We start from the raw sequence: 71284 nt of genomic DNA, 5'->3' as shown, positions 1-71284 counted from the left end.
AAAAGGAATGTGCTTAGTTACAGACCCCAGGACTTAGAACTACTTTTCTTTTCATCCTAGAACAAAGTAGAAATAATTAAAGACATTGAAGTGCATAGACAATGGAACAATATTCAACATGGCTGTATGAAAGGTAGAGTATTTTCTATTATTTTTATGCTTGGGGAAAGTATAGATAATTTTTAAAACATTGGTTACGTGGTATAGGAAATGTATCTAGGTTTCACAGAAGGTGGCTGGGAAGTTGTGAAAGCAGGGGAGTGCAGGGATTCACATTTGAACTGAAAAGCGGGTAACAAATTGCTTAATAAAGAGGCTCTGAAACACAAAGCAGTGGGCGATTGATAATGTTCCTTAGTGACTGTTTTTGGCACCAGTTAATTTCGTATCTTCACTGATGACCTTGGAGAAAAAATGTAAATGTTAGCTGAAAAGGCAAAACAAGGAGTACTAAGGAGGAGAGAAGTACCTTCCAGAAGACTTGGAAAAAGAGAGAGAAAACTGTAAAAAGTGCCAAGAATGGCACTAGAGTGATCTGGGGGTAAAGAGAGAGATGAGATTATAGTAGGAGTCTAGATGGTCTTTGCTTTTTTTAGCCTAGCAAAAGGAATGTTAAGAGGGCATATGATTGCTGCCTATTAATACATCAGATGGGTAAATCCCAGTGAAAGAGAACTGCTATTTCAGCTAAAAGACTGAAGACTACTGGCATGAGAACATATATGCATCACCTACTTAAAATAGAGGCTAGATACTAAAAGGTCATTTTAACCACAATAACACAGAGGCTTTCTTCTAGCCACATGTAAACTGTTTTCAGATGTATACCACAAAAAAACAGCTCTGGAGACAAACTCTCTCTCCCTTGTCCAATCTCAAATAAGCTTACGCCCTTCGCCCTGCTCTGTTGTGGGAAACGTTTGCTAAGCCATGCTGCAGGTAACTCGTAATTCCTGCTGCAGAAGGTCAGTTCCCCCAAATATCATAGATTCAAGGGCATGTGTTTTTTCTCAGCTTCACATGAGCCATGAAGCACAGTCCCTTGTCTCATTGCTACTGGGATCTGGATGCATGGGTGGCTGCTATTAACATAAAGAAGAAACTTCTTTGCTCATCTCCCCAAAATGCACATATCTGGCACAGCCTATACCATTGAGCACTCTCTGATACAAGTGGACATGTTACCACAGCTCCTCATGGGGCTCTGGACAGTAGCCCACGAGGTAACAGAAATAAAGACATATGGGATAAGTAAATTTGCACCACAAAGCATCTTTTATCTTTCTTTTTCACTTTTCTCCTGAACTTAGCCTACATATACATGAAGTACATGAAGTCATCTGGCCCATCCTTACTCTAAAAAACCACCGATCGATGACCCAAACCCCAGAGGATAGTCTGAACTGTGTTCCTGGGCTGCCGGTGGAGGCCTCAGGACAGAGGCAGGTCTGTTCTCCTTTGTGTGCACCAGTGCCTGCTAGGCTTCATGTGAGTTGTGTTGCCCAGCATCAGACACAGCCCAAGGGGGAAAAGTTAGCTCCTAAGGAAGCGTAAGGAGAGAGAAAGAACAGTAGTCATGAGCCCCGTGTTTTGATTGATGTGATCAGCTCCACCTCTTTAACTTCCATTCAGAAATGTTCATCTTTCGCCCAAGGAAGGCCACTCCCTATAGTTGTGCTACCCTGTACAAATGCGACCTGGAGACACAACTTCCAAAGACAGATTTAGGATCGCTTGACAGCAGGCATCTCCCAGTTGCGTGACCTCTGCACAGACATGGCGGCCAGCATGTGTTGGTCCTGCTGAGGTCTTTTCATGCATCAAAACTATAGTGGAGGCCGTGGCACCTATGTTGGCTCCCCCATACACTGCTCTTTGCTGCTCTCAGAGGTTAAAAAAAATTGTTTCCCTGTTTTCTGAAAGGGAGACCCTGAAACAGACACTGAAACATCAACTTCAGACCTAATGTATTATGCTGCTGTTGTCAAACTCCTCCCTCGGGGGACAATGATGCTTAGCATTTCTTATAGAGCCCTAGAAGATATCAGTCTATATGTCACTATCTCCATGGACTGTTATCTTGTCCATGCAAGATCCTTATTTTCTTTCTCTGTGTCTATGCCTCTGAACGTGTGTTCTTGTATGTTAGGACCTGTGTGCATCAGGGCATGGGCCTTATTTTGTGTCTCTGCGTGTCTCTGTGCAGGTTCATCCCCCTGTACCAAGAATATGAGAAATGTAATGAAGGTGAAATCCTTATGTTGCCAGTTTAAAGTGCACTAGAAATGTGGGTGGAATAATCCTGCCACTCTGATAGCTCAGACTAGAGCTGTGCAGAGTGCACAGACTGGGAATACTGGGATGACATCAAATGACCTTGCAGGTGCACTCTCAGGTCCTCGGATATTGCCCCACTCTGCATGCTCTCCATTTACAACATGCAAATGCCGGGAGGGGAGACCTTCACAGTCTGGCAGTGGGGTGGCAGAGGGGCTGCCACTCAGAGGACGTCTGAACGTGGGAAACGTGTCCTCCAGCTGAGTTCCTTTTCTGGAAGAGCTCTGCCACCCACCATGATGCACTGCAGACCCTCTCCCTCTGCCAGATTCTGGGCACAGCTGCTTGACAAAGATCATTGGCTGAGACGCTACCTCTTCTTGGAAAAGCATGCACCACAGGTTGGGATTACACCAGCAGCGGTAACTTGCCCCTTCTCAGGTGCTGGCAAAAGCTTCTGAAGTCTTTTCTTCTATGTGGGGGGAGAAAGAGGTCACCCTGATGACCACCAGCTAAGACTCACCAACACCACCTCCCTTTCCCTGCACTCATCTGCCAGGAGAGGTAGGAGAACGTAGTGCCCAAGTGACAGGTTTAGGAGGCGCTGAGAGTAACCAGAGAGATGAACTGGAAAGCACCATGCACACTCCTGGTATCCTGCAGACCTATCAGCACAGGGCTTGTGATCTGCCTGTGGTTATGCTTAGTACCAAAGCACTCCCAGGAGCATGCAGCTCCACCAAGTGATAAGGAGATAAGCCTTTGCCTATGCCTGCCGCAGAGGGCACCGGTGCATGAGGGGAGCACCTCCCAAGGGGCAGAGGTGGCCGAGGTCCTCATGGGAGCTGGCGAAGGCATGCCACGTAGCTGATAGTGTCTTAAAACATGCACTGTTCCAACATGCCTATGAACAACTCGAGGGAGGTAAAGGAAAGAAAGGAGGCTTTTGTTACTGCTTCAGGAACAAAGGCCGGTCTGTGAGTCCGAGGGTAATACTGACCCAACCAGCATCAGCTGCTGTTGTTTCTTCCGTCACGCTGACAATGCACAGTTGCAGGGTTCTTTCCCTGAGAGGAGAATGGGATTTAGTGATACCCTAAGTTAGTCAAACAGCAGCCAAGATACCAATTCAAGTCCCGTTCAATGGATGCAGCATTTGCTTTGTGTTGTTTTTCTCCCATTTCCTCTATTTTGCACCAGCTCATTTCCTCTCTCTCTTTCTCTGTAGCATGAGCACCACAAACACGCACACACACTTTCACTCCTCTTGCTTCCACTTACCTCCTGTTTTGGAGGAAGCAGCTGTGGGTTTACATTGCTAGGGAGATCAAAATGTTTTTACCAACACAGGCCTCAGAAAAGCAAAAATTAACCACTGAAATCAGCATCGATGTGCACCAGTCCACCCAAATGAATGGGACAGTGCACCTTGCTCTTTCAGGCTGTCTTTGCTGGGGCCTTGGGTAGACACTGGAGCAGGGTCTTCCAGTAAGTCTTCTCTGGGGTTGGGAGAAAGGCCGCTGCTGATCCGTGCTGGGGGCTGGTCTCTGGACGGGGAACACAGGCAAGGAAGCAAGGCTGTGACGTTAGATGTTGGACGTACGGACATTGAATGAGTGTCGAGTGACGTAACTTGGCCGCTGGCTGACAACCTTGTGTTGTCATTAGATAACCCCTGCAATGAGAGCCAGCCAGGAGCTATGGGTGCAGCAGCTGGCCCAGGTGAGCTGTCCGTGCCCTTGCCACCCATCTGTCCTCAGCAAAGGGGTGCCTTCCCCCGTCTGCTGAAAAACGCAGTCCTGACCATGCGGCTCCCACCAGGCACTTGCAGGGCTCCACGCAGCTGGTGGGGTGAGGGTGAGAGGGGACAGGCTGCAGGCTCATCTGACTGCCCAGGTCCTTGCACCTTGTGGCATCTGCAGCACTGCAGACTTGGTTCCCAGAAGCAGCTGCTGAACTACAGCTTCGTTTTTCTCTTGAGCTGAGGAGCTGAGATCCAGGTACAAAGAGCACTCTCTAAAGTTTCCTTCTCCATCACAGGTGTGCTCACTGTCTGCATGCTGAGGAGGAAAGCATGCAGTCTGGCTGGATTTTGCCTCTGTTTGCAAGCCACTTGCTTAACTGCTCCCCGTTGCCCCATATTCCTGTAAAATCAAGACAGTTCTGAATGACTATCTGAAATGCTAGAGACTGGCCACAGATAGCGAGACCAGCTAGTATATGTTCAGGTTGAGCTGAGAAACCTCTTGAGGATCTCCCTGGTGTATCTATTCATGTATTCAAGGGTAAGCCAGTGTCCAGATCTAAGCCAGGAAAAACTCTTTGTCCTGATCAAGTAGGGAAGAATTGTGGGGGTGTGATTTGGTCTCTAAGGATTTCATCTGGCCAATCTAGTCCTGCTATTGCAGGAGCTGGGAACTGGCAGTCCTATGGCTTCCAGGCTTTTGTCTTGAAGGGTTTCCATCAGTTACAGGTGCTGGGAAGCATTTCTTGGGACAAAGAAGGGGCAGAGTTTGCATATAATAAAGAGAAAGGCACCTCCTTACTGACCACAGGCAGGCTTCTGCCCTGCAAATTAATACCTGAATTATTGACTAATCTCTGATGATTACACAGTGCCAGACATAGAGAGAAAACATCAGAGCAGAAGGATGGGGCATTTAAAGCCTCACTGGAGCTCTGGAGACACAGGAAGCAGCAGAGCAAGGTCAAAGACCATTTCACTCTGTGCCTGTACAAGGTGCAAGGAAATAAAAAGGCCTCAAGAAATGGCCCTAGTTCTTACACTATCTGGCTCTGATGTGCTTGCTTGATTTGGTAGTTTTAGAGGAGGAGAAATGAAAAGAGGAGCATAGCCAATTCCCTTCGAGGAGACCAGCCCATGGCTGGAACGGAAAATAAGGACTGCTGGAGAGCCAGAACTAACTTCAGCTATGCCAAGCAACACAGTGCATCCCCTCAAAAGCACGGCTATGGCTGGGTGCATAGTCCTGAGACTGTTTGTAAAGCTGGGAATTCACAGCACTGCAAGAAAGGGAGTTAGGACCTACAGAGCAAGGTGTGTGGGTCAAGGATGGCTGCACACAGACTTGCGGGCCCTAGGCAAGCCATGCAAGCCACAAAAATATGAACATGGCTGAGTATAGCTGATATCTGATGTTGTAATATGATAATGCATGAGATGACTGGCTACAGTTCAGTGCGTCTGTGGTGGAGCAGCCTGCACAGAAGAGATTCAGGCTGGTGACTGCTGATGCCTATCATTACCAATACAACGAAGGAATGGACAAAATGGAAAATAATGCTGCTCATTTTAAAAAAGGCCCAAAGAAGGGCCTAAACTGGCTCAGAAACTTGCCACTGAGCTCACCTCCTGGATACCCTGCTATCACAGTTTCAAGGACACTTCCACTGCAAAGTGCTGCAGAACAACCGGTAATATGTGAGGATAGTGTCGTGTACGTAAATATAGAAACAGATTACAGAGATATATGTATGTCTGTGTGCAGATGTGGATGCCTGTGTATGTATGGACATATACATACACTCACAGGCAACGTACATACAGTATACATATTATATATGTTATAATATATGTATGTTACAGTAGTGCACTTAATGAAGAACGTGTTTCTGCCTGCTGTCATCACCTTCAACAGAAATCTGAAGAGAAAGACACGGCTGCCCGAGACATGAGGGTTTTGAAGCAGTACAAAGAGACAAGGAATATGAAACAACGAACACCCCCTGAGCATTTGAAGTTAGGGAGCAGGAAAGTGCTACAGCAGAACGGGATCCCTGAACCCTGCAGGGGCTATGAAACACCCAGCCGAGGAAAACATCTTGCTCCTGGCAGCAATTCCTAATGTCTGTGAGGAACCCTGCAAGTCTGAACTATGGCAGTGGGTGCTACAGCAGTTCTCGGCCATTGCTTGCCAGGTGGGTTGTTCTGCCTGTTTATAGTGATGGCCTACACTAATGAACTCTGCTATTGTTCTCTCATTTTGGTCTGAAAAGGAAGATTTTGGACTGGGCATGGTACCTGCCAGATATAGCCCTGGTAGTTCAGGCAAGCTGCAGTGTGAGTTGTACCACACAGAAAAAGGCAGATCTCATGCAAAGAGCCTGAGGCCCCAAGCAGCCCCAGGACTACCGACAGCCCTGGAGGGACATGCTTAGTGCCCCGGGGTGAGGGTGCTGCAAAAGGGGAGAACCTGGGGTGCACAGATGAGGGCAGAGCAGCCCAGGGTAGATTGAAGCCAGCGCTGCCTGGCCAAAATTAACATGCTCCTTTTGCCTAATCTGTGAGGACCCATCCCAGGGTGTCCTGAAAAAGCCTCAAGCTGTTGTACCCACGGGTGGAGGGCTGGGCAGCACCTTGCTTGCGTTTACAGTACCATCACGTGTTACCCTAGGCAAGGGTGTGCTTTTGTCACCATTATCGCCAGGGTGTGATCACTTACTGTAAAGCTTTTTTATCCTGGAGCACAGAATCTAAAGGGAAGCCGTTGGATTGCAACCCCAGCTCCCATGGCTTCGGCACACATAACTGAGCTCCCCAAATATTTCTTTAGCAGAGAGCTGGACACAGAGCAGAACAAGGAGGGTGTCTCTCTCGCACGGCATGGTGACACCAAGTCCAGTTTCATGTAGTTCAGCATAAAGGAAGTACAGCAGCAAAAGCATCTTTGAGATTCAGCCAAAATCCACTCAGGAGAGAGCTTCAGGTGCCACTTCTGCTGGGAGGTCAGGACAGTGCGTGCAAGGTCAGATTCCTGTCAGAGGCAGCTCCCTTGGCTGCCAGGTGATCCCCTCATTAAGCCTGAAACGGTGGTGGGCAGCTGGAGCACCTCCACCTTGGCTAGCATCACCAAGACTGAGACAGAGTGTCCTTGTGGAAACTATAAAGCTGGGAGCATCCTCTAGCATGGGGATGGCTTTCCTCAGTGGGGAGGGTGGACAGGGGCATCCTCCTGCTGTGGAGAGTCAGGGGGTCTGAAGTGAGGCACAGCCTCTCCCCGCTGCTGTGCCAGATCCTGATGGCAGCCCTGCTCTGTCTTGTGCCCTCCTGCCTAGCTCCGAGCCTGTGTGCTGGCTATACTGGCCCTGCAATTTAAAGTTGGCTTATCCAGCAGGGACCGATCAAAGAGTGTGTTTGATCTTAAAGAAATGCAGGAATGAGTCTGGGTTGTTTGTGGAGGAGGAGGCCAAACTGGACCAGGAGAGTAGAGGAAGGATCTGGTCTGAGGTTCTGCACCTTCATGTAACTCAAGGTGGGTCAGAGCCATAAATGTGGAGGGCAGGAAAGAGGTTACATGAAGAAGAGTGGAAAAGTTAAAGCCACAAATGCCCCCATATGAAAACTGGGAAGGGAACATTCTGCTTAGCTGCCTAGGACAGAGGTTTATGATTTTTTTCCTATGCAGTTCAGCGGTGTTATCCACTGTGAAAAATCATTGGCCGTGGAGATATCTGATAAGAACTGAACTGGCATCAGTTGGGAGAACAAAATGTCAAGAATGCATTGGGCTGCACCCCCACTTTTACCAGCAGGCAGGACATTGGGCTGGGAACAGCATGTTGCTCGCCCTTATCTCTAATTGTCCTGCTGCCTAGCTTCTTTACTGCTTCCTAATGAGTGCAAATACGATGTTTGGAGATTTGATCTTCTCCTCCTACAGCTCACCCCCCCCATCCTGTGTTCTCTAATGCAGAGCTTGGCTGGTAGTGGGAAGTTTAGGGAGCTGGGAATGATATGAGTACAGAGGAATACCTCCAATTTGGCTAGCTCTGCACTCCTAGGTCAAGGGTGACATAGTTTTCCCCATTGAGCAGCAAAAAGTTGCCATTTTTAGCAAAATCTGTCTGCTCCCAAGTGCTTTACAATGAAGGAAAGCAAAAATCCCCTTTCTCACTTTTTTTTTGGCAAGAAAGGGGATACAAGCTGTGGGGTGTTGAACAGCCTCGGCCTGCACCACAACTGTCCAGGGCGCACCGGAGATGTCCCACCAGCTGTTAAGGACAGGCACCAGGAAGAGCAACAACTTCAAGGGCAACCGGTGGGCTGAGATGGGACACTGTGCACTCCCTTATGTGGCTGCTGCAAGGATCAAGGACTTTTCTTCTCCTGCCCATGACACATCCCCTTCCATCAAACATACCACTCTGAAAGTGCTCTCCCGGGAGCGTGCAACTCCCACCTCACCTCTGCAGGACTGGAGGGTTGTGTCCCCACCGTACTCAGTGAGGGCAGAAACTCACCCCATGGACATGTGAAGAGCTATTTGTTTAACAACACATAGCATCTGAGGATGCTTTCATCCCTCAGAAAGGTGGGACAGGCCTTGTTAGGCTTGGGTCACGGATGTTAGCCTGAAATTCAAACTGAGTGACCTCCCTTTTCCTGTTCAAGGTTTGATACAAGTGAAGCTGTGAAAGAAAGACTTTTCTGTACTCCTTCCTGCCTCAAGCTTGACCCTAGCTGGATGCTGTTCTCCAGCCTGGCTTGGAAGGCTTTGCTTCCCCCCATCCCTTGTGAGCCATCACATACTTATGGCCCCACAAGGCACATCCTAAGCTGCTCCCCAGGGCTGCTGGCAATTCAGTCAATTTCCATGAAACCTGGGTGAAATTCCTGTCTGTGGCTTTAAGCAGAGGGTGCAAGCCCTGGGGGCTGCTGCACCCTTCCCAGGCTGCTGCTGGAGGTATCCAGAGCCAGCTTTCTGCTCTACTTTAGGGCACGGCTGGGATGCTGAGCTGCTAGAGATCAAGCCCCACTGATATTCTGGGAGCAATAGCATTGCTCAGGTGCTCAGGTGCTAATATTCCACTGATGTGAGTGAAGACAGGGCAATCCTTAAGGATAATATGAACAGAAAAGTCCTTATAGAATGGTTGTTACACACCACACGTGTGTGTTTTGGGGAGGTGGGTTCACGTGCACTGGCTGAGGATCCAGCAACAACGCGCATGCAGCAGTGTCAGTGGAGAGCTTCACGTGAGGGGCTAACTCAAGGATGAGGCACAAAGAGAAGGAAGAGATGCTTACTGCTTCTTCCAAATACGGTAGTAATTTGGGGATTTCACAAAACCTCATCAATAAAATGAAACCAGCTACATCATGACGGCATGAAAAGGGACCCTGCTGATGCCAGCGCAAGTTCCTTGATGCCAGTAATGACACAGGGGGGTTTAAAGATGTTAATGAGTTCAGACAATGGATTACACTGAAATCCAGAACAGAAAAGAGGAAGGGTCAAACAAACTGCAGATGACTGTTTCCAGAGGAGGTAGCGAGACTCCTGACATGACTATGTCTGTGACCAAAATATATCTTCCCCAGCAGATCCTGAGGGAGCTCATCCCAGCATTAAGTTTTCTTTCCTATCTTACCTTTATATTTCCAGGCAATCACACTGTTTCCACCAGGTTGCACTGGATACCAGCAGTGCCGCTGAGCCGTTCCTGACCCCCTGGGCTACAGTAATGAGAAGACTCTGCTTGGTGCCTGCAAGTTGTATCTATTGCTTTGGGAGCAATTCATCCAAGATGGTGATTTTTCACCAAGGAGGAGAAAGGAGCTCACTCAGAAATGTTCTTTTCTCTAAGGAAAAACTCTCTTCATTTCTATTTTTAATCTCTCTGGGGATGAACTGCCCTTAAAAAAATCTGGGAGAGCAAAGACCATGTAGGTGAGCAGGTGTGAGAAAGAGGAGGCTGGGGGCAACCACGTTTCAGACTGGCTGTTGCACTGATTTGTTTTTAGAAAGTGTTTTTTAAAGGAACAGGAAAAAAGCACCTGAATCATTAGCTGTAGTTACAAGTGAAAACAACAGGGGAAAATTAGCCTAACTGGGGAAAAGAAAATTCAACTGCCTGCTAAGCTTCTTCCTGCTTGCCTCTGCCTGTGGACTCAGCTTCGAGCACTGGGGCAGCACTGAGTTGTGGGGAGACTCTTCCCAGCCATCTCAGGTTGTAGATTGGTGGCGTGCCAAACCTGACTGTAGAGCTCCTGACACCAGACCAAACACACGCTGGACATGCCATACCCAGAGCAGGTGAGTACGAACTTGTTGGCTCAAAATCTTTCATGAGTTTTTGAAACAATAATTCTTGCGTAGCCAGGCTTCATGCCTGTGCTGCTCTGTTTTATTTTTCTGGATCAGGTGCTGCCTGTCCTCCTACACATGGGATGAAGCCATCATGGGCACCATGCAATGCTCTGGCTCATTGAGCAGAAACACAGCCTGCTACTGTGCCTTGGCCAGACCAGATTTATAGCGATGGGTAATGCAGGCAGGCATTGATTGGATGTAAACGATGAGATCCTCACCACCTAATACATATCAACAAATATATGCATTGATAGACAGGTAGGTGTATGAATGAAGGGTTTCTGGAGGTTATTTGAAAGCCAGGTTCACTAAGCGGTGTCACACCTTAGCTGGGTCAGTTAGTCTGGGCAAGGGTCCACAACCAGAAGCTCCTTCAGTGGATGCTCTTGCTGAGAAGTTATGTGGAGCTGCATCCTTCATAACGGTGCTTCTGTCGACTTCTTGGCTGCTTCCCTGTTGGGCCCAGGTCTGTTTAGTTGTGAAACCTGAGAGTAGTATCCTATGTCTGGCAGGTATGAAGACCAAGGTAAATAACCCTCAATAGAAACCACCGTTGTTATGGAGAGAACGCGTGTTAGATTTCATAATTCACCTTGGGACTCGTTCACTGAAGGCTGCTCCGAGCCCGTTAGCGCTGATGTCTATTTTTAACCCTGATTCCCGTCAGCTGTGTGTCCCAGTCCATGCACGTGACATGCTGTCAAGAATCCCTTTTTTTTTTTTCCTTTAACATTTAAGATACTACTGTGGCTTTTTTTTTTCCTGCTGGCCGGTCAACTTCCTTTCTGCAGCAGTACCCGGAGGAGCTGAGCTGCTCTGCCTGTGGAGAGGTTTCCTGTTCTTCACAGCTGATGGTTTTCAAACTATCTTTCTGGCTTGTTTTTGAGCATCAGGGATCCAGTTTGGCAAGTGCAATGGACATGGAGGTGCCAGCTGGGCAAACCTCTGGGTGGGGAGGGTGACACCAGCTTTCTCAGGTGTGGGGACTGGAGTCCCGTGCTCCTTAGGATGCACAGCTTTTTTCCAGCTATAGTAGGAAAGCTCTACTTTCACTGGAATTTCACTGGAGAGGTTTTTCAGTATCTCCCTCCCAATCAGATCTCCCCTCTGGGCTGTTTGAACTGGCTGTTTGCCTGACAGCAGCACAAGCCTCCCGGAGGCAGAGGGAATTTTTTGTGTACCATGCAGGAAATTTGGGGCCTTTTAAAGTGAAAGGAAGCACAGAGATGCAGGATCCATTGCTGCTGTTACCAGAGCTGGGTAAACTGGCTGTATTTGCTTTCAAGGGTTCAGAAGAGCCAGAGGGCTCAAAGGTTCACACAAGTGAAGATGTTACTGTGTTTGGGAAGCCAGATGAAAGAAGCAGGGAGATGGATGATCCCATGGGAGGCAAGATGAGTGTGATGAGAGTGATTTCTATCCCTCCCCATGAGAAGTAAAGCTTTCCATAAATACTGCCAGTCTTCATCAGCAAAGCCCAGGAGTCCAGAGGCTCTTGGGGTGGCACACGGAGTAAGGGAGAGACAAAAGGAGGGCTGGGGAGGGGAGGGAGAGGAGAGGGAGAGGAAAGGGAGAGGAGAGGACACAGCAACACCTGAAGCAGGTACAGTAGAAGAGGGAGAGGAGAAGGAGAGGGAGAGAAGAGGGAGAGGAGAGGAGAGGACACAGCAACACCTGAAGCAGGTACAGTAGAGTCTGAGCAAGCCTGCAGCAGGGAGCTATGGGAGAGCACAGAAAGGGCCCCAAGCATCATACAGTTTGGGAGCTGATGGAGTATGAAGCTGTGAGTGGGAGCTATGAGAGGTCCCTGAGAGGCGTGTTCAAAGCCAGGCTCCTGGGGAGCCTATCCAAAAGGCTTTACTAAATATGTTTGTTTATACATTTCCACCTAATTGGGGTTAATCTGCTTTGTGTTGTGGCTAATCGGCTGGTTCAGAGGCCTAATAGGTTGGAGGGGGGTGTTCTGCCCTCCTCCTGTTTTGAGGCTAAGGAGTCAGGGCAGAGCGACCATGGTGGAGGGGCTCAGAGCTGCCTGCTGTCAGGTCTGGTGGAAAAGTTCTTTATCCCTTGAGGAATGGTGCTGGGGAGCAGGTCCATGGCAGGGACCGGTGCCTTTCTTCTCGCTAATTGGTGGGTCTCATGAAAACAAAGGATTGCTGGGGAAAAAAAGACACCTCAGCAACAGCCTGGCACTAAGGGAGGCAACTGCGCTGTAGGGGTCTACTGAGGCTCCCAATCTTGGTGGGCACCATCCCTGGCTGGCCCCATGCCCTGCCCTCACCCTTCTGCCTTGGAGCCTCACCTTGAGCAAAGGGGCTTGGGCACATGCCTCTGCTGTCCCTCTGTCCCCTGTGAACTTTGCCTTCTGGAAGCCCTTTTGTACCCATCTGCTCAGGGACTGTTGCTATTTCAGGTCCCTTTGCTGGCCGGAGGGGGTGAGTCACAGGCAGCTCATGCAGTCTACCTCATGTTTTAGGTTAAAGGAGACACTGCTGCCACCAGAAGCACATCCCATCCTCTGAGGGTGGAAAAGAGTCAGGAGGATGAGCTCAGCCACATGGCAAAAGCCCATTCTGTTAAGGGGAAGTTGCTGTAAATGATGTCTCTATTACGTATTGCTCAGCTTCTAAATATTGACTGACATCTAGGGCCAATATAAAACATCTTATGTTGCCTTCACCACCACCCTGGCTCTGGTTACCTGCTCCCTTCCCCAAGCATTGGAGCCCTGTTTGCCCCAGTCAGAGCTCCCTCAGTCCCTTATCCAGGCAAGGATACTAAAGCAGACACAGCAGGGTGAAGCTTTCCTTTAACATCAGCCAGTGCTTGCTCCAGGCTTAGCTTCAGAGTAGTTTTCTTTTGGGAGATCACAACTAGACTGGCAAGTGACAGCAAGAAACGCAAGAGATGCTCCTTGACTGGTGTGAGATGTCACTCCTGAGCAGTGAGTACAACCAAGAAGCATTCCTGCAACATATGGTTTGCAAAGGAGCCTCAGCTACGCTACAGCACAAGGACAGCCTAGCAAGGAACCATGTGAGCTCACGGGGCACAGCTGCTCAGAGGTCGGGGACCTCTGTCCTCCCTGCCACCACTCACATCAGCAACCTAACCATGCTTTGAAAGTGGCTGCACTTTGGGGAGGCAGCTGCATCTTCAGTGGTCCCTCCTCACCAACATCTTTTAGTCTAGCAAGAAGCCCACTGCTAAGGCTGTTTAAAGCAGAAACGTCAAGGGGAGGAAGAGCAGGTTCCTTTTTTTTTTTTTGCCTGCGTCAGACAAGAAACACTGATTTCGCAACTTCATTACAGTGGGACTGAGGAAGTCTCAGGCATTAATCAAAAAGTTCAAGCAAGTGTCATGCCTGGGTGGGACAAGCATCATTTCTGCATCACTACTCTGTCATCATCAGATCCAGTAAATTTCATTCCATTTTCTTTCTTCCTCCCTTAGTGGAACTCCTCATCTCCCCTTCCCAGCTAGGATTACCTCAAGCCCAGTTCAGCTGTTAACATGGGCAGACTCCAACAACTGGAAGACTTTATTATTTTTTAATGATCTCCAACTGGGGATTCCACAGCAGAGCATCCAAGACAAGTTAAAAGTCACCACCCTCACTCAGCCTCTCATTTTTTCCCCTCCCTAGTGCTCCTTGCCATCCAAGTTTATATTGTTCAGTACATGAGAGAAGAGACCTGGCTTTAAAATAACACCTTAAAAAAAATAACAAGGAAGGAAAGATGACAATATGGAGGTTTAACTGCAGATCCTTTCAGTGCTGTGGTTTAGTGATCCTTTGCAGAGGGTAGACACATATCTAAGAAGGGAACAGACCAACCAACAGTTCAAGAATAGGACCAAGGGCCTGAAGCATCTCCAGGTGACTTCAGCACAACAGCACTAGGAGCATGAAGTTAGGACTTCATGGTGACTGTCCACACGCAAAAGGCCAGCTCCCCCACCGAGTTCTTAGAAGTGAACCATACAAGCATCAAACAGTAAATCAAAACATACAGAAAACAGCTAGATATTAAGAGGGAAGCAGCATGACCCACTTCAGCCCACAGAGCCAGCTTGGAGCCCAGGCAACTGATGCCTTAAAAGTGGAAGATGTAGGATCCTGCACCCATGATCAGGCTCTGCCCTCACTCCACTGCAGGCACGAGCCTGTATCAGGATGGGGCAAATGATACACTGGAACAAGTGCATGCATGGACAGAGGACACCAGGAAACACTATCCCTTGCTTGGCAAAGCAAGCAGGAAAATCAGCATCAGAATTTTGAGAACAAGGCTGCTTGGATCCAAGTGTCATTCAGCAAAACCCTGTTCTCATTCTGGACTCAGCACACAAGTCACAGCCTCTTAAAAGCAGGCCAGAGCAGACATCCAGCCCACTAGCTCTTCTCTCCACTCAATGCCTACATTTGCAGAAAGTAGCCAAGATGCATAGAGGCCAGCAAGCTTCCTGAGCTTTAGGCTTTGAAATGCAAGTCCTTGCAAGCAGTTTGTCACATTGGGCACTGACCTACAGAGTGGGATGCACCGGGGCTTTTAAAAACTGTGCATGTTGTTGTCTCTTGGGTCAAGCAGCTCTGCTTCCCTGCTACTAAAAAGTGAAGCCAGAGGATAACCCATGCTGTCACCACCACACCCTTAAGCAGGGAGGGGAGGCTGTCCTGAACCAGTTCTCACCTTGAGAAAAACATCCACTTAAGACTATGTGGGGGCATTCTCTTATAATCCATCTTTATTTGTAAAAATCCACATATAAAATCTTCAGTTTCCTTTTACAAAAACAAAAAGGCACATAAAACTACTCAAACTCTCATCCCCATGGACTGATGGTCAGACACTCCCCCCACCCCAACCTCCCCCTTGCTTTCTCCTCCAGTCCATGTTTCTTCATGTTTCCTTTAGTTTCAGCTCACTCCTGCCCAGGCACAGTTCTGCGCTTGCAAAGATGAAGTACGCACACAGGGGAGATGGTGGAGAGGTGGCATGGGCTGTGCGTGGAATGTTTTACAGGTGCTTTTTAGTAGTAGGTCTCTCTTTCCACCCAACCTAAAGGAAAAAAGGAGGAAGAAAGAGTTAGTCTTCAGGCAGGCCAAGTATGAGGCTCATAAGAGCTCCTTTTAGGCTCTGTAAACTTGCACTGTAGCACCTGAGCACTTAGTAAGCAACCCATCACAATGGAAAAAAAATCTTGCCAAATTGTTGATGCGCTGCAGCTTTCAGGCCTTGGTCCAGCTTTCTAGAACTACCCAAGCATTAATCACAGCCTTTTCCATGTACTACAGGGCATTGGTACTTTCATATACTGCAGGAGAATGCAGGGAGCAGGACAGAGAAAGTCCTTATTTTGAACTAACTGCACTATTAATGTCAAGAAATAGAAAACAGCAAAATACAACCTTGCATAGTGCTTGACACTGGGGGTCCCTGAGCATTGTCAGAGCTTCTACAGGAGCTCAGCAGCATGCAGGGAGGGGGGGGCCCAAAACACAACAGATTAGCAGCATATTCTTACCACCAGGGTTGCGTCTGATAATGAGCTTTCTGACTTCATCATACAGGAATATGAGGAGGGAGTATGGGAAAGCACAGAACCACCAGGTCGGCCTGTTTGGGAGAGGAGACAGTGATAACACAACAGCAGAGATTTTCTTTGCCTAGCAGAGCTCTGCCTTGACAGCACAGAAGAGTGCAGGAAGGCTGGCATGTCCTAGCTTGCCAGTGCACCAGCTCCCACGAGGCTGTGGTTCAGCCAAGAAGCCTCCAAGCCAAGAATTACCACCAAGTTTTCTGCTGCAGTAGGTTAATCCACTTTTGGATATTAATTCCAACACGAGATGTGTCATAGCACCTTTGTTGATCTCTGTACCAGCACCTCCCCACCTATTAATCCAGGAATACTTCCTCTAAGTACACATAACCTTTGTGCCCACAGCCTTGCTCATTCGAACTGCATTGATTTCCCTTATGATTTACACATGCTAACATCTAGCTGCTGCAGGCACTGGGCAGAGGCCAGCTTTCTTCTTAGGAAATGCTCACACTTCAGCACCAAACTCCAAACAACACTTCTGAATGGAATGCAAGACATACTGGGATTTTGTGGCGATGAAAATTTCATAGTGCTTAAGCCAGAGGACTGTTTGAAGTTTGAGACTAAACCCTGCCACAAAATGTTGCAATGCTGTTGAGCAATGCTTAAGATGTTGGCACACTCCCAACTGTTGGGAAAGTTACTATGCACCAGCTGGTCATCTGCACCTATGTAGCATCTTTCAAAAAGACTTTACTACTTGTGCTATTTCTGTGAAAGGCAGAAGAAAGCACATGACACCATCACCAGTTCTTTACTAAAGAAGAGTCACCTGGCCTATGTTTTAGAGCAATTCAATTGGCTTTCTTTGGAGGTGCAGTGCCCAAACCATAAAAATGCCCCATGCAGGTAAGTACAAGAGCAGCTGCACTACAGCACTACAACTGAAGTTGTGCTGCTAATTTTTAGTAGGGCACTGAACTGCAGGCTCCCCATCAACATTCCATAAGCAGTGAAGAACAGCAAACCCCTGGTGTGCCACACCACAGCAAAGGATCACTCACACCCTCCAGCCTGAGCTCTTCTATGGCTTAAGACTAGGTTTCGTGCTCCGCAAGCTCACAACTACTTTTATCCATCTCCCCACCCAAGCACTATTGTTCTGTGGTACAGCCTGCTGCATAAAAAGCATGATGCAACTTACTTGAGAGGGTACATCCTCAGAGCAACATCCATCCCAGGGCAGTAAGACAGGAAGGCAGCCAGAGCAGTCTCCTCAAAGAGACCAAATATTAAGATCTTGTTCCTAGCAGAAACAGGAGAGCAGTCAGAGACAAAGTACCTTCAGAGACGACATCCTAAAAAACATCTATTTGCCACATGGTAGCGAATGGAAACAGACATTCTGGTCTAGTCCAGAAGTCCATCAGGAAGGGACTATGAAGCCATCCAAGCTGATGGCACAGTTGTCACAAGGGTCTTTTTTGTCTCTAGACAGATATTCCAGTTGACAACTAAGTCAACCAGCAATTGCTTTCATCATAAATTCAGAGGGAGGCTGGGGTTCATGCCACCAGATCTCTTGATACATCAGCTGCTCTGCTGCTGCAGAAGGCTATGTGCTGGAGTGTATCACTGTCCTTTGAGCTCGGCTAGCTCCCACAGGCAATGCCAGCAGAAGTCAGCATTTCACTTTGTCCCAGCCTGACAACCATAGTAGGTACTACAAGAAAGAGTAGTAGCCCAGCCCCTCTTTTATCCACTACCAAGCCAGGAGGCCCAGACACAACTGGGACAAAGGCGGCCATGTGCTGGAGAATACATGGGAGTCCAATTCTAAATCCTCCACAGACAGCCTGACTTACTTCATCCCCTGCTGGAAGACAGAGTTTCTTCGTGTCTTACAAATGATCAAGTCTGCCCACTGCACAACCACAATGCTGACAAAGAAGGCTGTATGGCAAGTGAACTCCACTATTTTCCTCTGTTCGTAGGTCTAGGAAGCAGACAGAGCAGAGAGCGTTTGTTCACATCAGAGAGCTCTCCGGTGCTCACATCAAGTTCAGCAGGCATTAGTACCCTGGTTGGCAGCCTCTAAGCTGTGCCTCAAAAAACTTACCCATTGCTGCCCATAGCTGTCTTCCACATCGTTAACCCATCGGTCATCCCACTGAACTCTGATCCCTAGCAAGCCAGAAGGCAAGAACCCATTCTCTGCCATGATTACAAAATAGGTGAAGAAGCCTCCAAGGGCCTGGATCATACCTAAACAGGTAAGAAAGGATGATAGAACCAACAAAGCTCCTGTGCAGCACAGTTACAACAGAAAGCAGTTCGCAGGAGACCCCAACAACCTAAAACTTTTACTCCTTGTGGGGCTCAGTCCCCCAGGCAGCAGCTATGATGTCAGCATGAACTATTTCCAAATTCAGCTGCAACCCTTTTGCTGAGCAGCTTCTGCTCCCAACTTTGTACAGAGTTGCTTCTGTTCTGCCCTGTGCTGTGATGGCATGGTACTCAAGGACACAAGATAAAAACTCCCTTTGTATTCTCATCAAGGCTTGCCCACCCCCAACCCTTGCAAAATACAGTCAAGATCATTCCCAAGGTCTGCTGCAATCAAGCATAAGCTCCTGTCCTGTGAACGGGCACGTCTCCGTAGCTGCCTTTAATCAAGGCTCCTAATACTGTGTGTTTAGGAATATGCTGGAGAGAATCCTTTACTTCTAATTAAACTAACAATGGGATCTATGTTCTCGCTGAACAAGTCTGAACCAGAGGAGAGCTGGTTGTCAGCCAGTTCCTTTACAGCGCTATGCAATTAAACAAAATTACTGTGAAAGCGATTCAATGGATCAAGCTGCACAAGCCACCGCTATGTGCCATGGGGGCAGAATCAGGGCAAGTTCTTAACAGCCTGGGGTTCTGGATCACACATCCCAAACCTCAACCCTACCAAAATAAGCAGAACAGTCACTGACTCCGGATGGTGTATAATTCCCACTACTACCAAGTTCAAATTGGTGCCAGAGAAAACAGAGCAGCTTACCAATCTGCCCATAGGCCATGCTGATCAGCCGTTCATTCACCAGCTTGTCTGTTTTGGGATTTCTGGGCTGCCTCTTCATGATGTCACTCTCTGCTTGCTCATATGCCAGGGAGATAGCAGGGACCTTTGGGAGGTGGTAGGACTGTTAGAACCATTTCTATTTCCCACTGTATGCAGCCATCCCTGTTCCATGTTTTCAGCCTGAGAAGCAGCACTGCCCAAAAGCCTTAGCTGTGGTATTTGGGTACCCTCCCCCCATCCCCAGTTTGTCCTTACATGGAACTGAAGGATCCTCAGACTCAAGAGAGCCACAAGACAGGGAGTACCGATTAAAGGAGTATCAAATGGTCACTGATTTTAAATGCGAACACTAGCAAAAAACTGTATTTAAGCATTTTCCTTCCACCTGTCCTCTCCTCAGGGTACCTAAGAACACCCACATTTCCTCTTGAAACAAAAAAGGACACTCACCATGTCAGTGCCCAAGTCAATGCAGAGGATGGTGACTGTTCCCAGTGGAAGGGGTATGTTTGCAATGATGAAGATCAGGAACGGTGTAATTTCAGGAATGTTACTGGTCAAGGTATAAGCAATAGACTTCTTCAGGTTATCAAAGATCAGACGCCCTGGGGCAAGGAAGAGAAAGAACACCATAACTCTCACTTAGCAGAAGGCAGCCAAGTAGCTCATAGGCAGCTTCAGTGGTAACACTGAAAGGGAAAACACTAGTGCAGCAAGTTGAAGAGTTCTCTTGCACATAAGGGTGAGCCTGTGTGCTCCATGTGCGGCAGCACCTATACAGGGCAGTATTTCTGGTCACAGCAATGGGAGTTCACTGCATACAGCAGTAGGATACTAAGCCCTGGTTTCTAAAGACCATCAAAAGCCCCTGGAGTTACCCTCTGTTCTGCTCCTGTTTGAGAGCTATTGCTCCATCAGGGAGGAAAGTGTGTCAGACTCAGCTGGCAAAGGTGACTGTAGAGTCAGCATTAGGCAAAAGGACAAAGTAGCTTTTGCTACTCAGCTGCTTCCTACAACCCCAAAGAGTTGCGCTGGTCCCATGGAAAGGGAGAAGACTTTGAAGGGAGGAGGAAAGTGCTGTCCTCCTTGAAAACACTTGGCGTGGAGACAAGCTCTAACAAAGGAAAGCCCTCCAGATGCCTCTATTTCAGAGGGAATCAGTAAGTAGCAGTGCTGAAGCATGCTACTTGGCCACCACTGCACCCAAGTTATAAACTCACCTTCTTCAACTCCAGTGACGATGGAGGCAAAGTTATCATCCAGCAGAATCATGTCAGCTGCCTGCTTGGAGACATCTGAGCCAGCAATACCCATAGCAACACCAATGTCAGCCTTCTTCAGGGCTGGGGAATCATTCACACCATCACCTGTGACTGCTACAATGGCACCCTAGTCACAAAGAGAGGGACAGAAAGACTGAAATCACTGTATGATGTTTTGGGCAGAAAAGCTTTCTCTTATCTCCCAGGATCTCCTTGTCCTCCCCTCACCCCTTTCCCTGTTCTGATCAGGCTTATCAGAGGACCATGCTGGTCTCTCCAAAGGAGATGTCAGACAATATATAAGTACATTGGGAAAGAAGGATTCAAGCACCTGCAGAGCATTTAGGAATTAAGTGTATTAACAAGCATCCTAGGATCAGAAGAAAGCCTCAGTACAAACTGAAGACATTTTCCTCTGAGACCCTTAAATCTATGTATTGTTAAGCAGCCTGACATCAGCAGCGGAAGGCTGCTGACAGACAGATCTAGTCTGGCCCTTTACCCAAGGGCACTGAGAAGACTAAGCCCTGCCACTTCAGAAGGCAGCACTGGTTGGTAGTTGATATGTATAATGTCTGGGGATTTCTCCAATATGAAATCCTTGGACTCCCTCTCCTTACCTGTCGCTGACAGCCTTCCACAATTATAAGCTTCTGTTGAGGAGATGTCCTTGCAAAGACAATTTCTGTATGATGAATCAGGATGTCATCCAGTTGCTCACTAGTCATGTCCTTCAAGTCTGAGCCGTGAACAACACAAGCTTTGGCATCCCTGCAATCAAGAGACAACATTTTTTTACTTCACAAGTTAAACCAGTTTCTCATTAGTTGTATTTGTCCCATAAAACTATGGCTCCTCAGTGCTCTAGGGAAAGACCAACTCCTGCTGTGACTAAACACTTGGAGTTTGATGCTCAAAGTTTAAAAAGTAGATGGGGAACGCAAAGAAAAAAACAAGACAGCGCCAAGCAACAGACAAAACGCCCCATGAGCAGATTAATTCTGTCTACAATTTTTTAAAATGTATCAAGGCAAAAGCTAGTTGTTTCCACAGCTCCTGGCCTCTCTGCAAGAAAGGAACCCCTGGCTCAGGCATTTAGCTCCCAACATCACAAGAAATGCTTGTGGTCCTCTGCAGGCAATTTGTTTTGCAACAGACTCATGAGCTACACGTGGCTCTTCATGGAGAGAGCTCATGCTGTGCCAGTTCAGACTATTTTACACTCTTCAGCCACAAAAGCATGCAATGTTATATTTAGACTAGTTTGGTACCGTGCATGCTACAGCAAAATACCACCTCTGTAACCCAGCATACCATCCCTTATAGGTCTAGGGGACTATCCATGCAGCTCATGACATAATCCAGTTTAGACAGGGAAATTCCTTCCCCACCCTTACAGCCAGCTGCCAGTCACACAGCCCAGTGATCCCCAGCCCACATTGCTAGGTTGTGAAGTTGCCCTCAAAAAAAAAAAAAAGAAAAAAATAAAATTCAGCCACAATACTTGCCTTCCCCGAGCAATTTCATTCCACAGCGCGTCTCTATTCACAGTTCATAAGCTACATGGCTACCCTCCAGCCCAAACACAGGCTGGGTCAAGCTAAGCAATGCAGAAAGCCCAGCCATTCCGCAAACAGCCCACTTAGGCCAAAGCACATTTTCTGAAGATGCCTCAGTTCTGCACGAGGCAATGAAGGCAGCAAACATTAACCCTCAAGAGGAAGGAACTCCATTTTCACATTTATTCTGCTGGTAGCTACCGACCAGTGTCAATTCCTCTATCCAGCCCAAGTCCTCCTCCCTTTGTCCACCCGCAATCAGACCCAGAAGAGAGTTCGAGAGCAAGTGGGACAGAACTGGGCTGTGAGTGACCAAGTCTATAGGTGGCATTTCAGCTCGTTTCTCTAAACACTATAAAACAGTTAAATAGAGTTTACTTTTCATAGCCCATTCAGTCTGGATTGTGACTAACAAACTAGGCTTTTTTTTTTTTTTTACTAGTTTTCCCACGAACCCGGTAAGTTATCCTACTAAATAAGCTTGACTAAGTGTATGTTTGGGGACAAAACTAGACCTAGCCTCTATTTAAAGATCTGGAATCAAAGGAGTACATGGTTTCAGGCTCTGCAGCAGCATTGCTCAAAACAGTCCCCAAGCAGCCACCTCCCTCCCCCATGCCACTCAGATACTTTTTCCTGCCTGCTACATTATGCCAGTACATGATGCTCTTGCAGTAACATGAACCAGGCAGGGCAAACGCTCAGCTCAGGAGGAAAACATTAGCCCCTGAAAGATTTCACCCAGCCAGCTGCTTCTTTCCCCCAGTGCAGGGACACACCATCAAGGACAGGCAGCCACAGCACAAAGAAAGGACAGAAAAAACTGCCAGAGTTTCTGTATAGGGCTTACTCCTGACTACCTCCCATGCACAAGAGACATGCACATTCAAGAAACCCTTGCACATTCTTCACATAACTCATGATACACATTGAAGAGCCACAACATGCTGAGCTAAGCAGATGTCAAGCTTTTCATGTCTACAGAGAGATGCTGAGGGATTATCCAAGGCAAGGAGAGAGGCAAACGCTTAATTCTTTGAACAGCTCTAGCTTTCCCCACCAGTCAGTACCTAGGGTTGACCTGGCTGACAGGAATGTTGAGTCGAGCAGCAATATCTTCTACTGTTTCATTGCCCTCAGAAATAATGCCGACACCCTTGGCAATGGCTTTGGCTGTGATCGGATGGTCTCCAGTAACCATGATAACCTGAAATGCAAACAGACTGCTGTGAAAGCCTTGCCTCTACAGCAGAGCAATGCTGCCTAAAAGGCAGGGTCCCCTGAGACTGAGAAGGCCATGTGACTTTTGCTCCACTAGCGAGCCCTGGCACAGAGCAAGCCTGAGGTACAGGCAATAACCTGTTACCCATGTGCAAGGGACTGGGGTGGATGGAAGATAAAAAAATTGTTAATCCTGAGTCAACAGATCTAGTTCCATTTCCAGCCTGTGCTTCACTCTCTTCTCAGTACCGTATGACATGCAGAACACACTTAAGCCAAACCACACGCTCTGGGACACGATGCCATCAGCACCTGCCAGTGCCCTAGCACTTTGGAGTCTAACTCATCTTTCAGTTCATTAACACACAATCATTTGTATTTAACTCCAGAAATGAAGCCTAGTACTAGTTAAATCCTGATCAATACTTCTCTTCACTCACATTACAGAAACACAGAGAGTAAGGAAAGCCCTTTATATCCACAGGTATAGAGCAAGGTGATTTTCAACCCAGGAATAAACTACCTTGATCCCAGCGCTTCTGCATTTGCCAACAGCATCTGGCACAGCAGCACGAGGAGGGTCAATCATAGACATCAGTCCTACAAAGCAGAGTTTGTCTACAGGGAAGTTCAGGTCGTCTGTATCAAACTGGAAGCCTTCAGGGAACTGATCATCAGGCAGAGCAAAGTGACAGAATCCTGTAAATACATCAAACCATGTTCACTCTGTTCCTACATATCAGCAGGCAGGATATTTCTTCTGCAAACAGCTATGCAAGAATAACAGGGCGGCACCAGAGGTTTAGCCAGGACTATTGAGGCAGGAGTCACACTCATATACTGATAACTAACAGCTGTTGCTAGGTGCCCAGACACAGCTTGGTTCACATGCAGTGGAGCAAACCTAATACCATGTGGCCCCATGGAGACAGAAGGTCCCAAATGCTTTGCTTCATTTTCATCTAGGCAACCCAGCTGCTGGGCAAGACAAGACCCTGCAGGCTGTCTTTTAGATTAAAGGCTAAAGGCAGGACTGTTCCTGTATGAATTGCTGAAGTGAGCTTGACTCAACACTATGGTTACGCTGCAGGAACAGATTACAACCCTCTGTGGGGACTCTGCACAGGAGCATGAGGGACAAATCTTTTCCAATTTATTAAGGCTGCTTTTCCTTACCTAACACTCTCTCCCCGAGGCCTCCCAATTCAAGGTAGGCATTCTGAAAAGCATCTTTCATTTCCTCATCCAGTGGTTGCTCTTTGCCATGAATAAGAATGGTGCTGCAGCGATCCAAGATCCTCTCTGGAGCTCCCTTCATCACCAGCAAGTAACGGGATTCTGATGGATTTGCATTTTTGTGGATAGACAGCTAGAGTGGAAGAAATTAAACCATTTTATAGACATGTACTGTGAAGGTCACGAGTAATGATCATCACTCAGTGTTTTGTGACTACAGTAGCTTGGGACAGTTTGTGATACTCTGTTCTAGTTTTCATTTACTCGCACTTTAAAGAGGTTCAGAAACTAAGGAATTACTACATATTCTTTAACATTAACATATAACCACATATGTTGCAATGGCCTTTTTTTGTATACAAGTTCCACTTGCTAAGGTCATTTCCCAGCAGTTCATTCCTGCTCCCAGATTTGAATTCTTCCATTTATCATAAACTACTGCTGCACAGGCAGGAAGCATGTCTAGTCTTTTCTCAGCAGCTGACACCTTAGTGTCAAGGCAGCTCTAAAGCTCTTACACAGTGTAACTAAGTACGGTCCATTAACTTAAATTTATAGTCTTGAGAAGTCTACAAGCAAGTAATGGCCAGACAAGACCTTGGTGCCAAAACAAGTTTTGAGGCACACTGTGTGCAAATTAACACAAGTGCTTCACACACAGTCTTTCCCTCGAGAGGATACATGCTCACCTGGTACTTGTTAGTAGAGTTAAATGGTATTTCCACCACTTTGGGATACCTTTCTCTCATCTCCTTGACAGAACCACAGCACAATTCGATGCATTTCAGAAGTGCAGACTCAGAGGCATCTCCCGCCACTGCTCTCTGAGGAAAGAGGCAACTATCAAAGCATACATTCCAGTGGACTCACCACAGAAGATCAGGTATTTTTAAAAAATGAAATAAAAGGTGTATTCATCTCAGCCCAGCCCCAGCTTCTACATAACATGATATGAGAGCAAAAAATAAATAATTCTATTATCTAGTACTGACAAATACTGCATTTCAGAATGCCAGGCCTCCCAGCCTGAGAGAGCAGCAGTCTTCTGGTGCCAAAGTCAGGAAGCCCTTTTAAAGGGCAGAGAAAGTCAGATAACCAGGTATAGTCAGAGAAAGAGGCTGGAGGGTAAACTTTGAGAAGAACTGTTGTTAAGTTGCTTGCCATGAAGAACAACAAAAGCGAGATAAAGACTGATGACATGCACACAGAAACACTTGCATGTGCTCTCCCACCCCAATATAAAATCAGATTATCAAGCCTCTGGCAGAGAAGATTTAATCTGTCCATGCCTCCTCCCCTGTAAGGTTAGCACTGGTAAGAGACTCTAAGTGGGGGTTCTCAGCCCTGGAGATCTGTGGGCACTCAGTGTCCTGCTTGAGTTTCCTTTGCTGCAGTTTAAACTAAGTATTTCTTGCCCTTCTGGCCTCTTTGCCCATGAGAATTTCTTTTTTCATTTTTGTACTACTTTTTGGTACCTAAAGACTTTTCAAAACTCCCCCCTCTGAAGTCTTCCTTAGATTAGAAGAGCTCAGCTCTTTATCTTAGGTCTAGAAAACATGACCTGAAGTTATAGTCAGAGGAGTGCTAGGGAAAAATAGTTTGTTCCATCATTTCTATTACCACAGCATCAGAACACCCTTGGGAAGAAGTTTACTATGCAACATGACTAATATTTGACAGATTAGAAGCACTGTACCATTAATTTCAGCCCTGGCTAGGTCACAGTTCAGAAGCAGGAATCTGAACTGATGTTATGCTGGCATTCGCACCAGTGCTGAACCAGCAAAAGCTTAAAAAGCCAAGATTTGCCAGTGAGAACAGACCGGCTAAAGACAGTCTCCCACAACTGCTGCTTCCCCAGCTCTGGTGTCTACTTCTCCCAGCTCCCAGAACTGGGTGTTTGTAGCTTTTAAGTGTACAAGTGCCAGAGATAATGATTCTTGGGACAGTGATGTAGGTAAATGCCTAGGAAAACTTTCTGGTCTTTCCTAGCCCTGTCTGAAGTATCTGACCCCCCAAACAGACTGTAGACGCTAGTGGATGGCAGGGAGTCTGCTGTGGGTAATGTGTCTTCCCAGTCCCATCTCCTCTGCCCACAGCACATCTCCTATAAAAGTGCTAGACTGCACAAAAGATTCAGAGTGGCAGACACCTCTACTTTGCAGGTTCCTGTGACCCACAAGACAATCTCACTACCATTAGGGGAGGGCAGTGGTGGGGAACAGGACAAACATTTCTTTCAGGAACTCACCTTAAGAATTGGTACATTTTCCTGGTTGGCCTGAAACACAGCACGGTTGCAGAGACCTGCAACTCTGGACAAAGCAGTCCAAGTAGCTGAGCTCTTGTCAAAAGAAGCACCTGAAAGCAGAGAAAGAATGTCAGAAAGCACCCTCCCCCCCCAAAAAAAAGTCACATCAGCCCCTAACCCCACAGGCCTAAGAGCAAGAAGCCTTTACCTCAGAAACAGGGAACAGTTTAAGAGCCTGTTAGCACACCTCATCTCTTTCAATCCTCCTCCCTTCCCACATACCTGATGAGCAGCTGATGACTAAGACCAGAGGGTGAAATAGCAACAGTGCAAGAGAACACCTCTGCTTTAAAGATTCCGATAACAGCTGCATGCAACAGCCGCCATGCTGACAAAGCCAAGGAAGTCATTCTTTCAGACGGGCTTGAGTAAGGGAAGCTGGGTTCTACCTCCAGCTTGTCTCACTTTATCCATCACCCAGAACTGGATGAAATAGCTCCCAAAGGAACAATGCCTAAATAAAGAAAGATACTGCTTCTCCCATGCTGGTCTTAAGTTGGCTTCAAGGGAGATAAACTGAACAGACAGTTAACTGATAAGCTAATGTATTTTCCATGAAGTGACATTATCTAGGTTTATTTCTACTGCAGCCAAGCCAGCCATTGCCAGGCCAAAACCAAGTGCTTCCAAAGAACATTTTATTTATAGCTTGTTGCACTAGTGTTGAAGACCAAGAACAGTAAAGCAGCTTTTTTAAGTGGTTCAGACAAGCATAACATTTCAGAATGGTTGGGTGCAGCAGCACCACTGGAAAAAGTTTATGCTAGTAGTGTTGCACGCACAATATTTCACAAGGCAGGTGACAGCTAGGAAGCTCCTGAATTTGGTTGTACCAAACAGTTCTGGAGAGATAAGTGCCTCTCAATTGCACAACAGACCAAGACTTCAGGTTCTCATTAATATCTAGAAGAAACTTCCTGCTTAAGTCTTACAGTCACTTCATGCATTGCTACTGCTTTGCAAACACAACCAGGATGTTCTGGGAAAACCCCTGTTCAAGGGCAGCCATCTAGTTCAACATGGGAAATTTCCATGTACGTCCAGTCTCAAGTAATTTTTATCAGGGTCAACACCTCTACTGAAAGTGTGGACAGCAGACTTAAGATGGGGCAATTTCATCAGGTAAGTTTTGGCAAAAATAACCAGGTATTCTGAAGTACAGAACAGCAAATATTACAGGGCAAACATAAGGGGCTGAACATTCAAGAGGCTCAAATTCCAATGGAGTAATTCTGAGCAAAAGCAACCTATATGGAGTTTAAACAGACCTGTGGCACAGTGCAAAGCTTTCTGTGTGTCACCTCAAGTCTTTCAACATTCATTATAGATGATATTTTAGAATTCCTTGCACTGTGAACTCCATTTGGACTGGAGAATTAGAAACACAAGTTCTCAGAAGTACAGATGTACAGGAAGTCCAGAAAGCCATTTTTTAATAAAACGCCTCAAGCGCAACAAGATGGTCTTACCACTCTGGTTCTCTGTAGTATCAGCCTCATGAATCTGATTGTCAAACCACATGTGTGCAACCGTCATACGATTCTGTGTCAGAGTGCCTGTTTTGTCAGAACAGATAGTGGATGTGGAGCCCAGGGTTTCCACAGCTTCCAGGTTCTTCACCAGGCAATTCTTACGAGCCATACGCTTAGCTGTTAGTGTCAGACATACCTGGAGACAAGGAAGATGGTGACAGATTAGATGTGCTTGTGACTAATACACTGCTACCCAACTCACTCACTGTGGGTGTGGAATGACAACCAGCTTATGCCTCCTGCAGTGATTCCCTAACTCCATGCTCAACTCTGACACAGCACAAAATAAATGGCAACATTTAGGCCCAGCTGCTAGGTTTAAATGACATGTTTTCCTCATCACGAAACTTCCAGAAAAGGACTTGCAGGGCTTCAGTCTCCTACTTCTCAGTGCATTAGGAAGGAAACAACATGCCCCGGACTAACATTTTAAAGTTGCAGTTCCCTAATCATAGAAACTCTCAAAATAGGTGGAGGCAGGCCACATATGAGAAGGCCCAAAATAGCTCTGGTGATAGGGCTGCAACTTACTGGTGTAGGAAGTGAGCCGCCCAAGATACCCTTTCCCACCAGAGGCTGTTATCTGGTTCCAGCTCCCAACTGTTCAGTAACTGGCTCAGTTGCTGCTCTGCTTCCTAAGGCTGCATGGAAGCCTCTAGCCCTGTCCACCACCACCCTCTATACATCTGAGCACACCTAGATAATCCCACCATCTCTTTGGGAAACCAAACTTAAAAGAACCTCTGCCGGGTCTCAGATCAAAAGCTGGGACTAGAGTGAAGATTGCTGGATGCTCTGCCAGCCCTTCAGGGCTGGAGGGGCTGGTGCGCCTGTGGGCATAGAAACCCTGAACAGTTGTAACAGGAAGGCCCCTTCTTGTCAAAGAAAAAGGCAAGACCAGGCCAGAGCTCCTAGTCTTGATCACTTCAGTTCTACAATGCTAAGCCTCTGTACAGGTCTAACTTAGGGACCCATCGTCATTAGAAAAACAGCTGCAGAACCTGACATTGATTCAGGCAACTAGTCTGAACACACAGTTATAAAGCCTAACCCTACACGCTCACCTTCCATTACTTTAGTGTTCACCTGTGAATGCACACTGAGCATGAAGCACTCCATTTCTGTAAGAACCATATATGTAATTTATTCAATCTTTTTTTCCACCTTCACTCACCGTGACTGTTGCAAGCAGCCCCTCAGGGACATTGGCAACAATGATCCCGATGAGGAAGATCACAGCCTCCAGCCACGTGTACTCAAGGATGAGTGAAAGGATGAAGAAGGATACACCCAGGAACACAGCCACTCCAGTGATGAGGTGGATAAAGTGCTCAATCTCCACGGCAATTGGAGTTTTCCCCCCTTCCAGTCCAGAAGCCAGACTGGCAATACGGCCCATCACAGTGCGATCCCCGGTGCTAATGACAATGCCGCGGGCAGTGCCTAGAGGAGAGAGAGGTTTTAGAAAACAAAAATCCTTCCCAAAACACACTAAACTGGGTTTGCTCAGCCTGTCCTAGAGTTTAGCAAGCTTTGCCCAAGATAACACAGGTAGGCTTTCCAACGGGCAAAGTATCCCATGGCAGCTTTTTTTTACTCTGTAGCAGCATGAGAAATAAATGCAGACAAGGGCTACACAGGATTCTCGTGTGACTGGTCAAGCTGTATGCCCTCTCCCTTCTATCCCAGTGAATCAAGTATCAATTTTAGGGAATTAGAGGAAGCCATTTTCCAGAAGCAGACAATGCCCTCTCCCCTTCTTTAAGGGGAGTCCCATTTTCTCTCCCTGAGGCTCTTGAGAAAGATCAAGAATATCTTTCAGTTTTGCTGGGTTGGGTTTTTTGGGGTGGTGGGAAAGAGCAAGGACAGTCTGCTGGTGAGAATTTGTCAGTAAGGGACACAAGAGGAGTCAGGCAGAATTTTGCACCATCACTGAACAGTCACACCTTTACATCCTGTCAGTATGGAAAAGATGCTCTGGGCTTCAACACAAAGATTACCTACCACCATGCTCAGAGCTGCAACAGGAAGTTCTGCCAGCGATGTTTGAAATTCCTGCTTTCTGCAGCAGCTCTAGTATCTCTTATAGCTCTGCCTGACCATCCTGGTTCACATTACGTTATCTGCACTTTAACACCGCTGTAATAAGGCAGTCACGCTCAAAGACACACCACATACCTGCTCCTCTAGGAGAAGCAAGAAAGAAAAAAGCAGTAGTGCTGCGGAGTCTTCTTAGCCCACTGTACAGTAAGTACAGCAGTTGGAAAGACCAAAGCCTTTGCTGGGGACTTCCAGCCTACTCTTGCATGGTAGGAGTAGGGTACCAACTAATACACTAAACCCACACAGCATTTGCATTGCCCACCTATGCAGTTCAATCCCCAGCATATCTACTTCCCCGTAGTATTGACAGAGCCGCATACCTTCCACACAGTTGGTGGAAAAGAAGGCAATGTTTCTGGTCTCCAGTGGGTTCTCATTGGAGAAGTCTGGAGACCTGGTCTGAGGCTCCGATTCACCAGTAAGCGAGGAGTTATCCACCTACACGGAAGACAGTACTTTCTCATACACAAGCAGCCAGATGCCTTCAGCAATGAAAGCAGATAAAACACTAGGCACTCCCCCACACTGTTCCCCTTCCACTCCACCACCCATTCACAGCATAGAAGACAATCTTTCAAATGAGACTAATTCATCATCCTTCATAACAAAGTTTTCAGACAGCCTGTCACTGCTGTACCTTGCAACCATGTGCAGATATGATCCGTAGGTCAGCTGGAATTCTGTCTCCTCCTTTCACCTCCACCAGATCTCCAACCACAACACCTTCAGCATTTATGCTGATCTTCTCACCATTCCTGACTACAAGAGCTTGCTGAAAGACAGTAAAGAAACAACCTATGTCAAAACCAACTCTTAAGAATGGGATCAAAAGGTCTGAGTATCTTAAAATAGTTGTGCTATGGTTCTGTGAGGTTTCTACTTGTACTAAGATGTTTATCTCCAATATGTATGTTATTTAAGAAAAATAGGTATTTTTGTTTTCTTGATATTAAAGTTCCTTGTTGCCAAGGTGACAGTAAGATAGTTAGGTATGATACAGACTGTCCGTGAAGGAATCTGAATTTTAGTGCTTATCACACCAGTTACTGAACTCCCCAGACTATCGAGAAAGTGTCTTATGAATGTTAATAAGCTTGTGGAACTCACAGGGTGCCAGGAACTGCCCTGGCCTACAAGCATAGTTACTTGGAGCAAATGAGGAAGGAGTCTCATAGACCCCTTGAAATCAAGAGCTAGCAACCCACACGAACAACCAGGCCTTTCGCAATTGAAGCCGATGTTTAAAACAGCTAATAACCTTGAGCAAGCTACAGCTTGGCAGATCTCAAGGCAATGAGGTATTCCATACCTGAGGCACCATGTTCTTGAAGGACTCCATGATCTTGGAACTTTTTGCTTCTTGGTAATAAGAGAAACAGCCAGTAATGATAACCACAGCTGCCAACACAATACCCAGGTACAGCTACAAGGAGCAGAGAAAGTGAGTCAGAGGACAAGCTGCCCGAAAGGCTTCCAGTTTGTCCAAATAAGTTGCTTGGCATTTAAGTGCCCAATTACAAAACATGGAGGTACTTGCAGTCTCTTTATATTTTGTACGCAAAGGCCGTCCACAAGCTAGTGTTCTTAACACAACACGAAGGAAGACGGCTGTTCTCTTCATTATGTGGAAGCGCTCCAAGACATATTGAGCTCACACACTAAATTTCCCGTGCTTATGGGAAAAGCTTCTGGACCAAACGCTTAGAGGAAGTTAATCTGCTTTGAGCCAAATGGGCTGCTTACCCTGCTTCTGAGGTAAAACAGACATTTTTACTTACATTATCATTGTTGGGCTCCCCGTCCGACAGACTTCGTATGCCATAAGCCAGAAAACACAGAATAGCACCAATCCACAACAGGAGCGAGAATCCTCCAAAGAGCTGCCGACAGAACTTGACCCATTCAGGAGTGGTAGGTGGGGGTGTGAGGGAATTTGGGCCATCACGAGCCAAAATCTCAGCTGCACGCGCAGAAGTCAAACCCTAAAAAGAGAGGTTTTCTTTTATAGGTATTGTGGCAAGACTGACTGGGGAAAGTAGCTCACATTCTACCAAAGCAACAAGGAGATGGTAATGGCTAATGGAGATCACAGTTGTCAGGGCTCTATAACAAGTGCAGGATGTGAAAGCTGAATGACAAAAGAGGAGGTACAGGCTGTTATGGGCTACCTGAGGAGTCTGCAGGCCATGGGGCTACAAACACTCAAGGGCAGGACAAGAAGGCTACAACAGCAGACTTTGAGCTCTGAGGAACAGCCCAGTGCAATCTATCCTGTCAAATTATGGAACAAGTGAAAGCTGAGGGCCATAAAGATGATGACACTTTGGATTGGCCTTCCAGGAAGTTCAGCTTTCAGAAGCCAAGGTCTTTGACAGAAATATGCAAGTCTCTGTGCTCTTACAGAGTAAGAGCAGACTTGTTGCTATATGCAATCATGCAAAAAATGCATGAAGCAAAGCAAACAGGAGCAAAGGTGCAAAACCACTGCAGTGCTTCTGCACTGGACTTTGAGGTTAGCTAGGACATTTGCACACCTCTTACTATAAAGGGGTAAACTTTTAACTGCTACCAGCCATCATTAAGTCTCTGGGCATGTGCTAGCTCACTAGATATCTGCAATATAACAAACATTTGCCTTTATTACAAGCTCCTCAGGGGGGAAAAAATAAATCCAAGAATCAGCTTGACCTTGGAACAACTCAGAGGCAGATAACAGTGACTTTCTTAGAAACAAAGTCACTAAAGTATTGCAGACAGGCTGTACAGTGGGAGTACGAAGAGAAGTATTTGTGAGCTCAAACAGTTCTCCCAAAGCCTGGGAAACTTAACTGGAGGAGGAAAGATTAAACAAAGAAAAAAAAAACCGGACCACCCAGATCTCCTTTTGTGAAGTGCTCTGAGCCGAGACTGTTCCTTTTCAGATCAGGGTAAGGAAGGAGGGAAAACAAAGTCTACCTACCCGACTCAAGTCTGTTCCATATTTACGATGAAGTTCATCAAGGCTCAGCTTGTGGTCATCCTGAAAGACAAGACACAGTCAGAAGGGAAAATATCACAGTCCCTGCAGGCTGATTAGCAAGAGCTCAACAATTCCACCACTCACCCCAGGTTTCCTATCTGTAATAGTCTGGTGAAATAGCAAGATTCTAGCTCATCTTCTCTGTAAAGAGAATCTCAATCCCATTTTGCAACTCAAAGTGGCCTAATCTTCGAAGTTCTTGTCACTATTTGGGTACGACATGACAGCTTTTTAAACAAACTCTGACTATATGTCAGTGCAGCAGTGCTATCTTTACACATCCAGCAGTTTCTGCGAAGCCTCAGTGTTTTAGGTTTTTTTAGGGGTGGGTGGTGGGGAGAGGTGAGGGAGGAGGTGAAAGGAAAGGAGTTGGGAAGGAAGGTAGGAATGTATAGAAGATTAATCCTGTGATTTCACACAGTTTTAAGTAATGCTGCCAGCTTAAGCAGTGTTTCTTCCCCCAAAGAGGCTCCTTTTCACAGCCAGGCTATTTTTCAGTTACATCATGTTGATGCAGAGCAGTGCCTCACTTAAAAGATTGTACTGGAGGAAGCATATGCTTTAAGTTAGCATCACTACCAAACATAAAATCTCATCTTGGAGCAAGCTTTAGTATCCCCTCTCCCTAACAGAGAGGCAAAAAATGTGAAAGCCCAGACTCAAATCCACAGCACAGAAACAAAACCGACATCATCTACAAGAAGAGCAGATTTAAGCTGGATGATGCTCATAGACAGATGTATAGCATCATCCAACATTCATAGCTGGGGATAGAAGACACTCTGCACAGCCTTAAACACTATTAGAAGAAATAATAGTGAGGTCAGTCTGAGCAGATGCCAGCAGTAAATGGAGCTGTACAGACTCAACTCCTCAGCTGGAATGAAAACAGCAGTCTCACATGACAGCACAATAAAGCCTGCAATGCTACTATCCAGACAGTGCTTGCCTGGATGAGGAAATGCAGCTACACTGTGCTACAGGTGACACAGGCGAGCACAGACTTGGGTTCTCTGCAAGTGCCTTTTGATAAATGGTGTTTTTCAGGGCCTACTGCATGGTCACCTTGACGCCGAAACACCTGCAGCATGTCTGACTTGGAGATAGAGGGGACACAAAGGGAGATCAGTGCCTTCAGTCACACCATGCTGTCAGCACACCAGCTGTCTTCTCTTTTAGTCACATGAGGCACAGGGCTTTAGGGGTAGTGAACATTCTTAAAGCTGCTCATTCTGTGCCCTACACTCTTACCATGGAGACTTCCTTTTTAAGCTCATCCATATCCCTCTCCCTTTTTCCCTTTTTCTTCTTTGCGCCATGTTCTGATGTAGCAGTGGGCTCATACTTGTCTCTTCCAACCTGCAAGAGAAGACACAGTACCATTAGAAAACCCTTACAGTCAACTTCTACAGCAGTGGACATGAACTACGCACATGAGACTGCCAGGCAGACAAAATGATTACAGTTTATCAAAGTTATGCCACTTCAAGAAATAAAAAAAAAATCAGCTAGTGAGCCAGCAAGTCTGCTCAACAGCACCCCCGATACAGAGATTACAGCCAGACATTATGCAAGTCTAGCGAGGAGGAAAGCAAGCTACATGTTATTCAGTCAGTCTTGATGTGCGAGTCCCATCTCAAGCTGAAAAAGTGATGAAGAGCAGAAGAAACCAATTCCTGAGTGTGTACGTATGTTCCCTTCAAGGCATTAACTCCTCCTCCCTCTCAGTCTTCCACATACTCTGGCAAGGAGCAGCCTATCAACTGAAGATAAATAAGAGGTGGTATCTGGTCAAATCTGGGGGATAAGCTCCAACACTTTCATTCTCAGTTTGGCACTCTAGCTGGCTAGTTACGCAACAGAAATCTGCTTTCAATTTACGGCAGTTTGACCAGCAAGAATGGTATACAAAGCAGTAGTACACTTTTGCAGATTCAATCTGTGCTCAGTCCTGCTTACACTTCACAGAGCACATGATTTGCTTAAAGCCTCTTTATTCAGAAGGCTTTTCATTCAATTTCGTTATGGTTAATTCTACATGAAATCATGCAGAGATTTAGATCTTGTCATGATGGGGTAAACAAGCATCTAAGGACAAACAAATCATGACTTAGCACATAGAAACATCACTTAAAAGACAAAAAAAAAGTACAGAAGAGCTACAGTCAGAAATAATCCCAAACTGCAAGAACTTTGGACACCCTGTACAATACCAAAACCAGGCACTAGTACAGCCTTGCAGTGCAGTTCCTTCATTAAGTACTCCATACATTTCCAGACTCTCACAAGCCTCCAATAGCAGCTTTTCCCTCCCTCCCCTTCCTTTCTGTGTGGGACCTATTACATCCCTGCCAAGTTTCATGCAATGAGATTTTTCACCCAGTAAGATCTCCGGAAAGGATCTTGAGATGAAACCGCGGTTAGTGGCACTAGAATCAAACCATTAACGAGACTAAGAAAAGGTTTCAAAGGCAGCGCCTGGCTCGATCTTTGCATGAGCACCTCAAATCACAAACTAGATTCCAGAGACTGATCTGGACGCAGAAACTATTGTTAGGATCCTTGCTGTCGAGCAGCAAGCAGAGGAAATTTTTATTATTTACTCCAAGACAAGTAGAAACCAAAACCAAAAGTGAAAGTAGAAGGGAAAAATAAGGAAAAAACCCTCATGACTTTTTTTTAAAAAAGAAACATCAGTCACATCTGGACAAGGATTTTCATAGTTCTGAGAAAGCTCTGTGCACAGTACTCTGCAGCCATAGTCATTCATTCACAGAAGCCCCCTCTTGCCCTGTTCAGTAAAGGCAGGCTTTGGCTTTACATCCCACATACCCTTGCATGCAGCTACAGAGCTGTGCAACGCCAACGGTTTTCAGCAAGTGGAGCAGAGCTGAGCTGTTTGCCTCCTCTTGTCCAGCAAAAGGACAAGGAACTATAGACTGTCAGCATTCCTGACATTCTCTTCCCTGCACCTAAATGCCTATTCCACTTCTTAAAAAAGCTAAAGCCACAGAACTTAAACCAACAGCGTCTTCGCATTCCAGCATCACAAGAATTTGCCACGGGGCAATACACAGAAAGTCACCGTGAAGCTTCTCTCCTTGCAGTCTCCCACAGAAACAACTTCGATTTCTGCTAGAGCTCTTACAGACATGTCCAAACACAGTCCTGCACAAAACACATGCTTCTTGGTTACTGCTTGAGATTAGAAATTATTCCTAACGAAGGTGAAGGAGCTAGTGCCTTGACTAGCAGTCCCTCATCTTCAGCTTCACCCTTTCCCCCCCGAGAAGCTTGGCAAGCTCTTGCAGGTCATTTAAAACCTCCTAGTTCTTTGAAACTTCTGTGAGAAGTACAGTTATACTCAGCTGATTGGGGGCAGCAGTGAACAGCCCAAGAATATGAGTGTTCAGCTTTTTCAGCTGCAGAGATGACCTACAACTAGGCAAACACGAAAAGGCTCACTGCCCTTGTTCAAGCATGATTTGCTTAAGAAAAAAACCGTGAACAAAAATCCCAGCGATCAGCTGCAGTCAGGATAAAAAGTGGATAGAGTTACTTGTTTCTTTAAGCACCCAAGTATTTAGGTCTTAATGGAGTCCCTGGCGGGGGGGGGGGCGGGGGGGGAAGGGAGCTTAGAATTCCTCAATTTAAAAAAAAAAAAAAAAAAAGCAGCACACAGTATCTTCCCTTCTGTTGCTTTAGTACTGTATCCCACCCTTGCAGAAGAGGTAAGTCAGTAGCATCGGTTTCAGCTCTTGCTGTAGGATCATTTTGTGCAGAGTTTGAACTTCCTGCTCCATCATTCAAAGCTGAACTTGACACATAGTTCAGAGTCGAAGTCCTGCCCCTGTTCTGTGCCTTCAGGGCCACTGCCTCTCTTCTAGCAAGATGAGCCCAATCTGCTGAACAAAGGCTTGTGCTGGCTGGGCTGCCAGGGGACAAGAGGTTCACTCCACCCCTCAGCACTGTAGGATTTCCCTGCTCTCCCCATCTTTTCCTGCCATACAAGACGAAGATCTACAGTACCCCAGATCCACATCTTATTGAGAAATAATCACATGGCCTGAACACAAAGGAAGGTCTGTCTCAGAAATGTCACCCCTGTTACTTGACTTAGCCTAGGAACTCTGACTCATCAAAACTGCCACAGGAAAAACAACAAGGCTTTTTTTTTTTCCATGCAAAATTTTTTTTTTCCATTGGCTTAAGCACAACATTTGTACACACCAGTGTAAGAAGTTTTATACAGCCCCCAGAAAATCCTATTGTCTTTCAGATACAGCTTATGCTTTTCCGCTCTGGACTAATTGAGCCATTCATGGCTGATGTTCTCAACACAAGCCATGATTGACCAGGAAACGGGAGGGGTGCAAATCAGTAGACAAGTTCAGAAGTACCCTATTCTAACATCACCTAATCCAACAAGAAATGTCAAGTAAGAGCCAAAATAAATTACACAGTCTCAGGAGGCCTGGTCTGTTCTAGTACTTATGTCATTATAATCAACTGTGTAGAGAAAACAGAAGTTACTGTCCTGCTGCCTCATAAGACTGTCTTCAGTAAATACATTAAGCAGATGAGTCATGATACAGACTGTGCCTATTGGACTGGACACACCACTCCATGACCCTACATCATCTTTGCAAGGGATGCAAATGCCTTCCCTGGATCCTTACTCCCTCCTAAGAGCTGTGTCCAATCTCCTGTCTTTAACCAAAAGTCTAATCAACTGCATCAGTTAGACTCTCAGCATCCAGGACAGTACAAAGCAGTTTCTACTGAACAGCTAGTTATTGCTCATTGTGAGTAGACTGCTGCTTCCCAAGGACAAGCTTTTTCCCACGACAAGGGATCTAAACCTTGCAAGGGTTTTCATTATCAGGTTAAAAACAGGACCACCCACACACCTTCTGTCTTCTCTGGATATTAGGACAAACATCTCTACTTCTCATGAAGCTGCTTGAACACCCAAGTGCAGAGCTGGCTTTCCAAATGCCACCGCTGCACAGCTGAGCTATGGAATTATCTCCCACATTTCTTTGCCTGGAATATTAGTGCATCTTTACCATCAATCCAGACATCTCTAGTAGTTGCCAAACACATGAAGAAGAGTGGACTGGACACAGTTCTCCCTTAGAGGAGCTAGTGACTCCAGCTACCCTTGAAAAGCCCTGGGTGAAGCATGACCTTCTGCAGTTTTCAGCAGGTCAGGATCCCACTGGGTTGTGGGATTGCAACCCGCAGGTACAGACCACCTGCCAGAGCCCCCTCATCCTGTTACACCATTTCTGCATTTTTGTGCTGACTAGGCCCAGGGTTTTCTTTGGCAAAAGGAATATCCTCTAGCCACAGTAATAAAAAGTGGGAATGAACAAGATGGGGGCAGGAGAAGAGTAATATATTAAGATTTCTTAATTGCATCAGATAAGGATTGCTTTGATTTGCAATGGATCTCAGTTGGTCCGTTATGCAATAAGCCTTCCTAGTTTCTGACAGAAAAAAAACAAACCAAAACCAAAAAAGACCAACTTAACTAGGGTTCAGGCACGCGCACTGAAGTCCAGAAGCCACTCAAAGCATGCACTATCGATGTTATGCCTGTGCAGCAAGGGAAACAGAGTGAAACACGCTCTTGTCTGCAGCTTCCAGGCAGCTCTGAACAGAAATGAAATCCTGTCTGCTTTCCTCCACTACGCACACACCCCCTTGGATAATCTGCTTTTTGGACTGAACAACATACTCAGGCAGCTCATGGCCCTCCCCTCATCCCGTTACCATTTAAAGTAAAACAGACACTCTGCTCGCCTTCTCACAGCTGCAGTGACAAGGAACTTGTTCTCTCACGCTTATGCTCTTACTTTCTCTTCCACTCCATGCTCCCATGAGAAAGAGGTTTCCTTTTCGGGCTTAACTCTAACTCAGGGTAGGCACATGCTGTCCAGTGCTGCATCCACACAAACCTTTTTCACATCCTTGCTCTCACATCCCCATTTTTCAGGGGCTCCCCAATTACTCACATGTGTTCTCACCACTAAACAAACAAATCTTGTGACTTGCTACCGTAAAGCCTGAAGCAGCCCTACGCTGTTGAATTATCCCTTGTGTCAGCACTTCAGTTTCAGGCCAATTGCTTTATTATCCATGCAAGCTATGAAATCTGAATTGGAAGCGAGACAGCTAACTGCCTCCTATATCAGAAAGCATTTGTGACTCCTATTAGTCCATCCAAGGCAACCTAAGCCCCTGAAGCTTTTTGCACCACAGTCACACACACACACAACTCTACGGCTTCTTTGATGATTTAAAGCACCTAGAAGACTGCAACAACACCAAATCCCCCCCTCAGCGTTTTATCTCTCAGACAACCTCTTACTGTGCGTGCTGCCTGTTGCCCACTAGACTGAAGTACATCACACTGGGCTGCCAAGCATCAAAAGGACAACACTGATGAAAAAAAAACACACACAAAAAAAATCCTGAAAACCCACACCACACACTCCTCAACCCCCTTTTCCAAGTAACTGTCCATTCAGCCATGTTCTTACTGCTCCCTTACTATTCGTGCGGTTATGTCAACATTGCCACCATTGTACCGCACCGACGAGGACAATGCAAAGTCAAGTCAATGTTTGAGCAGTGCTCGGGAAGCACAGAGCAAGCACCTGTAGGCAGTGACAACACTATCACCTCTGTGTCTCAAGGCCCTGCACGGCCACCCTCTCCTCGAGAAGTGGTGAAATTTGGGCATTTTCCAGGAATGAGTCTAAAACAAAAGTAAACAGAAGTCTACACACCTCCAGCTACACAAGACAGAGAGGGAAGTATTTGAAGAGAAGAAAACAAACATCCAAACAATAAAACCCAGAAACTGGTCCTTACTTTTTCATCATATAACTACAATCAGAGCAACCTAAGAGGTGTTTCTGCTCCACACATGGGCGTTTGATCACAACATTCAACTTCAAAAAAATCTTCACTCCTGTTTTCAAGACCCTTCACATACACTTTTCTTTAGTTAAAGGATACGATCTGAATTAAGGACTTCTCTTCCTTGTGTGCTGTAATTTAGAAACAACGCTGGGACAGGGTGGAAACCGCTGCACGACCTTCTGTGAGGCTTTTATCACCCCAATTAACAGGGTAGGCATAATGAAGTCAGCGGCGATCACCTCCCTCCTGCCACCAACTCCCATCACACCCTCGGTGCTACCAATAGGCAAATTAGCTCTAATAAACCCTAATAATCCTGACAATTCCCCTTCCCCCCCCCCCCCCGGGCCCTCGTGTCTCAAGAAGTCTAAAGTACTCTTAGGAGGCAGCGGAGCAGCCACACTCCGCAGTTCAGCTCCAAAAGGGCATCAGATAACACCAGCCCCGGGGGCTGCGGGCCCCACACGCCCGGGGGCGGGAGGCCCTTTTTCGGGGGTACTCGGCGTCAAAGGGAAAGCGACGGGGTTTGGGCCCCCTCCCGCTCGCCCGGCCTTACCGACACGGGGTCCCCCTCCGCGGCCACGTCTGCGGCCGGGCCCGCGGGGAGAGGCCGCCGGCGCCTCGATCCGCCGTGTGTGCCTTCCCCCGCTCTCCCGCCCCCGTTACTTCCTCTCCCGCCGGCAGCCGCCAGCGCACGTTGCTCGGGGGCAGGCGGCACCGGCGCCGCCCTCTAACGGCCGTTACTGCGCGCCCCGGCCCCGCCACGCTCACCCACGACGTGGCCGCCACTCCCGCCCCCCAAGCCCAGCACAGACAAAGCGGAGCCCCGCCCGCCCCAACCGGAGGGCAAGTGGGACCGGCCACGGCCCGGCTCCTTGAATTTCCCACTCCCGGCCGGTCGCCCACGCCCCGGCCATGCGCTCCGCCCCAGCCCGCCCGCCCGCCCGCCCGGTCCCCGCCGCTCACCCCTTTGCCCATGGTGCCGGGCGGCTGCGTGCGGGTCAGGCGGCTGGGGCCGAGGAGCGGGGCGCAGCGGCGCCACGTGTCCCGGCCGGCGGCAGGTGCGGAACAATAGCAGCGCCCCGGCCGCCGCTCAGCCTTCCTCTTCCTCCGCGGCTCCTCTCCTTCGCCTCGCCCCCACCCTCCTTCTTGCCCCCCCGCCCCGAGTCGCTCCTCTCTGTCGCCGCAGCCGCCCGCAGCTCCAAGAGCCACCGGCTTCCCGCCGCATAAAGAGCCCTCGCCGCTCCGCCCCGCCCCGGCCCGGCCCGGCCCATGGCACCGCCCCGCCCCTCTGAGGAGGCTGGCAGGCGGGAGCGGGACCGGGACGGGGCGGGGGGAGCTGTGGGCGGGCGCGGTGCTGGCGGGCGCGGCCCCGGGTGCACCTTGGGGCTTACCTCGGCTGCCCTAGACGCGCCTCGCCGGGGAGGCGAGTCGGGGAGCGGCGGCTCCTTCCGCGACGGGGAAAGCTCCTCCGGGGGCCGAGGCCGCCGGGGGGCGCCGCACCGGTCCCCAGCGCCGCCGTCATGCTGGGCCGCGCCCACCCCGCCGCTGCCCCCGCCGAGGGCTTGGCGGTTTATCCCTTGTGACCGCCGCCCACGGCCGCGGCGGGAGCCGGCCCCGCCGTCGCGGCCGCCTTGAAGTCTTGGGGTGCCCCGTGGGTTTGCCGCGGGTCTTGCCGGCACTGCCTCCCCTCACGGAGGGGCGCAGGACGTCCGGAGGCCCCTTGCCACCCAAACCTGAGCCTGTGCCACTGCGTGAGGGGCTGCCGTGGTGAGCTGCGAGGGGCAGGCGTGGGTGGCGTGGCGCCCACCGTGGGAGGTGCAGGTATACTGGCCAGAAGCTGCTTTAAAGCGTGGCCGTGGCTACACTTGATCAAGGACTCGGTGAAGAGTTACAGGGCATCTTTCTGTGCCCTCTGCTGCTCAGGGAGCCTGGCTAGGGAACCATCATCCTTCCCTCACACTTCAAATTCTGGAAAAAAGGGATGCAGAAGTTATGGCTGTGTGTTTGATTACTTTGCTTTTTACTTCTGTCTCGATTCTCTGGCAAAGAAAATCAGCTCCCGCTCTTTTTTGTTCTTGATGGCTTAGTAGAAGCTCCAGGACCCTGTGTGAGCTTGGAAATGAGAAGGTGTTTCAGTAGCCTCTTTCCCATACCTGCCGAGGGCCCCAAAAATTAGCTGGGAACTTTCTTGTGGAGGAGGAATGTAGTTATGGCACTTCCCTGCTAGGCAGGGCTTGAAACTCCCCTCCGCAAGATAAGAGAACGGAATTGAAGCTTGAAACATCCTGCACAAGAGCTGGCTCATCAAGTTGTTTGCCTGCAGACCCATGTATGTAAGGGGAAGGGATGCCACTACAACCATCATGGTTTTTTAAAAGGTGGTTGAGGCACCACACCAGTGGTGGAGCCTGGTCCTGTCACTGTGCCCTAGACCTGCGTTTAGATCTTCCAATGGATCTGGTGTTTGCGGACATGCAGGATGCTCCATCTTTGTGATTCCAGCTGGACTTATAAACAGCTCAACCCACTCAGTACTGAGGTGCTTCTGGGACTGAATGTAGTGAACTTTAAAGTAAAGACCAACAGTGAGATCAGATGCCATTTTAGACAGCAGGCCAGCATTTCAGAGACCTTTTTAGTCTTCTGCTTCATTTTGTGCCTCAAGTGGTCTTTATTGATCTGACACTGTGTTGACAGACTGGGAGGCCGAAGCTTTTGATTTACCTAGCAAATACATGGCACCGGGGCAGCCATCTCCCTCCCAAGCTGCACCGTCTTGACCCCGAGGCAGCGCTCTCTGTTACTTCTCATTACTCATCTTTGAGGTTTTCTTTTAAGACTTCCCATGAAAGACTTGGCTCTTGCCAGTGGGCAGTGGGAAGGGGATAGACATTAGGAAATGGATAGACATTTCAGAGCCTGAAATCTTCTACTCATTGCATTTTCGCTTGTTAAAAGCATTTCACTGCTTAAACGCAATCCACCATATCAAACCTGGGTTTCTTTCTGTGTGGCAGTGAAGCATCATCAGTAGGACACTAAAAGAAGACCTCCAGACAACTTCTGAGCCATATTGCCCCTTGAAGTGCCACCTCACCAGTGTGGTTGATTTGGTGCTCTATCAGTTTGATCCATCTTTTGCCTTGGGATAGTTGATGTGTTGCCATTTCTTCACAACACGAAACTGTAGCGTGGAACTGTGGTGCTATAAACTCAGACCTAGCGTCTCTTTCAGGAGAAAAATGCATCTCGGTTCTGTTACTGGCAGTGATTTAAACAGGGAAGAGATCCATACAGGTCAAAGGAAATTTTATTATGTCGAACCAGAGAGGGAGGGTAGAGTATTTGCATTCTCCTCCCGTAATAGGTAGCAGTGAGATTAGCTTGAGCAAAATCAGGAGCTCTGTTTTCAGTATCTACAAATTACAAAACACTTTTTGATACCTTGGCAGGGCAACTGAGAGAAGCAGAGATAACATACAGGCAACTTCACTCCTGCCAGCAGGTCAGATCCAAATCAGGTTTTAATACCTAAAAATTCCTGCTCTTTGGCTTGTGCGTCCCTCTTGATTTGTCCCAGGAGTAATCGTGAATCGTTATTTTGCAGATTTGCAGCAATACATCGTTTTTCCCTTTGGGCTGCTCACTGTGGTGCAGTTGTGGGCTGCTGAGCAGCAGTCAGATTCCGGGGGTAGGTAGCATGGGATGTGATGAAAGGAGAAGGGTGAGCCTTGGGTAAACAGTGCATGGTGTTATGTGAATGCCCGCTGCTGTGGGCATCACATGGCCCTTTTGCAGCAGTTTTTACTCCAAGAAGCTGGAAGTGTTTTACAGCAGGGAATTTTATTATGGCCGTTTTAGGGATGGAAAAACAGAGTCACAGAGAGGGAAGGCAGGCATGCAGAAAAGCTTTAGCATGTTCTAGGCCAAGGGCTTCAAAGCCCTTTGCTCTTGCTGCTAGATACGACAGCTTCTGCTCAGGCATATTCCTGCTTCCAGTAATAGTCTGCATGTCACTCGACACAGAGAAGCAAATCTTCTTTATCCCTTTGCAATTGCCACAGCCTAGGGCTGCGTTTGCTGGGAAAACTGGGATCCCAGCAGTGGATACTACCCAGAATAGGAAAGAATGTCATCTCCTGCCTGTTTTTTCTTTCTGTGATGTCTCCCATGTTCACAAGTGTTTTGCATGTATGTGTTGCAACAAAAGGCACACTTTGGCCTTCACCTTGAAAACCATAGCCACTTCTTCAGTGGCAATTATATACACATTGGGCCAGTTTGCCTATGGACAGTACAGTGCCCTTCCTAGCAGAGAAGAAAAGCTCCTGCGGTTCCCGCTTACCAAAAACAAAAAAAAACAGGAATGGAGCCAGGTCCAAATAAGCTATTTTCCCTCATCCACTTGTACCTTAGCTCAAGAGTCCCCAGAGGATGGGGTTACCTACAGCAGACCAGAGCAGGTGACAAAAGCAGCAGCAGCGCAGATAGAGCAAGATGTACTCCACCATGAGGTCTCTGTCAGTGTGGTTCAGAAAGGCAGCAAAAGGGATTCGTGCTCTTTCAAGGGTAGTTCCCTTAAGAGGGGACCCAGAGAAGACAAGTTGATTGCATGTAACTGTATTTCTATCGACCTTCCCTCTATAATTACAGGTCTCACACCCCCTGCTGTCTTGTCCCCTGCCTTTAATGAGATCACTTTAAGAGATAAGGCAGTGACTCTATTAAATGAGGGGACACACACACAGTATCTAACTATGGGGTGAGCAAAGATCAAGCTCCATGATACCTGGTTAGGCTTGGCTAAACTTACTCCTGTGCTTTTTTCCTTCCCCTGGCTGAGGGATGCAAACATTTTGCGTTTTTGACAGTATCTTACATTTTTCTGAAGCTTTCCAAGTCATTCAAATACTGTTGCAAAAACATGCCAACGGCTCCTCAAAGGCCCTGTGAAAATTAGGGCTCCAGCATTTGTGGTTGCGTATGAATGGTACCACCTTCCTTCAGAGCGATGGTGTTGAGGCTGCAGAGGCGAAGGGCAGAAAGACGCAGCATTCCCATCATTTCAAGTGCCTCAAGTGCTACGCCTGTACAAAATTCCTGGGCGCTTCTGTAGGTGGGAACTTCGGCCGCTCAGCCTTTCTCACTAGTAAGTTCAAAGTGCCTCAGTCCAAGAACTTAAAAACTGTGGATTTTTTGTGTTTGGCCAGAGAGGAGGTGGAGGCTTACTAGAGTCATGCAGTGAATCAGATCAATGTGTGGGATTTAGGAGCGTGGTTCCTGTCCAACTGCTAGGAGATGGGTTTTTACTACTGGTTCACAAATCCCCAGACTACATGGAGCTGGAGGGTGATGCTGTGAGAGCACAAAAAGCAAAGCCATCGCCAATAAATTGAGATACACTATTCAAGGATTTGTGCTTCTCCAAGAAAAATGTTTAGGAATCTACAAATTAAAAAAAAAAAAAAGAAGAAAAGGTTAAACTCTAGCTCTGGACAAATCTGTAACATGCATTTAAGTGACACTTCTTTTTTAAAGCCTATAATCATAATCTATTGTTCCATGTTTAGTTACCAACGCTTTTTTAATTCTCCTTTCTTTGCCAATGAGTTATCTGGGAGATAAAGCAGCTTTGAAATCCCTAGACTCCCTGGAACCACAGTGTATATCTGTGTGCGCACTTTGCCATTCCAGAGCAGATAAACTGAGTGCCATGTAACTTACGCCTTCTCTGCAAATTGCTTGAGCCGTAGCGGCTGTATGGGAATATATCTAAAACAACATAAGGTTGAGCCAAAAATGTCTGATATACTCTTTTTTTAATTTTCTTTTTCCTCCCATTTGCACCTGCCTGTATTCCATGGCAGGGAGATGATTGCATCTAAGTATACACAAGCCGGTGAAAAATGCCAGATTTCTTTTTTTTTTAATCCATACTTTGACTGCTTTTTACCTAGCTGAGAGGGCAAGTGGGTATATTATTGATAAGTAAAAGGGAGTCAAACATTGTTGCTCTAGGGTGGAGAAGTAGAAAAAATAAAGTTTATGTTGCCATATTAGAAACAGCTCTGTTTGGCGTTTTACTATGCTACAGATACATTTTCAAACATATAAAAGGCATTGATAACTTTCCATTAAAATTTTTTTGTTAGAAAAATATGACATTTCTGAAGAGAAACACGCCAAGGTCAGGATGTGCCAAAGTCCAGCCTCTGCTCTCTCCACCTGTCTGCCTGCACCGTGGTGCAGCCTTCAGTTACAGCACGCTGCTGCATGCAGCATTTCAGGTGAAGCGCTGCACAATGAATGAGGGAGCCAGCTTTAATAGACTCAGGTTTATCTTCACCTGCCGTAATGCTTCTTTTTCCAAGACTAGTGGTCTCTGAGTTTCTTTTAGCAGAACGGCCAGAGGTGTTACAGAGAGGAGAGCAGGCGGACAGGGACCATTGCTGGCTGCAACCTCAGAGACCAAGGTCAGTATAGAGCTCAGCGCCTTACCTGTTGACCGACGGCCAACTAAGGGTGACGGCAGGGTCTTAAGACCCTGGTGGTGCTCCACCGTGTCGATCATACCTTCTAGTATCTGATCTGGCCTACAGGAGGCCGTGCCTCATTTCCTCATAGCTTATGCAGCCAGTAAGGGTACTAAAGCTGGGTGTTCCTGGTAGGAAAAGAGAGGATATGGCTGAAACTTGTTGATCCGAAATAGCATGAATGTGATGAGTTGCTAAGCAAGCTACATAAACCATCAAATTTAACAGGGCACTGGAGGAGGACTGAGAATATTCTTCCCAGCATGACAGGGATGGATTTTCTGGAGGTAGCTGCTTCTGTTCCCGTACAAATGATTACTTTAATACAATAAAAAATGAACAGTATGAGTTTGGGAACCTACGGCCTTAAATAGCCACGTCTTTAATTTTCATTTAAGTCTGCATCCATCAATAAAGTATTCGATATTGTCCGCTAGACAACTGAGTTCTGCACAAGATGTTCAGTCTGGCACTGGTTCATCAAAACACTTAAGTGCTTTGCTGAATCAGGGGCTTGCTTCTCATTAGAGCGGGCACTTTTTGTGCAAGGAAGGAGCGAGCATAGTGCAACCTTATCTCACTGTGTGGGCTCTCTTGGCAAGTGCTGCAGACAGTAATAGGTTATGGATTAGGACTCTGTTCTCAAGGCCCAGACTCTCACTCTGGGTCTTCCAGCAGACACATTTTTCAGCTGGTATTTATCAAACTGGCATGGGAGTGCTTGAGCTTTGGGAAGGAGCTAGTTGTTGGTTAGAAGCGCTACTGATTTGTTTGGGCTTTTTTTCCCCCTGAACCAGGGAAATTCTTCTATACAGCCTCAGGATTATAGAGAAAAGGCTGAAAGTTTTGGGCTCTGAAATGGAGTCAGTCATTGTGCAGGTTCACTTCTGGGATAATCCAACCCCCATGAAAAGTTTTGCAAAAATCTACAAAACCAGGTATTGTGATAAGGCAAGCACTACAGAGCAGGCATTTTGGGACTGCCTCTATGTAATTGTCTAAAAAGCAGCGGCTGGTAAGGAGGAAACCAAAATGAAAAAAAGGCATATCCCCTAGGTACATTTGAAGTATGTCTCACTATGAAAGAGGGAGGGTAATCTCATCATTCAGGACTCTGGGGCTGTGCCTGGATGTTCCAAAACGTCCATCAGCACTAGCAGGGCAAAAGCTTTTCCTCACCACCATAATCCCCTGTCCCTTTCTGCTGCCCTGGCACTTCCCATCTCTCCCAGCAGCTGTGTTGGCCCGAGTGCTATGGACAAACACTGTGAAACAGGTTGGAGAACCTATCCCACTTGAAACAAACATGCAGAAAGCGTCCCCTATTTTTTTCCTTGCAGCCTTTTATTTGGGGATCTGCTCTCACATCAGGTCCGCACAAACAGCAGTGCCCGCACAAGGCAGCATTGCTGTAAACTGTTGTTGCCACCACAGCGCAGGAGTCAGGAGCCCCCAGATTTGCTGGTAATGGAGTATACAGGTCCCATAGCTTATAATGTCCAAGTGCTTCACAGCTGTTAGGAAAAGTCCTGCCCACCTGGAATTAGTAAGGAAGCACTCTTGTCTTCCTGAGGCACAGAGGTAGGGCCTCAAGTAGGATGCCTCGCAAGTCCTGCAGAAGTGACAGAGCCAGGGAGGGAGCCAGGAAACACCCCAGTCTCACCCCAGTCTGGATTTGGGACAGTGTGAGTATGGACCTAATCCCTGACGCTCAGAAGTACTCCTGACTCCTGGAGTTTCCCTGCACAGAAATTGCCTGTCATCTTAGCTGAGATGCAAAGAAGTCTAGAAAAGAGCAAGGATGTCACCTACACCAGCTGCAGCCAGCCAGCCTGGTGGCCAGAATATGTAGGCTCACAGTACTTCTCCTAAACTGTTTGTAGAGGGAGTTTTGGACCCTGGGAAACATGAAACGCATACGCATGATTGATGTTCATATACGGGGCTATTTCAGGACAATGTAACTGCTGGGAAAAATGATTATTAAAAAAAGGTTTTGAAACAGACAAGATAGTTCCATAAAATCCTCCACTGCCTGAGATGGAAAACCAGCAAAAATAAACTTCACCAACAAATACAATTCATTCCAGCTCTTGCGGCAGGGAAATAAAACAAGAGAACTGCCAGAACAGTGGGTTGCAGTTCATGGCATGAATGTGTTGGTATCATTATAGCCTTGAGATGAGCAGTTACCCTTAGTAAGAATTGCACATTCAGCAGCAAAATTGTTCTGTGCAGATGGGCTGTAGCCCGAGGATGTGTTGTATTCCCAGAGTGTTTACTTCCCAGAGCAACTCAAATAGGCATGAGCAAGCAAAGCGCTGACCAGCTATAGATTTTTCCTCCAATTTTATGAGACTTCCTTATCTGCAACACAATTTTAGTTCAGTAACAAGTTCTGTTTGCAGAACGTCTTTCTCTTCGAGGATTTAAAAACCTACCTGTTTGCACTGATCACTGTACTAGAGTGAAAGAAAATAGCTGCTTATCAACAGTCTGCAATATTACTGTGTGGAAAAAGTAAGGAAAATTATTACAAGAAGAGAACTGACGAGAGAGAGAACTCAGATGATAGGCGTAGCTGGCAAGTTTGCTGGCTTTTACAAAAATGCCATTTTAAAAATGTTGTGTCTACATATTCAGAACCCAAAGAAGAGAGACCAAAAAGCGGCTTTGGCTAGTGGTAACTGAGATCTTGAGAAGCATTCCTCTGCATGGTGGAGAGGTATAGCATCTTTTAAAAGCAAATACTTAGAAATCCATCCTGTCCTTTGTTACAACAGCTCAGCCTAACCCCCTGACTGAAACTGGCGTTACTTGGGGTTTCTGGTGTCCACAAGGACAAGTGCTAGCCCAGAGATTTTTCCAGCAGTTTCACACAAATGCATGCATGTATGTTTGCTTCATTTTTTAAATAAGCTGGGGATGGCTGCCTACTGCAAGGGGAAGGACAAGCTGTAGTTCCCCTACAGTTTCAGCAAGAACCTGAATAAACCTGGAGTTTCACCTTTACTGTGGGTGATGGAAAATTAGAGTGAAGTCCTAGCAAGTGTTGTCTGTAGAGCAATACTTTACTCTGTGTAAAGACCAGAGGACACGGAGGCTCTCATACTTTAATCAGCTTCAGCATTGCAAAGAAAGGGTTTGAATGGGCATGGACATATAACATACCCACAGGAATGTGTCTGGATGCTGCTAGCCTAGTACCCCTGCGTGACTGTATGCTGAGCACGGGGTCTGACTGCAGAGCAGCAGGAAGCTTATCATCTTTCCAAAAGTTAGTGCAGAGCAGCAGTGGCTCAGACTCAAACCAGGCAAGGACCAGTGTAAAATCATGTAAATCCTTGTTGGAAGGACAGAGCCAGCTGCTGAGGAGAAGCTCTGGGAGGATGCTGCTCATTTCTTCTTCCACCTTCTCTTACCCTGGGGCTCTGCAGGCTGAAGGTATTTACAGCCCTGCTCTGAGGTGGCCAACAGGCTGCTCTGAGGTTGCCAACAGGCTGCTCTGAGTTATCTGTCCAGAGGTGCTTCTGAGTTATAACTTTCAGGCTGTCCCAGGCCCTCCCCTGTATCAGCAAGGCACCTCAGCAGTCCCTCCATGCTGCTGAGGGGAACAGGGTGGCAGGTCCTTTCTTCCCTCCTGGGGGCTGGCCATCTCCACCCCACTGTACCAGGCAAACTATCATGCAGCCTCCACACTCGAGCAGCACTCCTGGCTGCCCTAGATAAAAGAGTTGCACATTGGCCAGCGGCTGTGATAGGCTCTGCCTGAGGGATTAGACCCAGATTAAGAAAAAGTGGTCCTGAGTTTAATCAAATTAGCAAAAGTCTGAAGTCTGAGCTGGCAGCCGACAGGATCACAGACCATGCACATGGGAATGAGTTATTGCTGGGGAAGATCATGTGGATTTATAATGCATCAGTTCCCTTGGCTGCCCAAGGCAATGCATACTGAAGGGAGGACGCTGTCCATTTGCCACGGGTAAAAAGAGGTACACATGGTACAACCTTCTGAGAGCTTGCTCGCACTCTCATAGCCACTTTGATACACTGCATTAGCCACTTGTGGATTTACCCAGCTGGCAAACTGTATTTCCAAGTGTAGTCCCACTCTAAAAGCCTCACTGTGCCATTATCTACATTGTACAGGAGGGAGAAAGAACCACAGCACAGAGGGGCAAGGGTGGGATTGATGTTGTTTCCATACTCACTAGACAGCACTTCTCCAAAGAGTAATACATTCTATCGATATCCACCACTGAAGCAAGAGTGAGGTGTCACTCTGGAAGACCCCATGTTTCTCCACTAACTTTGGCCCTGTTCAAAGACCCAAATTTTTGAGTAAGTTAAAGTTAGGGGCAGGGAATTGCCCCAAAACTTGTCTTGCCTGAGCTGCTTGGAAAGTTCATGGCAGAGCTAAGATCTGCCCATATTCTGCTTGGGATCCCAGTTCCAGGCAAACCTGAAAGCCCAGCCTCTGCTTAGGTGGATATCAGCTCTTCACCAGCATACTAATTGTTCTTTTCAATGTCCTTGCACCGTCTGCTTTTGGGCAAGTGCAGCTTTGCTTTCATGCAACACATACATGTGCCAGGACCGCAATGTTGGGTTGACAGCACCTGAAATTCTGGTAAATCTGCTGACTTGTAGCTTGGGTTCTGCACACCCCACCCCCCCCTCCCCATCCCGATGAAAAGCAAGGTATCTACCGCTAAGCTTTGCTCCAGGCACTCTCCTGTCACCCTCTTTGTTCTTTCCCACAGGCTGCTGAAAAAGCAGCATTCCCTGGGGCCATAACGTTAACATCTAGCACTCCAGGAGGCAATTACAGTGGAGAAGGTAGACCAGAGGAGCAGCTCGGAGGAATAGCATGTCCCAGGAGAGCGTGTTTTGCTCGTCCCATGACATTGCTCTGCACAGTGCACAGGTATCTGCCAAGTACATGCAGTACAGCAGCCCAGCTCCCTATCCCCCAGTGTGGTTATTTTTAATTATTGTATAGTGTTTAGCTACATTTAGACCTTGGCTTGCCCGCACATAGTTATTGTCTGCATGGGCATGTCCTCAAGAAACAATGCAGAGCCCATTATGGTTAGTGATAGACCTGAGCTGCATAATTGAGATCCACCCTTAAGCCTCAAGACGTTCTGATCTAATGCTGAAATCCAACAGATGCCTCTGCTGCAGATAAAACCAAAAAACACTGGACCCATCATTTCCAGAGCTGAATTTTCCCAGTTCTAAAGAGCCTGAAGATTTTATTTTGGTTTGAGTGCTCAGTGTCAGAGTTCAGATCTTGTTGCCATATATGAGTGTTCAGGAGGACTGCTGGATGCACTAGCTTGTTTCAAGCACGGTCTGTAGTTACGCTGGGAGTGTTTAGTGGGGAGAGGCTAATCATAAGTTGAGTGAATACCTGGGAAAATTAATTTTAAGGCAGGTCTGTAAAAGTGTTTTTGTGCCAGAAGAGCAATATTGTTAAGGAACATTCCCCCCCCCCCCCCCCCCCCTTTTTAGTTTTGGCAGAGAAGCTGAAATTTCCATAATGGCAAAAACCTTAGTGCAAATGCTGTTGAATCGATTTATATGTCTTCTTGCCAATATATAGTCATTTTTGCTTCACTTATCAAAATCAGCTAAACCAACAGAACTCTCTTGAGACAGCAAAAACAGTACTCCCATGAGGAAGGTTTGCTGGGATAGCTCTTCTTGAATACTTACGCCTGGAAATTGTAAGAGTAAGACCTCACTGAAGTAAATACGTATAAATATACATGTATATTGCAAAGAGTATTGAGGAAAACAGCCTGAGTCATCTCCAGTCTATCCCAATGGACAGGTGAGAAAGCTGTGCCTTGCTTCCAACTCCTACATAAACAGTGGGAGCTTCCTCTCTGTTATTTATGCCCCGATGAGTAGGAAGATGGCAGTAACAAACATCACCAGTCTTGTCTTCATACTTAGCAGCTTATTACCCTCACAGTCTGCACACAAACCTCTCCAAGGGCATCGCCAAACTCACCAGACGGCCTCCCCAGGTATGTTCTGAAAGAGTTAATGCACGTCACGCCCATGCAATCTTCTTTTCCTGCATCTCCAGGCAAAAGCACGCACCACCCATAAAAGCATGCAAATCATTCTCTAAGTATTGTACCGACCTGTAAAAGAAAGTATTTCCTTGCCCCGAGGAAGTCATCAGCAATGAAGAGATGGAAAAGACTGGGGAAGAAGTGGAAGGGGTCAGCTGTTATCTAGCTGAAATAGTAAGGGTCTAGAGCTGGAACAAGCTGGGTGGCAGGGAAGCCAAAACCACGGTGCTGGCCAGCAGTAGTGGGGAGTGGAGCAGAAGACTCCCTTCCTGGCTCAGTACACCCTGAGCTGCTCAGCTGCGGTAGCCCTTGGGTGGGCTCAGGGTGCTGCCCATCTGGCAGGACCAGCATAGCTCAAGCACTGCGCCTGGCCAGGACCTGCCACCCAGACTGAGCCAGCCTGGCTCTCTTGGCCATCATGGAGGGATTTCATCTGGCCAAGGGACAGGTGCCCTTGGCCAAGGCCACCAGCTTGGAGCTAAGAGAAATATGGGACTCCTGAGGCCTAACTTAGTGCCCCGGGCACTGGCAGAAACGTGTTATTTCACCTGACTGACCACAGGAGCTGCGGTGGGCATGGAGGGGACTGCTTGCAAGCGGTTGATGCTCTGCTGCTGGCCTTTACAGGATGGAGCTATGGCAGAGAGGGCCTCTTGAATTTTACAGCTATTGTTTAATTTTGCTTAACAGCTTGAAGAAATAACATTTTCCCTTTTCCTTCGTTTTTGGGGCAACATTTCCCAGATATACTTCCAAACTCAAACTATAGGCTTCCTGATGCAAGCAGAGCATATTGAGCAAGAAGCTGGCATTACTAAATTGGAGCAGTACCGTCTTCTCATGGAGAACCACCGTGGAGGAAACAGAAGTATTTGCAAACCTAGTCAACTAGTCCTACTGAAAGTCACGAGAGGAGCTCCTCTCAAGCCAAAGCACTGTATGCTTAAACAACAAATTGAGATGTTGATTAAAAGGAAAAAAGCCTTTTAAATATGTATTGGCCAATGCAGCTCAAAAGGGAGGTTTATTGTTGTAAGTGTATATACTATAAACAAGGAGGTTATTTGATGTTCTGAGAGCTGCCCAACAGACTGTTTGATGCAATCTTTCACGAAATGGTTTTAGCATGAGTGAGGTGGGTGGTTCTCCGAGGTATTGGATTTCATGAATACACTGAGTCTTCTGGGAGAGCTTCCACCCTGAGAAACATGCATCTCATGTTGAGTTTTCTGCCTCTCCTGGGCAACAAAGAACAAAGAATGATAAAACGGGGAGGGAAAAAAAAAAAAAGGATTGTTTGGGTAAAAGAAGAGGGAGATTTGTTTATTGCTCTTCCAAAGAGGGAATCTGCTCTGCGTTTAAGTTTTGGAAATATTTTTGTCCATATTGCCAACACAGGCACTAGTGTATCAGGGGTCAGCTAGATTCCAGCAGCACTTCCAACATCCTTGACAGCAAAACACACATTTTTTCATGATCCTTGGCATCTAGCAATCCTGAAATCAGCTTATAGGATGGTGAGGAAAAAAAAAAACCTCACAGCACAACAAGGACTGGTGTGTGATCAGACATGGGGACTCAAGGCAGGGTGCCATGAGGCAACTGTGGCAAGATATGGAAAGATATCAGCTCCTCTTCTTCACCTGATGGTCTTCAGGACTTCAGATGGACCTGGGCATAACTGGTACTCCACTTTGTGCTGTTTACTTTTCAAATTTACACTCTCCTGTTGTGCCATGTAGAGCCTCATTTCCTGTGCTCGGGATAAGTGCAGTAGATTGCAAAATGTCTTGCAGATGCAACACCATTAGCAAATGTAATGGTCAGAGAGGGCTGAGGTGAAAAACAACCATGCAAGTGGATGCAAGTTACACCTCTGGTTCCTGCTGGCAAGTAGTGCTTGTGCCTCTGTTGATGCAGGTTTGTTTGTTTGTTTGTTTGATGTGGTTGGGGCAGGAAAGCCAAGATCCTTGCTGTGATTTCACCCAAGTTAATGAGTATGAACTGGGTCATTGCCATTATAAAACGGAATGCCTTGAAGGAAAATTGTAGTGTAATAAAAAAGGCAATCCAAGTACTGCACCTAATTCTGTTCTTAGCACTGTGTAGCTGAGATGTTATTCACTGTTACTAGACCTTTACACCAGTTTGACTGTGAGACTAGGTTTCTACACTAAATCTGAAAGAGAAAAGTTTGATCTAAAGGGTAGGATTTAGAGCTGTAAGCTTCACTGCACAGGCATTACCCTGCTTCTAGCCATACTTGAGTCTAAACCACCATGTTCTAATTGGTGAGGATTCACCATGAAGCCTAGAAAACTCTAGCTACATCGTAAATGGAAAACCGTAGTTCCTCACTGTGCCATGCACTTGTTTACAAGGTGCCCTCACACTTTCTCCTAAGGTGGTACAGCCAGGAGATCTGTGACTCTCATCAGCCAGTCCCACACAGATGAATGAAGGGGATGCTGACTGAATGCATAGCCCAAAAGCCTTCTTCCAAGGAAAAAGGCCATGGGCTGTACCCGATTGCCTCACTGATTAGCTCATCTAACCCACCCGTTGCTCTGAGACAGGATCAAGGATACCTACCCCACCCTGCCTGAACTGTGGAGACTTAAGAACTGATGGGTGGTAGCCCAGCAGCAGAGGCTGTGGTTACTTATTGGAGGACTAGCGACCCTTAAAAACTTGAAAATATTTCTCCAATGCCTACTGTAAATCATCCTTATTGTAAACCAAGCCAAGCCTGCCTTGCCTCTGAGAACACGGAGAATAATGAATCGCAACTTTTATGAAAGGGCAGGTTTTATGCTCTCTCCCCAGTTGTCGTGTCTGGAGGAAAACACCATGGACTCTATCACATGTTCCTCAGAAGTCATGTTTTCTGAGCCCTCTTGCCCATCTTGCTGCTTTCTCTTAAAGTTTTTGCTCACCTCTCCAAGTCTTAACCTGATATAATGCAAACTTAGTCTGAATTCTGACCCCAACACAAAATTCCCCATGGCCCTAAGTAACAGTTTCCCTGGTGAGGAAACAGAAACAAAACTGAAATGCGGGTCCCACCTGTCTATGAGGATACTTGTCCCTGGGTCATAACTTCATAGGGTCTTTTTAAAAAAAGAAATACTGAACCAAAATCCTGCCTGTAGCCATTTCCAAACTCTGGATAAGCTTATACTTGAAATGCGCACATGGGCCCATAAGCAGAGCCCAACCCACATTAATTCCTCAGCACAAGATTAATAATGCAGGAGAATTAGAAACTTGGGACACTTGGCTTGGTTTACCAAAAAGGTCATGCCCACGGATTGAGTTGCAGGTCTTAGCACCAAGGTTTGCATGACTCCTCTGTGGTGGCAGAAGTGGAGGAGCCTTTGCAGGTGGCTTTCCTTCTTGCTGTCCCACAAGTGCAGGTGGCAGAAGGCACACTGTGTGTTACTGATCTGGGTTTCAGCACATCTACATGTAGTAACCAGAGAAGCCGTAGCAGAGCCACAAGTAAGGCAAGCTGAAATCGATCCAGGAAACACATAGTCCATCAGCTATCCTGTTGCAAATCCCACTGACAGGATGTCAGTACAGAAGTACTAGAGATTATTGAAGAACAGGCCTTTCGTGTTTTATGAATACAACAAGCAAATGAATGCAAACAAGTTTGCAGCTTACAGCATAGAATCATAGAATATGTTGGGTTGGAGAGGACCCCTAAGGGTCATCTAGTCCAACTAACCTAAAATAAGCAGGGACATCTCTAACCAGGTCAGGTTGCTCAGAGCCTCATCAAGCCTGACCTTGAATGTCTCCAGGAATGGGGCTTCCACTACCTCTCTAGGCAACCTGTTCCAGTGATCCACCACCCTCATATTAAAGAACTTTTTCCTAATGTCCAACCTAAATCTACCCTATTTCCCTGTCTCTGAGAATCTGAGAGACCGTGTGTAGGAATTCGATGGCAAGAGAGCTGAATCTCACGGGTATCAGCTTGACCTCCGAAACTCAGCATCCAGGAGGAAGACTGGCACATCTGGAGTACCAGGTGATATATAGAGGAGGCCACTCCTGTCAAGCCAACAGTCTAGTCTCAGCTCTCAGAAGCTTTGCCTGGCAGGACTGCATCTGTTTCCCTCTTGGGATGGGGAGGAAGGAGTTAACCATCTTATAGCTACCTACTACAGCTTGAAGGCACTGTACATGCATAGACAGGGAGGAGGATTGATGGAGGCCTCAGGCTGTTTAGGGAAAGGAATGATTGCAGTCTTGCCCCAGTGCCCTTGGGGGGCACAAAGCAGCATTGGTGCAGCTGCATTTTGTACCAGCACAGCAAAGCCACCTCAGAGGCCCAGCCAAAGCAGGCTGGGCTGGTAATGCTCAGAGAAAGCCATACTTGCCAGGCAACTGTTTGCCTGAGGTCTATGTGCCCTTCCACCCCCTGTCTGAGCTGGTGAGGGGCATGGAGCCAGCAGCAGCACATGATACCTCACAGCTCTGTACCTGCGCCAGGAGCTGGGGTGCTTCACCCAGCATGCAGGTGGCTGTATTGGCACCTACCCATCTCCCCAGAGGGCTTCTGGTCAGTCTGCCACATCCCTGGGTGCTCAGTGCTCACCTCCCTCTTCCTCCAGAGCCAGGGATGCCTCAGACCTTGTACAGGGAGTATGAAATCCACATCTCTGCCTACATCTGCCTCTCCCACCATGCTCCAGGGCTAGCAGAAGACATGGTCCCAGTGCTGGGGCTTACCTCTAATTCCCAATGCCTCTCAGCTGTGTCCCATTAATAAGAAAAAGGCATGGTGCTCAGAGAGAGTCTGCTGCCAGGGCCGCCCTGGTGCTGCTGGGGCCCATCCCACATGTGACCTTGCCTGGAGGACAGGGGAAGGTGGACCCTGATCTAACGCAGGGTTATGGGGTGGGAGGGCTGCCCCTCATGCTTGCTGGCTTTGGGACTTCACTGCGGGGCTGCTCTGTTTGCAAAAACAATCGGCGGCAGAACTGCTCTGGAAGGTTTGGTTTTCTAATTGCATGTCATGGGGGCTACGTCCTCTCAAACCATGCTTCTTGTCCCCTTCACAACACACTATAGTGATGAGATGAGAAATGGATAAGGTTGACGCTCCTAAGGTCCTTCACCTGGGTTACCTGAAAAGCAATAGCTAGATGACAGCTCCTGCTGCTGAGATGGGATTTTTCTGGCTGACTTCTGCTGGACTCACACCCATTCTCCTCTGTTTTACCTGTTCTCTGCCTCTTCAAATGACAAGAGTTAATGTCCTTATTCTCCCTAAGTGGGGCAAATGCCCAGCTGAGCATGGAGAGGGAGAAAGGACAAGGGATTGTTAGCAGCCTCAGAGCCATGTATGAGAAATCATGGGCAGTATCCATCACTCACCTCTGCCACAGAGATTTGGACTGGATCGACACTTTACTCACTTGTAAAGGAGAGATAATCAGTCTTCCCAAATCTGTTGCTGGGAGAAAGTTTATTATTGCTCATTAAGCCCTTCGAGGTTGTTAAAAGGCAGGCTAGCTGGCCAAACGGTGTGAGGTGGCTGGAAGACACTCTGACTTGAAATACAACAGCCCTTTGCAGGGGGGAGGATCATAAATTCCACAGAGCACCAGATAAACAGGAGGAGGTGAAAAGACAAAGGGGCAGCTGAAGTTTCAAGTCCCTTCCCCCTCATCCCCTGCCTCCTCCCTCCCACCTTTGCCGTGCCAACACAACAATACCGGTGTGACAGCCCTCTCCATCACCGCTTGGGGCAAAAGCAGCGTATTTCTACTGGTTACACTGCACCAGGTCCTGCTGCCCATGGACCGCTTCTTTCCTTCATCCCTGTTCCTCCTCCTTGGTCAGCAGGTGGACAGTCTGAGTGGCCCCTCTCATGGGAAAATGGAGAGGAGTGGTGATGGAGGGGGAAGACAGGGTTGGAGGAAGGTGGGGGGCGGGGGGGTGGGGAATGAAGAGTTGCTGTATGGGGCAGGATGGAAAACCTGGAGCTGAGCAGGAGAAAGCGGAGATCCTGGGGTAAAAGAGGGAAGGTGAGAAAGCACACAGACACCCTTGCAAAAGAAAGGCAATGGGTGGAAGTATGGAGGAGGGCCTGGCAATGGGAGCTGGTGTTGCACACAGTTCCTGGCAAGTGGGAAAAGATAAGAGGTCACACAGAGCCTCCTTCCCAGCACACACATCTCCAGGCAGGTGCCTTGCACACCCAGGAAGTAGCACTGATGCACACAGTTAGCAACTCTCTTCACCTGCCACTGCTGGAGCAAAGTTTTGGGGCCAGACCAGAGATCCACAACAGTAACGAACACCACCTTCATTTAGTGCAAGCAGTGCCCACTTCGCCCAGCTCCAGCCCTGACTGTTTGCCTTTTTGCCTTCCTCACTGCGGGGTGGTGATCAGTCACACAGTGGTCACCCAACTTGTTCTGCCGCTTTGGTTGGATAACACAGAACAGTTACAGGTGCCTGGAGAGTTTTTGTGAGGGTGAAGACAAGGAAAACAAGGCTGTACTTAAAAGTGTTACCAGTGTAATCGTTTTGGAAGGGGGCTGGGAGGAGGAGGGAAGACAGCACTTTGTCAGAGCAGTAACAACCCAAGTGTAGGTACACTTACGCTGCAAAAAACCCACTTTTACCAGGAAATCTTACTTGACTTTTGCAGGAAAGCTTATTTCACTTGAAAATTCCTTCAAGCAACATCAACAGCTGCCTTGTACGGAGAAGTATGTATACAAGAGCCTGCACCCAGGTCACTGTGGTGTAGCAAACTCCTGCTCATCAGCTGTATATTGCCTGGGAAGGAATATCTGAGTTCACAACATGTGCAGGGTCATTAAACATAGACAAACAAGGTACAATCATTATTTATTAGTAGTTTCAATCAATACCTTGACAGTGTGTCTAAGCTCTAAAATGTGTGCTGTGCAAGCAAAATGGGGTAGAAGACCATATACAACTTTGGGAGTAACATGCTACTGACAAAACTCTTTGGTGAAGACAAAGTCTTCGCTGGTTGTTTTTCATTGCACAGAGGAATAGCTACAGTAACTATGCAGAAAAAGCGGTGTCCACACTGCTGGGAGACTTCTCTGCTACTGCTTCCCAGGACAGGTACAGTCACAGAAAGGGGATAAAGCCAGACAGGCTACAATAGCTAGATTGACTGACTTCAGCCTGGCTCCATATGCTCTTGGACTCCCTTCCAAACTCTCCTTCATTCAGAAACATTAACTCCAAGGCCTCGCTGACTGCATCTGTTTTTCACAAGCGATGCACGCTCAGGCTTGGAAAAACACTGGTCATTAATGGATCCTACTGTGACAGACAAGGACCGCAGGCTACTCGCAGCACGTAGGCTGAAAATTGCATTCCCCCAAATGAAGGGTAAAAGAATTTGCCTCTTTGTTTTAGGAATTGTTCTCCCCAACCCTAAGCACAAGCTGAATATTCATGAACCTCCTATATGAATTAGTTATCTTCTAAAAGAAAACACAAAGTCCTCATTCTGCATGAGGTACCCAGGCACTGGACAAAGCCAAGTGTCTGCTCTAGCAGTGGGTTTCCCAGGGACTCTGCGTGCTGCCTTAAACCAGTTACTCTTGCCTATTAAATCAGGATCAAAACCGAACAAAGACAAAGATCCTTCCAGAGCTGTTCGAGGCAGCTGCAACTAGTTCAGACTTCTACATCTCTTGACCTAACATGACTCCCAGGCTGCCACATTGTCTGGATGGGAAGCCAGAAGGGAAGCTAACGTGATTTTTATTGTAAGTGTTGCTCACGAGTGCAGTCAGTCTAGTTTATGTTAAGGGTTTCAGGTTGCTAAGTAGCTTGCCAAGAGGTTCAGAATCATGTTTGAGCTGTATTTGTGGTAGAAACAAATGGGTGTGTATGAGCATAAATGTGTGTAATGGCTCATTTGCAGGTGTTTGTGGTAGCATGCACGAGGAAAATGGGCATCTCTGAGTGCGAGCCCTCCTGAGGCTGTTGAGGACATCAGAGAATGCTTCATTGTATACATGATGGCATTTAAGAAATGGGTATCCCTGGGGAGGCAGACACAGGTCCAAGTGAGATGGCAAGGGTGTGCAACAAAGATAAAAGGTGAGTGATTGCAAGTGTGTGTACAAAAGAGGCAAGACATGCCTACTACCTTTACTGGGTCTGTCTGGCGTGCAGTTACGAAGTTAACTTTCTTCACAGCAGCCTGTGTGGTGCTGTGCTTTGCATTTGTAGATAAAACAGTTTTGATAACACACCAGTGTTTTGGCTACTGCTGAGCAATGCTTGCAGTGTCAAGGCTTTGTCTCTCTCCACCCTGCACCCCACAAGTATGTAGGCTGGGGGTGGACAAGAGGCTGGAGAGGGACAGCTGGGTCAGCCGACCCAAACTGACCAAAGGGATATTCTATACCATATGACTATACCTTATATCATACTCAGCAATAAAAGCTCAGTGAAAGGAGGAAGGAGGTTACATTTATGGTGTTTGTCTTCCCAAGCAATCTCTATACGTACTGGGGTCATGCTTCTCAGGACGTGGCTGGACATCTGTCTGCCAATGGGAAGTAGTGAATGAATTAATCTTCTGTGTGCAGCTTTTGCTTTTCTTGTTAAACTGTCACTATCTTGACCATGAAGGTTTTTTTTTTTTCATCTTGTTTTCTCCCCCTGTCCTGTTGAAGTGGGGTGAGTGAGAGAGCAGCTGGGTGGGCATCTGGCAACTGGCCATGGTCAACCCATCACACTGTCATTTTGTTCAGCTGGCCTGTGTCCCTCCTGAGCCCCTGTGTGCAGACAGGAGGGATTGGTAGGGACACTTAGGAGACTGCTGAGCAATTCAGACTGCCTGGGGCTGGGGAACAGGAAGGAGTACCAGGGTCAGGCTGACCATGTGTGTCATTGCCCCTAAAAGTACCACCACAGTACCAGTGCTACAGCAGTACCCCTGTACAGCAAGTGCCTCTGGGCTGGCCTTGCCAGGCTGGACATTCTGAATTGCCAGGGACTCCCGCCTCTCTGTGCAGTGAGGCGAGGGGCCTCGTGCTGAGAGGTGGGCTTGTAGGTGCTGCTCATGGCATGTGCTGAAGAGCGTTCCTCCTCACCCAGCAGACAAGGCGCACATGAAGACTGGCTGGTAGCCTACATGGAGCCTCCTCTGCCCACATCAGTGGGGCCAAGAGCACCGGCCACATGGGTACCTTTGCCTGTGCTCTGTGCCACCCTTGGGGACACCAAGTCCATGCTTTGCCCAGGGCTGTGTCTGCCACCGATTCCTCTCCAGCCCAGAGCGAACATCTCAGAGCAACCAGGTCGCCTGCAACCAGCAAGGGGCAAAGAGGAAATGTCCTTGATCAGTTCCCACTATGTATCCTCCACCTCTTGTGTGCATCTGGCAGGTAGACCCTAGTGCTCCAGAGGACAGTCCTGGCAGGTGTCACCAAAATCAGAGCTTTTCTGGACTACAAGTGATTGAACTCTGCTTATTCCCTTTTCCCAAGCCCTAAATGGAGCCAGCCCTTGTCCTCAGAAGATGTTGAAGGACACCAGCAGGACTGCTAGCTCCATGAGCCATCTCCGCACCCCACAGAAGCAGCAGGCACAGGCATGGTCACAGCAGGGTTTATGGAATCCCTGGACACAAATCCCTTCTGCAGCATGAGAGAGACCCTGGCACACATGCACCTGGCATGCCTCAGCCCCTCTCACATCTTTTCTGAGGGCTACATGTTTTTCTCCCCACCTTTCTACTTGCACCTTCTCCACCTGAAGCCCCGCCATGTCACAAGACTTCAGCAGCCTCCTCTTGGCTCTCGTCAGGCTGACCACCTGCAGGCTCAGGAGGAGAAGGATGAAGAGGGGGGATCCTGGTGACTATTTCTCTCCCTGCACTTTGGATGCTTGCAGGGACAGGTGGGCACAAATGGTGGGGCTCTGCTTTGTGACCACTCCTGGCTCCCTGTTCTTGTAGTTTTAGCCGTCTGACCTTCATCCTTTTTCTCCCATGAATTGTCCCCCTTTCTGCTGTTTTCTTTTATGCCCCACTCATCCCAAGAGCTATATGGTTTAGTTAGGATCAGCTGACACCCAGCCTAAGGGGTAGGGTTTTCCCCAGCAGTCCTTGGCTGCTGGCCACATGATTAAAAGCAGTGGGAGAGCGGCGGTGGGAACCCAATCCGGCATTAATGAGAACAAGAGGTTGTTGCGTGACCAGCTGAGCAGCAGGACCCTGGCCAAACAGCGGCATAACAAATGGTGCCGTGTGTAGCAAAGCTCCTTGTTAGCATAACACGGATCTCATTACACCCGGGGCACTCAGCCTCCCAGCTTTGCCCTTTCCTAATCAGCCCTCTCGCATAAGGGAATCTAGAAGACCAGAGTCTACTTGTTCCTGGCAGCAAAAAAAGATGTCTTCCGTTTCTTCTTTAGTTGTGTTCATATCTTGCCCGTGTCTGGAGCTGATGGTGTCCAGATGGAGCTAGTCAGGCTAAGTGACCTGGGATTGAGTGGTGCGGAAGAGGGCTATCTTGCTTCTCTTCCCGAGGAGCCTGCTTCCCCCATCAGCTGGTGAAGCTGGCAAGGTGTCCATGGGCAGGGAGGACCAGGCAGGATGCAAAGAGTTGTTAGGCTTTGCTATCAAACAGCTCACTGCATGGATCTGAGCCCTGCTTCGACTTTGCAGGACTCGGTTGCTGTGGGACCTGCCTCTGGTGCCCTTCAGACCACAAAACCCTTATCCTTTCTTCATGCAGGTGCTTGGTGAGGCTGATTGCAGGCTGCTAGCTGCAAAAGTCTCTTGGCTGGCCACTCTTTTGCAAGGTCTGTATTAAGAAACCCCTTCTCAAGGTAGCTTAGTGCTATATTGTGGAGCAAAACATGTGGGGCTTTACACTAACTACCAGTTGTAGTTTATTTCAGCTCCACCATGTACAACACAGCAGGGACTTGCTGACACAACTCAGTAAGCAAAAGATCACTCTTCTTCACAGCCTTAACTGACAGCAGATGTAGTGAAGGCCTGGTCCTAAAGTCCCTGATGTGAATGTGATCAGAAGTAGTTATATAGTTTAGCTGTTACTATACCCCCTACACACAGCAGTGGTTCCCAACTGGAAGCTTGGAGGCAGTCCATAACCTTTGTGCAATCTTGGGAATTGATTGCAGTCTGAGGAAGACGCCATCTACGCAGGCCAGAGACATCAAAACAGGGTATTGCCCACAGCATGTTCTTTGCACGGTATTGTTAGCTAAGGAATGACATATAATATGTGGTCATATCTATCATCTCTTTAGCTACATCAGCATAATTCATACAGTCAAAGAAGTTATGTCAGGAAAATTTCCCAAGTGGACAAGCCTCATCATGGTTTTCTCACAACCACATAATACAACATTTTCACACTGCTCAGAGCAGCAAAGCAAGCATCAGACCTGGCTTTCAGTGTAAGAAACCCTCTGAATAAAAGCAGCATATTAAAGGGTAGATCTCTGTCCAAGAGTTTTTCCATCTTTTCTGGAATAAGGAAACGCATGAACGGTTTCTGCCCTTTTAGCATATGAATTCAGAATAAATTTTGCCAGGGACTTCAAAAATCATCATTTGGAGCCGGGAACCAAACAAGACAGGCAGTGTTTGGTCTGGATGCATCAGGAGAGTTTGTATTGGCAAATGCATTCCCACAGTAGAGATGTGACTCACTCAGACCCCAGGTGGAAAGCAGACTGGCACAGGAGTTTGCACAGAACATGTCTGTTTGCACAGATTTCCACTGGAAAACTCTCGTATCAGGGCAGGGACTCCCAGTTGTGCCCTCAATAGAAGTAATACATGGTCATCTGTGGTTTCTAGGATGTTTATTTTGCATGCAGCCAGAGTGGGGACCTGTGAGGTCGATCACATCTCCAAGGCCAGTAAAACAGCCTCTCCAGGGATAGAGGCAAAGCCGTTCAGCGCCGAGCACAGAAAGGCCAAGTTGTCAGAGGCACTGCTGTGCCGGCTGCTGAGGACATGATGGGGTCCCTACATGTGTCAGTGACCCACCAAAAAACTGCTGTTGGGAGGAGGCACCTGACCACCAACATAAGGTACACCCTGATTTACAGCATGCAATTGCTCTGGTTGTGAAAAGCACTTACCTGCTCTTGAAATCTTGCACGAGTACGTACTGGGGGAAATTACAGAGGTCTACCGTGCAGTGACAACTGTATCCCCATCACAGGGGCCTCATACTGGCTTTGCAGGGCCTTCTACAGGCAGAACCTCCCCAGCAGCAGCACTTCCATGCTAGTATGTATGCCATATCTAGCTGCACCAGCAAAATCTTTTCTGGTAGAGGCAAGGAACACCTGGCAGAGGGAAAGCTATAGCTGGGCATTTCCCAGGCCGCCTATATGACCAAACCCACCATTTCATTACCACACTGTTGGTGGGTGAGAGGCTCCTCTTTCTGAGTGCATGAAGAGGGTGATACCAGTACAAGCACATGTAGGTGATACAGGCCATAGTCCTGGCTGCAGGAGAACCGCAAGGCATGCCATTAAGCATGTCTGTGTGGTGGCAGAAAGGATGCTGTGACACTACACTGCAGCTAAGAGGGAAACCTTTGGAGGATGGAGCCACAGTGTAAGGTCCTGTCAGCATGCCAAAATGAAGCTATCTGCACTTACTCAGCCAAACACCTTAAACATGCCCCAGGATTCAGCCTGGCTAAGGAGAGCTGTTGAAATGTTACCTGCAAACATGATTTTGTCTTGCTGAATACAGCAAGACGATATTGCACTCCACTGCAATGGGGGGGACACTGGGTCTTAAGTGTAAGAGGGTTAGACAATAACACCAGAGATAGAAAGTGTGTCCGTGCAATAGGTTACGTGTGGAGCAATGTCCTGTCATAAACAAAGCTTGGCCTCAACTCGACAGAAGGGATCAGCCTAGGTTTACCATATTGCAGCCTTGCAGAAACCATGGACCAAATCTTGACATTTCACTAGCTTCAGGAGTGGCACTGACTCAGAAAACAGTTAAATGCAGTTCTAGTTGTGGATGAAAAGGATCGATTTTCCTGTAACATGAGAGGAGCACTGTACCTGGATGCTTCAGGGCTATGGTATTTGCAACAGGGATGGGACTTTGGCAGGCCAAGGAGTAGGAGGCAAGAACAAGCCACAAGCTGTAGGTGTGAGGCCACAACAACAGATGGGGCTGGAGGGAAACCATCCAGATGAAATTGTCCATGGGTGAAGCAAAGATCTTCTTGCAAAAACCTGTGTCTGAACTTGCCCACACAGCACAGGTGTTTGAGTCTCAGTTCAAGCCTTCCTGGAAGCTCAGTGGTGTAAGAAGTAAGAGTCAGAGCAGAAGAGATCACAGAGTTCATATCAGTAGAGGGTACAGACTAGGTAACAGAGTCCAAATCCAGAAGCTCCTCTGTCCCGTGACTCATGAGGGGAGTTTTGCAGAATCATAGCTTCAGGCCTTTGGATGGTTTGCAAAAAAGGCATCTTGGGGCTGATGCACGTGAATTGCTCTCAGCTGAGCTCTGTGAGAACATAGCATGGGTGGCATTCCACCTCCCCTAGTTTTATCCACTCCCTATGTATTATCACCATCATGGACAGTGGAAGAATTGCACAAAGGGTTGCCCAGCTGCTTTTCCGTCACAGCCCTCCCCTGACTGCGATGAGAGGTCTAGAAAGCATGGCTTGTGTTTTCATCCAATCTACAGGAGACTAAGAGGAGCCGCAGTAACAGGCTTCAATCATGTGAAAGGTTACTGCATAAGGCAATGGAATAACCCATTCTCTTTTCCCACTGGGAAAAGTCAAACTCACGTGCCTAGAACACAGCAAGAAGATCCAGGTCAATACCATGAACCATCTCTAAATAATAAGGTGAGTGAATCACTTCCTGAGTAGGCTGAAGGATTGGAGGGCTGTTAAAAACATGTCAAAAAACATCTGGCAGGTATGGGCTCGGTTTAGTTAATCCTTCCTTGCAAAGTAGGATAGGTTAGCCGATCCAAACATCCTTTCCTATTCTGTGTTCAGTGATTTCATGAATCCTCATAGTACCCAGGCACCAAATGCAGCTATTAAAAGCTTTGTAAGATCCCTACTGGTTTGTGTTTCTTCCATAAAAAACCCCCAACAGACTCACCCATGGTTTATTTAGTAAGGAAATAGATATTCAGGGAAGGACAACATCCTCCATTTATGCCGTAGCCATTACTTAAGGGGGGACTGTGAGAGGAACCAGGTCTTGCAGTGCTTACTAAAAGCGAGGAAAACTTCTACTTTGGGAACAAAAAAAGATATACCACAACCAGCACAGCCATCTCTCCTGTAAGTGCCACCAGTTTCTTGGGCCACTGGTTTTCAACCTTTCTGATTACAGATCTTCACAAGATTTTCTGCCTTTGAAGATGTGGACCCCATACAGTGAATTTAAACTGGCCAGCAAAAGGCTTGATCTCCTTAATTACCTTTCACAGACCTTTCAGAAATAGGGGGTCTGTAGACCGCAGGCCAAATGTCACTTTGCTGAAAAGAGTTCAGATTTAATCTCTTTAAAACCAAGTGCAAGGGATCAGGCATCTGAAAGTGATATTGCCTGGGGCTCTACCTTGGGTTACAGTCCCAGGGAGCATTTTGTATTTTGAAGCTCTTCTTTGGGACAGACCAAAAAGCAAGCAGTTCAGAGTCAAGAAGACTGTGGACAGGCAGAGGGAAAAAATTATATCTTTTTGATTAACAACGACAGACTGGTCTATAAACCCCCTGGGGCTTGTCAGCAACCTCATCATAACTGCCATGGCATTTCTCACGCACTCAGAGATGTAGCTGGTCATTGGCTCAGATGCTGGACATGGTGCCTTCCTAGGGCGTTTGGAACCCTCACAAAGTACCCTGACACACATATCTCACAGCAGTGACACCCGACAACTTTGGACTCAGGGTAAAAGCCTCATGGTGAGTTCCTCACTGCTGCATTTCCCCCAGGGGCTGCCAGGAGTTTCTGTTTCAGCTCATGCCTGGTGTGGGGTGGGGGGGGCTGTAGATGAAAACACAAGCCATGCTGTAGTGCAGCACAGAGCATTGTTAGTAGAGACCGAAATGGGTTGTGCTTGGCAAGCGCAGTGGAAAGGAAAAAGAGGGTGACCTAGGAGCATTGCTGTTCTCACTTCATTTTTCCATTGCATCTGCTGCTTTTTTTTTCTATCAAGCCCAAAGAGAGAAACAAAAAAGAAACAAAATATAAACAGGTTAGCTCACCATACGTACTACAGGAGGAGAGCACTGTCAGAGAGAGGAAAGCAAGAAGGTCTAGGTTATAGTCTCCATCCTTCCACCCACCCTCTCTTCTGTCTTTCACTCCTCACCCTCACCCTCCGCCCCCCCCCCCCCCCCCCCCCCCCCCAACTCGCTTTCTCTCCAGCATCCCACTGCCGCTGCCACTCAGGGTTCTGAGCTGATGTTTGCACTGGTGCCTCAACAAGGTACCAAAGAATTATATCACTCACTGACAGGCTGGCTCTGAAGAGACATTTTTGGAAGCGCCTCAGCTCTCCCCACAGTGTATTGTCAACAGATACAATGGCTCAAATACAACAGCAATTGAAGGCAACAAGAATGTTATTGTCGTCTGTGTTGCTGGGAGCAGCTTCTGGCTGCTCAGAGGGGCTGGGTGTCTCTGTGGAGCATCTGACAAGCCCACTGCTTGAAGCTCAAACCATATAGAAAGTGCCTATCTCCTGTGGCACCACCTCCAAACCATCTTTGGCAGAAGCTGATGTCACTGGCATCTACATCCCCTACAGTTACCCGGCCCTTGCCAACTGGCCCAACATGGCCTCTTGTCGAGGGTTGAGGCTGGGCTGGCCACTAACGAATGACAGACACTGTCTGTTAACCCATCTCCCCTCCCAGAAGGGCAAGGGAGAGAGAACAAGGGAGACTTTAAGGTTTGTAAAAGAAAACAAAAACAGCTTTAATAAAACAATAACAATAAAAGAAAATATAATAATAGGAATAATAAAATAATGAAATATATACAAATATATACAAAACCAATAATACCGAACCCAACTCCCCCCACCCCGATGACGATACGTCACCACTGATGCTGCAGGCCTGGCACTGGGGCAGTCCCAGGCTGTACTGGTCAGCGGACAGGAACCAGATGCAGGAGCTGGACTCAGGCACTTGATTCAGTGATCAAAGACAGAAGAACTGACAGAGTCCTCAGATGTCAGCCACCGAAGAAGAGAGAGAGACCCTCGTGGTCGCTCAGCTTTATATGGAATATGACGTATATGGGATGGAATACTCTGTTGGTCAGGTTTGGGTCACCTGTCTGGTTCGCTCCTCCCTGCAGGTGCGAGGTTTTTATGTGCATGCGACCCTTTTCACTTACAGCACCCCAACACAGAGTACAAGATTTAGCCGTGACATTGGTCGCTACAAGAACACGTACAAGCAAGGACCTCTCTGCATACCATTCCTTGGTACGAACTATAAACATCAGGCCTTATCACTGCTAGAAGCAGTCACTGTCTGGAAAAACATGCTGCTGTTTTTCAGAAAGTGCAGTTACTCAGAAGACACTTAACTGAAAAGTAAAAGCACTAAAACAGAATTAGTTCTGGGTTAGCCCGAACCAGGACACCCCACTTCTGGCTGGCTCAGCTGAATGGCCAAGGAGTGGTCCAGACAGGTCCAGTCCTGCAAAGGAGCACTCATGTGGAAAGGTTGCTCTACCACCACCTGGGCCTTGCCCTACCTTCCCAAGGGCTACGCATGCAGCATGGATCTCAGGGGTGCAGTGTGTCCATCAGGCAACCTGCTTCACCTTTCCCTGCCAGCAGCTCTCCCACACCACCATCCCCATGCAGCAGGACAACTAGAGCACATCGGTTATCCGTGTTCCACTCCAACAACCTGGCAACTTCAATTGCCCATTTCCATGACAGTGCATGGTCCAGGAAGAATGATTTGCAGAGGACACGGTGCCAATAAAGTCCCTGGAGAAGGTCTATTTGGAGAAGATTTCCTTTTGAGCCAAAATCTCACCCATGGGACCCATGATGACTGATCTCCCTAGAACTGGATCCAGGGAAAAGGCATGTATTTTTCTGCATTTGACTGGCAATGTTACCGCCCTGGCAACGGGCACAAGGCAGACCCCTTAACTTGGCTTCCCCTTCTCTGGCAGAGCTGCAGGGGCTGAGGGAATTGCAGGTCCCACAAGCCTCAGAGCAATGGTGTGCTTGATGGCAAGAAAAGTCTTGAAACTGGGGAACCCTTTACTCAGACTTGGAAGCAGAAAAGCCAACAATTCTTCTTTCCACAGCATGGCTCTGAGAACAACAGTCACCATGAACTGCCTTGAAACTGGACTGCAGCTGAAAGCACACCGGTCCTAACCCCGGGGAAGAGGCCGTATTTACACCCTCCTGCTTTGTGTAACCTCAGGCAAGTCACCAGGTGGTTGCCTGCACCTCAAACCTGCTGAAAGTAACCTTTCCTGGTCTTGCCTTGACTCTCAAAGAACGTGGATTCTTCTGCAAGCCCAGCACAAACTAGTCTTTACATTTAGCTGGCAGATTTTGCAGCTGTGCTGCTACAAGGAGACCTTCTGGTGCTGCAGCCATGGCCCTTTAAATGCTGCTCCTTTATTTCAGATGTCTCTCGCGATCCTCCTGTAACCTGAGCAGCCAAAATTGGTGCTGGCACTGGAAAGCGGTTACACAATACCCAGGAGGTGAAACCCTTCCGGCAGGTGGATGCTGAAGGAGCTAGAGGTGGGAGGCTCTGATCACTGGGGTGAACATCCACACATCCCCCAAGGAGCCCAGAAGAGATGGACGAATTCACTCGAGTGACTGTCTCCCTCCTGGCTGTTGTTCTCCCAAACCATCTCTGCCATGAAGCGTGGAGAGATCTGTCACTGCTGGTAAATGGGGAAAGCCAGACCTGTCGGAGTCCAAAAAGCCACCAGACAGGAGACCCACACAGATGCTGTTCACCCTGCCCATGTTTCAAGCATCACCTTTTGGTGGCCAAAGTTGTCAAGTCATCGACACGTCCACTGAATTGCATTGTGTCTTCCCTCTCCCAATGCCACCCGAGCTGGGGGACCGTGCAAACGCAGGAGGCCCCCCAGGCAGAGCGGGGAAGGAGCTTCCAAACCTCACCATGCATTGCCCCAGCAAGCATGCCGTGCCGTGCCGCAGAGCTGTCTCCTCTGCCAGCCAGGGCCTGGCTGCTCCCTAGGGCAGGGTTTGGCTGTGGCAGGCCGGCTCTGGCACGTGTGAGCGGCAGGGCATGTATCCTGTTTCTTTGCACGGGCTCATCGCCATGTGCACTGCGGTGCAGTGGGACTGTATGGGCTCGAGCCGCCCTGTCTCCTCATGGGTGATGTCTGAGGCTGTTCCCACTTCAGCTTACGGGGTAATTGCTCCAACCT

The 71284-nt window shown here is 47.6% G+C and overlaps 1 protein-coding gene across 1 annotated transcript; it reads right to left on the bottom strand.

Moving 5' to 3' along the window:
• Nucleotides 1–15274: 15274 nt before the first annotated feature.
• On the bottom strand, nucleotides 15275–41164 carry ATP1A1 (ATPase Na+/K+ transporting subunit alpha 1). Its single transcript, XM_086478254.1, has 23 exons — nucleotides 41151–41164; nucleotides 34503–34610; nucleotides 33192–33251; nucleotides 32011–32214; nucleotides 31542–31655; nucleotides 30870–31004; nucleotides 30553–30670; nucleotides 29304–29572; nucleotides 28067–28265; nucleotides 26538–26647; nucleotides 24976–25110; nucleotides 24227–24419; nucleotides 23574–23749; nucleotides 22900–23036; nucleotides 20891–21041; nucleotides 20229–20397; nucleotides 19459–19613; nucleotides 18988–19111; nucleotides 18058–18203; nucleotides 17804–17934; nucleotides 17143–17244; nucleotides 15921–16012; nucleotides 15275–15454 (listed from the first exon to the last, which is right to left on the bottom strand). The coding sequence occupies exons 1-23, from the start codon at nucleotides 41160–41162 to the stop codon at nucleotides 15426–15428; spliced, it is 3069 nt and encodes a 1022-aa protein (XP_086334380.1). The 5' UTR covers nucleotides 41163–41164; the 3' UTR covers nucleotides 15275–15425.
• Nucleotides 41165–71284: the final 30120 nt, after the last annotated feature.

Source organism: Leptosomus discolor, chromosome 1 (assembly GCF_034619465.1).
Source record: "Leptosomus discolor isolate bLepDis1 chromosome 1, bLepDis1.hap2, whole genome shotgun sequence".
In the NCBI taxonomy this organism is placed as follows: domain Eukaryota; kingdom Metazoa; phylum Chordata; class Aves; order Leptosomiformes; family Leptosomidae; genus Leptosomus; species Leptosomus discolor.
The sequence above is the reverse complement of the archived record's forward strand: the minus strand, read 5'-3'. Positions and strand labels throughout refer to the sequence as shown.

What these genes read in the sequence shown, in the direction of transcription:
- ATP1A1 (XM_086478254.1), bottom strand. An exon ending in GTCAGCCAGGTCAACCCTAG is followed by an intron (nt 21,042 to 22,899) that starts GTACTGACTGGT and finishes TCTTGATTGCAG; the next exon opens with GGATGCCAAAGCTTGTGTTG. An exon ending in GTCTTCCAGCAGGGGATGAA is followed by an intron (nt 17,245 to 17,803) that starts GTAAGTCAGGCT and finishes TGTTTCTGCTAG; the next exon opens with GAACAAGATCTTAATATTTG.